A 60,948-nucleotide genomic window follows, 5' to 3' on the forward strand; every position below is an offset into this window, starting at 1 on the left:
ATTTTACTGAAAAATATCAATAAAGAAGAATATATTGATATTAATAATTTATTATTTATGTTATTAAATTAATTTATTTTATAAAATATTATAATTTTATTGTTTTTTATTTTATATTTTAGTAATTTTTTGAATAAACTTATACTTCTAATATTTTAAAATAAAATTATTTAAAATTAAATAGAATTAAAAGGATAAATATATAAAATTTAAAAGTAAATTGATAATAATTTTTTAAAATATAATTAATGAAATAAATGATGATATATTTAATATTAAAATTATAATTTATTTAATTTAAATAAATTTAATAATGTAAAATAAATATTGATGTATATATGATTTTTTTTATATTCATATTTTTATATTTAATTATCATTATTAAGAAAATTATAGTAATGGTTTTTTTTTACTTTTATTAATTAATTAAAAAATTTTAAATAAAATAATTAGAATTAATTAATTTATTCTTTTAATAATAAACTTTATGATATTTATTGTGAATATATATTAAGTAACATAAATTTAGCCCAGTGGTAGCTGTGCTCATATCCAAGCCTTTTGCTTGGGTTGGAATCCCTTTGGCACAGGTGTTGGTAGAAAAATTTCCTCCATTTCGGGGAAAAACTCACCTTTTGGCGTGGAATACTTTCATTTATGTATATATGATATTGTTCTATATAAAATATTTAAGAAAAGTTTTTTGTTTCTTGTTTTCCTTACTTTTCCAACTATTTAATTCTTTTTAAATACACCTTTGAGTCACTTCAAGGCAACAATAATCCATGTAATTATTTTTATTTTTTGTTTTTATAATATGTGTATGGCATAGATAATGAAATTTACATCGAAAAAAGCAACCAAGCCTTGCATGTGAAGTTTCATTTTCACATTTTTTATTTCTTTTCTATTTTTATGTTTTCCCTTGGGGCATTATCTATCTATCTATCTATATATATATATATATATATATATACACACATCTCATATTTACAACTTTTTATTTTTGCTTAACTTTCTTTTTCTTTTTTTATTTGTATTTAGTAACAATGGGTTCATTTAACATTCATTCCAAAACCTCCTTTTTTGTCATCAAATTATTCAAATGATGATATTATATAAGGAATTTCAATTTATAATACTTTTATTCTTAAAAAATATTATATCTGTAGGGACCCATCCCCCTGATGAAACGTGGCACGCAATCCTATCCGGAGTATCCCCATCCGGATTTCCCCAAGAGTACACGTGGCGCGCTTCTCCTATCCGGACTTCCTAAAAGAAGAAGCACACGGCACTCACAAACATTACATCCGGACGACCGCTATAACATATCTGGACAACCGACATAACCTATCCGGATATGTTTGTCCGGATCATTGACAAAAGTAAGCAAGTCTTACACGTCATCACAATAGCATGCCATGGCCCACGTTCTGCCACCTGCAGAGTGAAAAGACAGGAATGAAGTGACGGCAAGTCACTTCCCACAATCTCTGACAGTCACGGCGCCTCCCACGATCTCTGTCAGCCGCCCGTAGGGTGATGATGATCCTGCCACCACCTAGTGACATCATGACAAGCCAAAATATCTCCCCACCATTAAAGAGGGAAACAGAGCTTCTGGTAATATATATATGAGCCTTCACACAAAGAGGAAGGTAAGCTTGTTATACCTAGTAAAAGACCAACTGATTTATCTCTCTTACCATGGCTGACAAAACCATCGGAGGGTGCGTCCGGATGCCTTTTGCAGGAACGATTGAATCAAGAATCTGTATTGGTTGAGATCGTGCTTCCATCCATTTGGCAACTACGTGGATCACCAGGGACGCGAGGCCTCAACAATATCCTTTTCTTTAATATTTACCCTTTAATCATTGTCACAAAATGATAAAATTGAAGTAAGTGCAATTATGCTTTATTTGATACTAATAAGAATTTCAAAATTCCTTCACCTCAAGATATTGAAGTCTAGGTAAAAAAATAGATGGATAAAAGTGTGACATAAAACTTTTCTTCTTTTTTTCTTTTCCCATTTGAAAGGTGTTTGTAGTTGAGGTTAAAAAAATATCAAGTGGCATAACAAAAATATAGGATTCACGAAAAGAGTCAAATTAAAGGTTTTTGATGACTATCTTTGGCATTTTGATTTTTGTTTTTCTCCTTTCAACATACAACAACCACTCTTCTCTTTTAGTACTTGTCTTGAACTTTGATGACAATTGTGCAAAGCCTTTTATAGAGTTTGCTTGAAGGCGTATTACCATCAAAAGTTCAATAAACCTAGGAAAATTTCATGAAAATATTTGATATCATTTCTTCAAATTTAGATCTTGGTAAGAAATTGGTTTAAAGGGAAGTTACTATCAAAGTTTAGAAAATAGAATGTCTTCCATACTATATCTCATGTTTAGGTAACATGAAAAGAATAATACTTTTTTTTTTTTCATTTTTCTTTTGTTTCTCTTCTTTTTTGGCATTCATTGGTGATTAGTTATATACACATAATATAATTTTTAAAAGGATTTCTTTTATTTTTTTTTTTCCAAAATAATATTTGAGGAACCTTGATTATACCCTTTTATTATATTTTCTTCATTAAAAAAAAAATTCTTTTATGCATGTTGTTCATATTATATATGATAATTTAATTAAATTTTAGTTACAACTTTGAGCTAGTTGAAGCCCACAAAATCCATTTAATAATGTTTTTTTTTTCAAAATATTTATATAGCTTGAGGTGCCAAATATAACAATAAAAGATCAATGGATATGAATTAAAAAATGACTAAAAGTATACAATAGTTTTCCCTTTTACGTACTTACTTTCTAATTTGATAGCTCTTTTACACTCTTATGAAAACTTTTATAAATCTTTATGTCAAATTTGTATGAAGGTAATCTATATACATGTGTGTATATACATATCACTTAATGGTAGTTGGCTTTATATGGAAAAAGCAAATATTGCCTCCTAACTTTATTATCATCGTAATGTGATATTTTATCTTCCAATTTTACTTTCATCCCTTGGCATTTAATACTATGCTATTTATAATACTTTCTCTTTTTTCTTAAAACGTTTTTCTTTTATTTGAATTTAGTAACAATGGGTTAACTTGACATTCATTCCAAAGCCTTCTTATTTGTTCTCAAATTATTCAAAAGATGATATTGAATTTATGAAATAGATGTTTGTAAAATTTATGTCAAATGATAATATTTTTTTAAAAAAAATATCATCTCCTTTTCTTTAATATTTATCCTTTTGTCATTACTACAAAGTAAGTGCAATTATGCTTCATTTGATGATTAATGAAGAAAAAAGTTACTTTTTTTTATATTAAATATTTATCCTTTAATTATTTTTGCAAAGTTAAATTAGATTTTCATGAATGCCTTTTCTACTACAATTATGAAATTCGAAATTTATTGGCTTGGTACATTGAAATCTCTCAAAGAAATTGAGAAAGCAATCTTTTAACTAACTCCTTCTGGTTCGGGGTTAAACAATTCCTTTCTTTTCTAGTTCAAGAAGAAGCAATCCCAAAATGTGGATTTAATGAAGAGTGCCTCAGTACAAGTTGATATAGTAGCTGGTTTGGGAGGTGCATGATTACTGCGCCCTCATGGGCTGGCTTTATATAAAGCCCAATAGGAGAACTTTTTTAAAGTAAAAGTGATGCTGACATTCGGAGCGCATTTTCAACATTGGTGGGATGACTTCAAGCACTCTTTGTTTTGTCTTTGCTTTTTTCATTTTATAAGTCAAGAATTTGATGATTATCTTTCACTTTTTTTTTTATTGCTTTTCTCATCTCTACATTTGACAACCAATCTTATTGCTTCTAGTGGTTTTCTTAAGCTTTGATGACAATCTCCCAAAGCCTTATTATAAATTTGCTGGAAGGAAAACTACCATCCTAAGCATCCAAAGTTCAAAGAATCGGGAAACTCTACATGAATTTCACATAATTCCTTGAAATTTAGATCGTGCTAAGAAATTGGTTTGAAGGCATGCTACTACCAAAGTTTAATAAACCAAGGAAAATGGAAGACATTTCACACTATTTCTCGAAATTTGGATCCTGATAGAAAATTTCTATCAAGATAGGCCAAAATCAAAATTGAATAAATCAAGGAAATTAACATGATGACATTTCACACTATTTAGTTACATGATTGCCGGGTATTATCCAAAATTCAAAAGACCAAAGAAAATTTCCTTTCTATAGTTGGCTTTATGTAGAAAAAGCAAACATTGTCTCAATTTTTATATTGATGTAATGTTTATTTGTTGTTGTCATGCATTCAATATATATACTACTACAACTACTACCACGTTTCCTCTCTATCATTGGCTTAAGTTAAAAGAAGCAAATCTTGTCTCATTCTTATACAATCAATAATATACACTACTACAACTACTAATAGCATACTACTATTACTACAACTATACTATTTCTACTACTAGTAGTATACATTCTAATTCTTTATAGTAATGTAATATTTACTACCACTAACTACACATTCTAATTCTTTACACTACTAGTATTACTACTACTACTAAGTGTCCTACTATAATTAGTATTAGTAGTATAATACTATTACTACTACTCCTACTATTAGTATACTACTATTACTACTATTAGCAGTATATTACTACGCCTACTACTAGTACGCATTCTAATTCTTAATAATAATGTAATATTTATTCTAATTCTTTATAGTAATGTAATATTTATTTATTTTTATCATGCATTCAATAATATATACTCAATAATATATACTACTTCATTACTACTACTAGTACTTCATTTGACATTTATTTCAAAGCCTCCTCATGCATCCTCAAATTATTCCAAAAAATATATATATATATATATATATATATATATATATATATATATATATATATATATAATAATAATAATAATAATAATAATAATAATAATAATTTTATAAAATTAATGCTTATAAAAATTATATGAAAATATTCATTATTTAAAAAAAAAATCTCACCCCATTTTCTTTAATATTTGATGACAAATATAATATAGTTAAAAAGAGTACACTATTGTACAAATCATGTAACTTTTAAAGTATCTCTATTTAGGCCTTGCTTGAAACCATAGAATAAAGCATAGGAATGAGTTAATGTGCTTGGGTTGTTTTTGGAATAAGAATAGGAATAACAAATCATTGTCGTGGAAACCAAATTCCATTATCACTAGGATTTTGATTCCTTTATCTTATCTTACATGCGATTAGGATTCATCCTATCCTCATTCCTATTTTCATGTACCAAACGAAACCTTAGGCTATGTTTGGCATGTGGGAATTGAGATGAGAATAAACACTTTGTTTCCATTCTTATTTAATCTTGAATAAAAATAAATTTGATAATTCCAATTCTTGTATTTGGATGTACTTATAAATGGAATGTTGGAATGATCATTTGTTTTCATTTTAATGTTTGATAACATCATGTATGAAATTAATTTTCTCATTAGAAGAACAAAAACCTTAGTTATAATATAATGAAAAGTTTAATAAAGTTGAAAGGAGGAAATCAATAAAGAAATGATATTTTAACTTTCTTAAGTTTTGTACACTTCTTTTTATATTAAATTCAATTTTTAAATTTGTAATTATTTAACCAAATCCAAAACAATATACTTAGCTTCAATTTATGTTTCCAACTTGTATATGTTAATATAAGACTTAGTGGTAGTAAAGTATTTGAACCAGTAACCTATAGAGCAAATTTGTCTACTTAAACTAGTACATTGACAATCTCATCCTTTGAAAATTTTGGAACAATACAAAATATTGCAATCACTATAAGAAAAAACATTAACCAGGACGCTTTTTAAGTGTCAAAAAATACATTCAATGGCGCTTCCCCAAAGCATCATCTAGTAGCCTGTCATAATAAGTATTTGCCTACAATGATGCTTCTAGAAAGCGCCATTGAAGAGAACCTTGACCCTTAAAAAGTGTCATCATTAGTTATATTAAACTACATTGACACTTTTATAAGCGCCATTGTTGAGTAGAAGAAACATTAACACTTTCTATAAGTCTCATTGTTTAGCAGTTTCAAATATCGAACTATAAAGACATTTCTAGAAAGCGCCATTGAAGAGAGCCTTGACACTTAAAAAAGTGTCATTGTTAGCTGTTCACAGGTTACTCTCATTCCTTGACACTTAGTAAAAGCATGAAGGAAGATAATTTTTTTATTTTAAATTTAGTTTTAATTTAATAATTGTTGCACCTAATTTTTCACTTGCTATTGAAATAATGCATACACATAAGAATTTTTTTTTTTTTTTTACCAATGAAATTAGTTGTTGCACCTAGTTTTTTACCTGGTAATACATTTCCAAATTGCAGTATTTAATCACAAAAAGGGAGCTTCTATTTCATAAATAAGAAACACAAAAAAGCTAAAATATATTAAAATAACAAAAAAAAAAAGTCACAACTTTAATGTTTAGTCCCTTAACATAGTCTATTTTTTCTTTACATGCAACCCAATTGTGTTTTGGTCTTCAACATACTCCTTCATGCTAGCTTATCCAACTACAATGTTAATTTCCCAAAAAGACGACCTACATGCACAAAAAACTAAAATCAATTACAATTTCAGAAAAAGATATATAAGTGAATACTTCTAGAAATAGATAGAAATGACAATGAAAATATAATAGGAAAACAAATGTGTATACCAATTGACATATGTGACCCTAAGAATAATTACAACAAAATTACTATCAATAGTAAAACACAAAGCAAGAGATTAATCAAATACGAGACAAGAAAACATCAACATCAATAATCCATTAAATCTTTAGTATAGCCCAAAAGAAAATAGAAAAACAAACCAAATTTGGGACAAGAGAATATCAAGATCAATAGTCCATTAAAATATTCAATTAGGCATCGTCTAATAGTAATAGACCTCATCGAATGCGCAACATTGACAAAGGAAGGTTTGGGAACATGGTGTAACATGAAATAAATAGGGTTCACACCATGATACTTTATCAACTAAGTTTTTGCTAAGTTAAAAGAATTAACATTTCCAACAATCTGATATGCATTGCAACATTGCATCCAAAATAGTGGTCAGTTGTATCATACTTATCATTCATCTTATTTATCACTATCATGAGGGGATTATGTTCATAGAGATACTTCATTGACAGCTTCTAGAGCTATGCTCAATCAATTACCTAGTCTACAAATTGGTTAAAGAGATAAAAATGGAACCGTTAATTTTAATAAAATGAAAATTAAACTACAAACCACATTTTCGACACTTGAAAAAACTTAATTAGAAGTTAATTAAGCAATGTAATTTGAACTTCCACAAGTTGTATATATATATATAGTAATCCATCATCTTTTACTTTTAGATTCATTAAAAAATAAATAAGTTAAGCAATGAAACAAAAAATTTATTTTATGAAGAATCTTTATGTTTTATGAGGATGACGATGTAACTTACAATAGAGTGGTAAAACACCATGACCAAAATTAGAAATCTTCATGTTTTCTTTTGAACCAACAAGAACATTCTGCAGTTAAGAATGAAAACAAATGATCAACCAAAGTAAAAATGACATTATAATTAAAATATGTTGACTTGCAAAACAAATAAATAAATAAATAAATAAATAAAATAAATCTATTAGTAAATAATTCATTTAATATCTATGATGTGTGGTTATTAAAAAAATATTTCTTATTTTAATATTTTGTGATTACAACTACACTAAAATTGATGTAGCAATAGCAAATGGAGGGGTCAAATGGACTTGTGTTTTGTCAAAATTCCCTTTTCTTGGTAAGACTTTCAATGAATTGAAGTTGATAATTTGGGTTACTAAAGATTTTTATTTTTTTTTTGAATTTCAATTTATCTTAAAAGTACAACAAACATAATTAATAGCACAATCAATATATAATTAATAGTAAGCCATGATGGGCATTATCATCCTTACTTACAAGAGAGTAGTATAAGTTATAAAGAGAATGAGATTTGATTTTCTTCCTCATTTTCTATTCCAATATATATATATATATATATATATATATATATATATATATATATATTGGAAATTGGAATTATATTTAGGGGTTCTGTATTGGTTGTAATAATTTTTTTCCATTACCTTCTCCACATATCCATTAAGCAAAGCAGAAGTCCATAAAAGGGTCACTATTTGTGGTTATTATAATAATTTATTTTCATAAATTTATTACAATTATAAATATTCTAAATAGCTCCACATTTATTTTCAAGGAAACATTTTTACAAATATTTTTTCATACAAATCATAACATAAAAAAATGGTAATAAAGCTAGAACCAAATAAAAATCTAAAACATGGTCTAAAAGAGGATGTTTCCAACTCAAAATAAAAATGGAAAACAAATTCTAATAAGGATTACCAATCCTTCTTTTTGTCTACACCAACCATTCTTAGATATAAGAGGAGTACAAAAATTGGAAGAGAGAATGGTAGGGAAAGTAGAGATATGTTTGAGAAAATGGGATCCATGGTGGGCCATTGATGATCATGAGGTGGTAGATGTGTTTGAGGGAGTCCAAGTACGGTGGATGTACGGAAAACAGAACCCCTATAAGAAGTCAATTTCGTAGCTCACAATTATTTATGCTAAAAATTGGAAACTTTATTTAGGGGTTTAGCAAAATGGAGTGTGTTTAAAGATGTGAGAAAAATGGATATATTTAATTTATATTTTTTTTATAACAAATTAATGTTTGTTTCTATGCACTTTTTATTTTTATTTTTAAAACTAGAAAATAGTAATAATCTTTATATAATATAAAAAAAAAATCTCTTAAAGAATTACCTTGAAAAAAATAATAAATTTAAAAAGTAAGATATAAAAAAATTTACTATCTCAAACTCTAAAATTTTTAAAACTTTTTTTTTTCTTAAAAAAAATGAATTACCTTGAAAAAAATAATAAATTTTAAAAATTAAGATATAAAAAAATTTACTATCTCAAATTCTAAAATTTCTAAAAATCATTTTTAAAAAAAGAAAAGATAAATATCTATGTTTTATACACAATATTCTATTTTTATATGAAATTTCTAATTTTAAAAACAAAAAGGACTTCCAAACATAAACTTAATTTAGAGGTTTCTTTTGCTAATATAAGTCTAATTAATTATTTTTTTAGTCTTAATAAAACTTTTCACTATTAAATATAAAATATTTTGAATAAACTAAAAAAAAGGGTTTTTTTTAATAAAACTTTTTAAAATCTAGATAGGAAAGAAAATGAAAGCAAAGAATGAGGAAGGACACAACCATATATAGTAGCCGACAAGAGTGACAAATTATTGGGGCGTCTTTTTTTATCTCATATTTGCTAGGTTTAAGTATATGGAAAGATGGCTTATGTCTCTCAGGCAGCATGGATCATTATAGAGACTACACAAGAAAATATTCTTTATGGGTCTGCCATGGATCCATACAGATGCAGGGAGGTGATTGAAAACTATTCCCGAGTGAAGGACCTCTTGATGCTTCCATTCGGTGACCTCACTGGAATAAGAGAAAGAGATGTTAATCTGAGTGGTGGACAGAAGCAGCGGGTTCAACTGGCACGTGCATTATATCAGGATGCAAATGGATATATCTTGGATGATCCATTCAGTGCAGTTGATGCACATTATGCTACTAGTCTATTTAATGTAAGTGTAGTTTTCTTTCCTAGTGATTATGCTACTAAATTTTATTAATTTTAGAGTGAAAAACTAATGCCAGTTATGGCCAGGAATATGTAATGGGAGCTCTATCAAGCAAGGCAATCATTTTTACACCAAAGAAGACTTCAGAGAAACTTCAGGGGATAAGTTAATTAAGAAAGAAGAAAGAGAAACAGGAAACACTGGCCTCAAACCTTATATACAGTACTTGACACAGCAACAAGGACTTTGTGGACCCGCATTTTTCAAGTGCGTCCCCACTTGAATCAGCGAGACTCGCTTTTTTATTTGTGAAAAATTAATTTTTGGAAAAAAGTTGGAGTCGCCACTTATTTTATTTTTATTTAAAAGGGAAAATAAAACAAGAAAGAAACACCCTAAAATGTGACTCCATAATTTTTGGAAAAAGCATGTCTTTGAAAAACCCGAGTCTTGGTCCGAGGATCAGGTTACTTATTGGGAAGGTACCTCTAGGAGGTAGCACCCCTCTAAGCCCTAAAAAGGTCTCTACTGACTAAGTTGAGGGAAACGTGGCAATTAATCGGTTAGTTATGGATACCCAAGTAGGCTAGGTGATTTTGAAAAATAGCATGCTTAGTAGGAAAACCAACCACTATCATGAAGAAGATTTAGGGTACGTACCTGGACTGCTTCTTAAGTGCTATCACAAGACATCAAAGTTAGTATAGAAGTACCGCACACAACATGTATTTAATCATAGCGAATCTAGCATACATCTAAGCACCTAAGGATTATCAAACATATGCATATTTCACAATGACATGATTGTTTACAAAAATTTAGAAGGTAGGTGATAAGGGACGTACCTGGATAACATAGATGACTTACAATGCGCTTCCATAAGACATAAAGGGTTAGATAATAGATAATAAAATATAGAAATCCTAGCATGCTCGTTATCTAATTGGCATAGCAAAAATTATCAAAGTATATGAAAACACTAATTATCACACTCATCTTATATACAATTCCTAAAGAAAAATAGACATAATTTCAACAAGTGACAAAAGTGGCAACAAAAATAATTTTTGAAAATATTTTCTTATGTAGGGGTTTCACCAATTCCCCAATTGATATACACGAATTGAGCCTAGAATTATCCCATTTATTTGGGACCACAAGCTTTGATTCGTGTTTTGTTTAAAATTGTAATTTTATTTGAAGGATGTGAACCGATCAAAACATGGTTGCACATTATTTTTTAAAAAATGAGATTTTGATTCTAAGAACTCTAGATGAATTTTTGAAATGGATTGTTAAGGGGGATCTTTTAACTCTAAGAAACTCTAAATGAATTTTTGAAATGAATTTTTGAAATGGATTTTAAGGAAAATGAGATTTTGGGAATAGTGTTATATTTCAAAAATAAAAGAAATTAATTTGAAAACAATAAAATGTATGAATCAAAATACCAAGCAAAACAAAAAAAAAGAACAAAATCACAAAGTGGAATTTTTTATAACAGAGAAAATTGAAGTGGTGGGGATGGGGGCCAATCTTCACTATTTTCCGATGGCCTCCGAAAAGTAAATTTTATTAGAGACTACCAAAGCAATAAACTATTCAAACTTAGATCAAATAAGCTAACGAGATACCCACCAAGAATTAATGACGAATATTCAAGAAACACATCCATTAAGAATAACAATCAAGAATTAGCATGAGATCAATTAAACACACAAACACATCTAGATTGATTAAAACGAGCCAAATTAAATCAAAGCAAACAATAATTTTCAAACGTAGAATTAACTTTATTAATGAAGTAATTTTATATAAAATACTTAAATCGAATAGATGTGTGAAACTAAATCGGAGTAAACTAAGGGCATGAATTTTCAAATATAGAATTGATTTTATTAATGACCTAAAATTATACAAACTCCTAAAATAATTAAAATGAATCAATTTAAACAAAAGGAAACTAAAACAAAATATGAATTCAGGGAATCTAATTTTGAAATAAACTTACATCATTAAAGTGAAATCTAGGCATAAAATGAATTAAACACTAATTAAAGCCAATCTAAACTTAAATTCTTAACACGCGTGATCAATTATTTTAACAAACTAAATTTTACCTTAACCACAAATTAAATTATAAAACTACTTGAGACTAACTTTCTAACCTATAAAATTAAACTCATAATCCAATGGATAAGTTAATGACACAAACAAATAAATACAAATGAAATAAAATATGAATAAAACGAAATATGAACTCAAGGATTTAAATAATATTTTTTTAAAATAAACTTATGTTAGTAAAATAAATTTAAGCTTAACAAACATTTTTATCACTAATCAAGGCAAGTTTAAAATATAATACTTAACACATAAAAATCAATCATTTCAACATACTATAATTTTAACTAAACCCAAAGCCAATTCAAACCACCTTCAATAGATTTTTTTCATTTTTTATTTTAAACTAAATTTTTAACCCATAGGTTTAATCTCATTAATAAATAAATAAATAAGTTACCAAGCATTAGATTAGTAGCAAATAAATAAATAACAACTAATAATTAAATGAATCAAAACTAAATTAAATAAAAATCAAATTATATATATATTTTTTCTTAAAGTAAAACTACATATAAAAAAAATGTATTTTCCGAATTTAATATAATAAATCAAAACTAACCCTAAGCACAATTCCCATGTTGCCATATTAAAATGAAACAAATATATGCCGGCACTAGTAATAAAAGTAAATCCACTTACCTATTATAATAGTAATTCCACTAAAGAAAAATGTCCAAACTTGCATTGTTACATAAACCTAAATAACAATTCTAGTCTTTTAAAACTCATGCTACCATATTCAAAACTAATACGTGCCAGAACTTGTAAAAGTCAAACCACTTACCATTATAATAATATTTCCACTTAAAAAAAATATCCAAACTTGCACTTTACATGAAACATATGCTGCCATACATATATATAAATGACTCACTTATTATTATTTCTTTTTCTTTTTGTCTTAAATTCAAACCACTATATCTTATAACACGTAACATTTCATATATGTAATTAAACTCTTAACGTTCACAATGAAATTCATCAACTTATTCACGAGGGAACAAATAACCTAATAAACTAAAAAAAAGAAACTTCAAAACTTCTGAATTAAATAAAATCAATTAAAAATAAATTCAATGAATTGAGAACATGGATATAACCACATGAGATTAATCAAACTAAATAAAAAATAAAGACTTGAAAACACGGATATAACCACATAAGACTAATCAAACTAAATAAATAAATAAAATAATGACTTGAAAACACGGATATAACCACATAGGATTAATCAAACTAACCAAAAAAAAAAAAAAAAAAAAAAAAGAATTAAAATTTCAAAGCACATAGGCTAAATGGGAATAATTTAAGACTAAATCTAACCACTTGACGGCATGAATATGCTAACATTGGAATAAATTAAATTAAATAAGATTCTAAACAACTATGAATTGAAATGGTTATTCATGAATGAAAACTTAAATAAAATGAATTAACTTACCTTTCTCACACACGCGTGGGCCACCTTCCACCAAAAATGCCAGTAGGGTTTTCAATAATAGTGCCAAGAATGCATGGCAAGATGGCTCCTGCACAATCCCCAATGCACTGCACGTTAATGGAGAGGAATTTCCTTTGACAGCATGCACACTTGTGCGCTTGAAGATGAAGCCGTGAAGATCCGTAGAGTGGTGGAAGCCTTTCCCTTAAAATTCTGGTGCGCTTGTGGTGTCTCTGATGAGAGAAACTGGACCAAAGATTGTCCCCGAAACCCCGTTTTCTTTTCTCCCCTCTTATTTTCCGATTTCCTTCACCTTCCTCTGGAATAAAAAATTTCTTTTTCTTTCTCGGTGCGGCTGCCCCCCACCTTCAGAAAAATCCTTCCGCCTCCTCTTTCTGTTTCAGCCAAAAATAATATTTCTCCTCCTGTGGATCTCCCTACCTCCAGAAAATAATCTCTCCCCTCGTTTATATGACGGCACCTTCCTTCTATATGGCAGCCCCTCTATGGGAAATTTTTATTTTTTCTTTTAATGCGCGTGGATGGCCTCTTCAGTGTGGAAAGTATGACTGCTGATATGGAATGCACCACCACCCGTGTAAGAGGTTTCTGATTTTGTCCTCCCAAAGGATCTCTCATTCAGCCACGATACTTCCTTATACGCTGCATCTTTCCGGATTTGAAAATTATTTAATATGAGGTGGAAGATTCTTACTTTCTCAATTCTATAGTGCTGAAAGATGACTAGTTTATTGGCTGCCCCCTTCTCTTCGATGTGATAGCTGCTCATTTTTAAAGAAAGAAAAGGAAAGAAGCTACAGGCCGTGTTGTGGAGCCCTCCATTCTCCGGAACTGATCATGCGTGTTGTACGCTTTTCTGAAACCTCCTTTAGTATGCCGGTGGAGACCTCTTGTGTTGGCGGCTGTGGAGATCCCACTCTCCAAAGTGGACGGCTCCCCCTCCAAAATCTGTACGCTAGAATCATTTCCTCATTGCTTGGAGAATCGTCTTTACCTTGCTCATAATCTTCCCGAAGAAATCCCATGCAATTTTTCTCCTCATGCAAAACAGAATAAGATAAAATTTAAAAAGGTAAAAGAGAAGAAACTGATAAAAATTATGAGCTTGATAATAAAATATGAGATGATTAAAAAAATGAAGGAGAGATCGAATCATATAATTCCACAATTTAATAAGGGGATCGTATGCGTATTTAAAGTCCGAACGATTCAAGCAATTTTCTATTAAATAAGTATGCAAATAAATAAGTAAAATAAAATAAAATAAAAGTATAAGAAAAATAGAAAGATAAAAATAAATAAATAAACAAACAAAATAAATATAATTATCAAATGCATGCAATAATAATAAGAAGATTGTATAAAAAGTTGAGCCTCAATGAAGTGTTTAAGCAGGCCTAAGGTGAACCTAAGTGTCCTAAAGTGATCGGGATATTGTCTAAGTGACCTAAACATGCCTAAGAACTATCCTAAAAAGGAATGAAAAGCTTAAGTCTAAATCAAAACTGCCAAGGGTCACGATAAAGGAGTTAGGCAATCCCTTAACCAGAGTCTCCGAGGTGACTCAGAAAATGGTAAGTTGTACGAGTAGTAATGGGCCACCAAGGAACTACTGTGGAGCACTGGAAGTGAATTTAAAGACATGTGTTAAAGGGACAAAATTGAGGGTCTACAGACTTCTTGTACTTCTCATTGTCTACTATGTTCCATCTCATTTTTACAATTGGACAATTGATACAATCCTATTGGGTGGCTGCAGATATCCAGAATCCTAGTGTGAGAAAATTGAAACTGCTTACTGTACATACCGTGATTAGATTTAGCATGATAATTTTTTTGTTCTTTAGGTCCCTTTTTGTAGTTGTTTTAGTGGGGCATCAGAATCTATTTTTTCTGCCCTGTTGAGGTCTATTTTCCAACCACCAATGTAGGTTTTTTTTTTTTTTTTTTTTTTGCGAAAGACCCACTACAGATTTGCCCACCGTTCAATGATTCACTGCCGTGTGGTTCCCGACAATAGTGGCCAGCTCCTTGGACTCCCCAGTGAGGTCCCTATTGTTGAAAAAAAAAAAGGCTTTCCCACAAGTGTAAATCAATGGAAGCAATATAAATAGAATAACAGAAAATAAATGATCACACAAGATTTACGTGGTTCCCTCAAATAACTTGAGGTACGTCCACGACAACCGATAGGTCAGTTTCTTCCACTATCACCAAAAGAGTTTACAAAGTAGCCAAAAGGCATAAGCCTTACAAACACACCAAGGTGTAAATCACAAGAGGAAGATACCTCACAAAAGTAAACCAAATCTCCAAGAACAAACCGCAAGAAACCCCAAATATCAAGTGAAGAAACTTTACCCACTTGAAGAACAAACTTTCCGATTGTGTAGCACCAAAAAATGGAGAAGAAGAAGGCTGATTTTTGTTTTGAACCAAAAAAGGTATCCCAAAAGTCTTCTTGCCGACCAAGATAATGAACCAAAGGAAAAGACAAAAGACTTGTAGTCTTTTTTTTTTCCTTGAAGACTTCAAACCAATCTTGAATATGCCAAGAGTCATGTGCTAACCAAGGTGTTGGCCAAAAATAGCAAAACCATATTTAGTAAATTTAAGAGTCCCACAAAGGAGGGAAACCCAACAATTCTCCCCCTCCCGACTTATGTGGAGGATTCGACCATTCCTGCCAATAGTCGACACTTCTCATGCTTGTCCTTAGTCAATGCCTTAGTCAACATATCCGAAGTGTTATCATCAGTGTGAACTTTTTCAAGTTGCAACAACTTATCATTCAAGACATCACGAATCCAATGATATCTAACATCAATGTGTTTCGACCTCGAATGAAATGAAGAATTCTTACTCAAGTGGATTGCACTCTAACTATCATAATGAAGGACATACCTTTCTTGTTTCAAACCCAACTCTTGTAAGAATTTCTTCAACCACAATAATTCTTTGCAGGCTTCTGTAATGGCGATGAACTCAGCTTCTGTGGTGGAGAGAGCAACACATTTCTGTAATCTTGATTGCCATGTCACTGCTCCCCCTGCAAAAGTAATAAAATAACCAGAAGTAGATTTTCGACAATCAACATCACCAGCCATATCAGAATCTGTGAACCCATCAAGAATAGGCTCGCCTTTACCAAAACACAAACTCATCTTTGAAGTGCCCTGAAGATACCTCAAAATCCATTTCATTGCTGCCCAGTGTTCTTTCCCCGGATTAGACAAAAATCGACTAACAACCCCAACTGCATGAGCAATATCCGGTCAAGTACAAACCATGGCATACATCAAAGAACCAATTGCTGAAGCATAGGGAATTTTCTACATCTCATTTTTCTCTTCATCACTTGTAGGACACTGACTTGAGCTAAGTTTGAACTGGCCTACAAGTGGACAATTAACAGGCTTTGCTTTGTCCATATTGAACCTCTCAAGAACCTTTTTAACATAATTCTCTTGAGATAACCAAATCAGCCCATGTGATCTGTCGCGAACAATTCTTATCCCAAGAATTTGCTTTGCTGGACCCAAATCCTTCATGGCAAAGGACTTGCTTAACTCTGACTTCAACTTGCTAATCTTGCTCGTGTCTTGGCCCACAATAAGCATATCATCAACGTAAAGCAAGAGAATAATAAAATTACCATTTGGATATTTCTTCACAAACACACAATGGTCTGAAGTGGTTCTTGAATACCCATGCTCAGTCATGAAAGAATCGAATTTTCTGTACCACTGCCTCGGTGCTTGCTTCAATCCATACAAACTCTTCTTCAATTTGCAAACTAACTGATCATTACCCTTATCTATGAAGCCCTCAGGTTGCTCCATATAAATTTCCTCTTCTAAGTCACCATGCAAAAATGCGGTCTTCACATCAAGCTGCTTAACTTCTAAATTCATACTCGCAGCTATACCAAGCACAGTTCGAATGGAGGACATCTTCACAACTGGTGAGAAGATCTCATCAAAATCAACTCCCTTCCTCTGATCAAAACCTTTCACAACAAGTCATGCCTTGAATCTCGGTTGAGAACTGTTCCCATCATTCTTTCGTCTGAAGACCCATTTATTTTTCAAAATTTTCTTCCCTTTAGGCGGCTTCACCAAATCATAGGTGTGATTCTCATGCAAAGACTTCATTCCCTCTTTCATTGCCTTGAGCCATTCAGTTTTGTTCTCATGCTTCAAGACTTCTTGATAAGTCTCTGGCTCCCCCTGATCTGATATCATCACATACTCATTTGAAGAATATTTTCTGGATGGCTATTTTTCTCTGGTAGATCTCCTCAACGGTGTCTGTGGTAGTGGCTCTTGGGATGACTGTTCCCCCTCAATCTCTGGCTCAACATCATCTTCCGCTGCATCATCATGAGGTGTCTGCACTTCCTCATCAATATCATGAACAACAGGTGGATTAAGAGGATCTAAATCAACAAGATCATTAGTACTAGACTCAGCTGACTCAAGCTTGTCAATGTCTTCAATAGTCTGATCTTCCAAGAAAACAACATCTCTGCTTCTGACAACTTTCTTATCAACTGGATCATACAACCTGTAGCCAAATTCTTCATGCCCATAGCCAATAAATATGCACTGCTTTGCTTTTGGATCAAGCTTGGACCTCTCATCTTTTGGAATATGAACAAAAGCTCTGCAGCCGAATACCCTCAAGTGATCATAGGAGACTTCCTTCCCTGTCCAAACTTTCTCTGGCACATCACCATTCAACAGAACTGAATGAGACAAATTGATAAGATCAACTACTGTCCTCATTGCCTCACCCCAAAAAGATATTGGCAATTTAGAATATGAGAGCAAACATCTGACTCTCTTAAGAATGGTGCGATTCATTCTCTCTGCAACCCTGTTCTATTGAGGTGTCTTTTTTACTGTCTTTTCGTGCCTGATGCCATGATTAGTGCAATACTGATCAAATGGTCTAATATATTCACCACCATTATCCGAGCGGACACATTTCAACTGTCTACTAGTTTCTCTTTCAACCTTGGCCTGAAAATGCTTAAACACATCTAGAACTTGATCTTTAGTTTTCAGTGTATAAGCCCAAACTTTTCTAGAGTGATCATCAATAAAAGTGACAAAGTATAGAGCACCACCAAGTGTCCTAACTTTCAAAGGAACATATACATCAGAATGTGTCAAATCTAGAACATGAGATTTTCTAGATGCAATGTTTCTACGGAATGATATTCTATTTTGTTTACCATGGAAACAATGAACACATGTTTTCAAAGGCGTACCTTTTATTCCCGCTAGAAGCTCTTTCTTGGATAAAACTTGCAATCCTTTCTCACTCATATGTCCAAGCCTTCTATGCCATAAATCGGTGGATGAGTCATTCTCTAAGGTATTCACAACACCCTTGCAGATTTTTGCTTGCACAGTGTAAAGAGAACAAGTCTTTTTTCCTTTTGCTACCACTAGAGAACCTTTGGAGAGCTTCCATTTTCCATCACTGAAATTGTTGTTGTAGCCCTCATCATCTAACTTTCCAACAGAGATTAAATTGAGCTGAATATCCGGTACATGCCTCACATCTCTAAGCAACAATTTGCATCCAGTATTTGTTTCCAAGCAAATGTCACCCATGCCGACAATTTTTGATACATCTTCATTTCCCATACGGACATTCCCAAAATCACCTTGCGAGTAAGAAGTAAAGAAATCAGCTCGCGAAGTAACATGAAATGAAGCTCCAGAATCAATTACCCAATCCGTCTCTTGGCCAATCAAATTAACGCTAACATCATCACGAATAATCATGAGTTCACCATCGGTAACTACAGCTGTATCATTTTGATTTTTCTCTGAATTTTTCTCTTTGTTCTGCTCCTTGAACTTGAGTTTTCTGCACTCCCGCTTCATGTGCCCTTTCTTGTGACAATAATAGCACTCAACATCTTTCTTTGAAATCGAGCTTGAACGACCTCTAGATTTATCATGGTTGTGCGAAGCCTTACTCTTACTCCTGCCTCTCCCCTGGTTTTCTATCACAAGTGCCTCGGAGTGAGAAGAACCTGATGATTTTCTTCTTGTCTCTTCATTCAACAGGCTGCTAGTAACTTGACTCATTGTTACCACTCCATCAGGTGTGGAGTTACTAACTATGACCACCAAAGTTTCCCAGCTTTCAGGAAGTGAACTAAGAAGTAACAAAGCTTGCAACTCATCATCAAAAGTAATTTTCATGGCAGTCAACTGATTCACAATGCTCTTAATCTCATTCAAATGCTCTACAATAGGAGTACCCTCCTTATATTTAGAATTCACAAGCTTTCAAAATAAAAAAGCTTTATTCACGGTCGTCTTTCTATCATAAAGACTCTCCAATTTGGTCCAAAGACCATGTGCTGAATTTTTTGTAGAGACATGATGAAAGACACTATCATCAATCCATTGTCAAATAAAACCGATAGCTTTTTGGTCTAGCTTTTTCCACTCATCATCTTTCATCCCTTCCGGTTTGCCACTATCACCCTCTATGGGTCCATTCAAATCTTTACAAAACAAAAGGTCTTCCATTTTAGTTTTCCAAGTCACCCAATTTGTGCCATTGAAACTAACCATACGCCCAACGTTGCCGTCCATAATTCACACACACAAATATAACGAATCGGAACCGAATTAACCAACAGCTCTGATACCAGATGTTGAAAAAAAATAGGCTTTCCCACAAGTGTAAATCAATGGAAGCAATATAAATAGAATAACAGAAAATAAATGATCACACAAGATTTACGTGGTTCCCTCAAATAACTTGAGGTACATCCACGACGACCGGTAGGTCAGTTTATTCCACTATCACCAAAAGAGTTTACAAAGTGGCCAAAAGGCATAAGCCTTACAAACACACCAAGGTGTAAATCACAAGAGGAAGATACCTCACAAAAGTAAACCAAATCTCCAAGAACAAACCGCAAGAAACCCCAAATATCAAGTGAAGAAACGTTACCCACTTGAAGAACAAACTTTCCGATTGTGTAGCACCAAAAATGGGGAAGAAGAAGGCTGATTTTTGTTTTGAACCAAAAAAGGTATCCCAAAAGTCTTCTTGCTGACCAAGATAATGAACCAAAGGAAAAGACAAAAGACTTGTAGTTTTTTTTTTTTTCCTCGAAGACTTCAAACCAATCTTGAATATGCCAAGAGTCATGTGCTAACCAAGGTGTTGGCCAAAAATAGCAAAACCATATTTAGTAAATTTAAGAGTCCCACAAAGGAGGGAAACCCAACACCAATTTCCCTCTTAATATAATGAATGACAATGAATCATCCGTAATATGTCCAAAATGTTGTAGCTTTGGCTGGTTCAGAGTTTCCCTTGTTTCATTATCCTATATGGATGGATTTCGGGCATCTGGGATTCGTTAGGTTTCAAGGGTAATTGAAACAACAGTCACCACGTAATACATTTTAAAATCAATCGTAAAAGATTAATGAGGAAACTAAATTTCAAAAATCACAAACACATGAATCCAGAATAAAAAAATTAAAAATTAAAAAAAAAAAAAAAACCCAAACACAATCAAAACCCAAATCAAAATCAATACATTTCCAAAACAACAAACCAAAAGAGTAAAGCATAAAAAAGAGGAAAAACACATACGAAACAATCTTCATACCAGCCCTAACCTTATGTAAACCCTATAAAAAATAAAAAATGAAAGGGGACAGTTACCATTGTGCTTCTCTGTTTCAAGCTTAGAAAAGGTTTGATGTCATTGCTAAAGAGTTGGTTGGTGGTGGATTTGAAGCTTCTCTATTTTGGGACTCTCAACGGCTATGGTAATAAGAGACAAAGAAGAGACTTAGGGTTTGGGTATATGAGGTCATCGGTGATAGTGAGGACAAAGTTGCTCTAACAAGGCTTAGGGTAATCAAAGATGGTTGAGAGTAAAGGTTGGGGTGATCAAGATGGCTAATAGCTTTTCAAGGTCTGAGTGTCCATCGATCTGAGATAGATGAGGGTGTGCGTATTCGTAGATGAGGATGGGAGCATTCGTAGATCTTTGGGTGGTATGACGGGTTTGAGAACTTGTGTTTGGCACAAATTTCTTAAAATTATATACAATTTTTTAGAACATGACACTTTTAAAAAGCGATAAGGAAAGAATTATTTAATGATGCTTAAATAAAGTGCCATGATATCTAAGAATTCTATAATAAATGATGTTCATAAAAAACGTCATTGAATAGAAGCTTCGTTACTCCCCCACAAAGCGCTATTACTAATCGAGCCGTCAAAAGGCACCAAGATGTGTTACCACTTATGCTAAATATTGACGCTTTTAAAAAGCGTCAAGGAAGAAATCGTCATTATACATATTTTTTGTAGTAGTGAATACAACCCTCTAAAACTCTAAAATTCAGATCCTAAAGTCACTTGACCTAATCCTTACCAAAGATCACTCACTATAAATAACACCTTCTTATATTTCTTTTTCTTTTTTTTTTTGCATGAATATGTCACCTCATAACACCTTCTCCTCTTGAATTTGATTCCTTGTTCTTAATTTGACATTCTTTTTCCCTTTTAGATTTGAAAAAAAAAAAATCAAATGGAATAGCAAATTAAAAAATGGTGTGAATTCAACTTGATAAGAGTTAATCAAAATTGGAAATTTGCTTGTAATATCTAACTTGCCTTAATGAATAAGGATGTATGGGTTAATCAATCAAGCTTTAGGCCCTTGAATAATCATCTCAACTTTCACTTTCAATTGCTTGAGATATTTCATTTGGATATCAATCAAACCCAAGGTTGAGACATTAAATTGTACGTGTGTTAGTTTTTATAATAAACTAGTTTCACAAAATGGTTGATGCTTCAAAAGTGATAACTTAGTTAACAAATGCAATGCCATAATTTTATAGGGTTTTCAAGACATTCTTGACGAATAATTTCCCAATCCATCTGTTGTATTAAATCATGCATGTCTAGCATGTTTTTTGAAATGGTTAAGAGGCATCTATCATGTAGAGTTGTTATTCCATACTCTGCATAAGGACCCAATATTCTTGACACATAATTTTTGTCGTTCCCTTTGAAAAAACATGCAACATCCAAAAATATCCCCTTGTCTACATCATCGAGTCCATCAAAACTTATTCTAAGTACATTGTGAATTTCCATGTGGGGTATTGTTTTTAGCTTACACAATGCACTTTCCCATTCACTTGTTGTCTTTCCAAAAAGAGACCCACTTAAAACTTTAAGTGCTAATGGAAGGCCACTAGCATAATCTATGATATTGTATGAGAGGTTTTTATAAACTTCTTTGGGAAGATTATGTTGAGAGGCCCACAAACTAAAGACTTCAATAGCTTCTTTCTTATTTAATTTTGAAACCTCGTATGATATATCTACTCCATATTGAGCAAGCACTTGTTTGTCTCTAGATGTAATGATGATTGTACTTTTTGCCTCAAACCAATCCTTCTTTCTCTTCAACCAGATATTCAACTCGTCTACATTGTCAAAAATAACAAGAACTCTATTGGAGCTGAGACACCTCTTTATCATACTAATTCCTTCATCAATATTGTTTACTTTAAAAATTTTCCCCTTTAGGATACCATGAAGAAGTTCTTGTTGTAATTGAAGTATATCACCTTTGGATCTCTCTCTGATATTTTTAAGAAAGCTACTACCATCATATTGATATGAGATCTCATTATAAATAGCCTTAGCATTGATATTTTTGGAGTGAGTATGCATTGAGTGCATGGGAATTAAGACTTTTTGAAGAATAAACACAAAAAAAAAAAAAAACAAGCAAAAATATAAATTGAAACTCAGGAAATCGAGGGAGATGCATGGGAATCTTTGTAGTAAGTGAGCATGGAATTTAAAGGGATTATGCAATCACTGTGCCTTATAGCAAAATAGGATATTGATTAAAAGGATTTAAAAATTGCACATAAAATCCCTAAAGAAATATTCAATGAAAATTGAAGATTGCACATGTAACCTCCTTTTGATATGTTATTAGTTTTTACTCACTTTTATCCAAAAGTGTTTGATGTGAGATTGAAATTAAAAAATTAGTTAAGGGGATTTTTGTCCAAAAGAAGTTATATTTCATATTTTTGAAAAATGAAAGTCATTCTTCCGAATTTGCATTTTCAATATTCCATTTAAACAGATAACCCATTTCTACACAAGAGGTGAAGAGAAGCATACTTACTGGTCATCCACATAGATTAGCTGCTTTTCTCAAGGCAATCTCGGGCTTTTTTAACTTTTGCGGCAATTTTAAAAAATTATAATTAAAAAATGGTAGTTTTGAAAATATTGATAGATTTACGGCAGTTTTGACCACGTGGAAGGTGTCTTTTGAAGAGACACCTTCCACAATTTTCAAAATCATGAAAGAATTGAATTTAAGCTAAAAGTGTCTCTTGAAGAGATACTTTCTACAATTCCAGAAAATTTGATTTATATTAAAGGTGTCTCTTGAAAAAACACTCTCCACGTGGCAAAAAATCCAATATGCATTAAAGGTGTCTCTTGAAGAGACACTTTCCACAATTTGAAAATTTTGAATGTCCTATGAATTTGATTTTAAAGCTAAAGATGTCTCTTGAAGAGACACCTTCTAATTTTCCTAAAAATTTTAAATTATACCAAAGGTGTCTCTTGAAGAGACACCTTGTGTCCCTTCTATAATTCTTAAAAATTTTAATTTATACCAAAGGTGTCTTTTGAAGAGACATCTTCTAGAATTCCAAAAAAATAGATTTATACTAAATGTGTCTTTTGGAAAGACACTTTACACAATTTCACAAAATCCAATATGTATTTTATTTGTGGAAATGATTTTAAAGCTAAAGATGTCTCTCTTTAATGTATGAAAATTGTGGAAGGTGTCTCTTCAAGAGACACTTTCAGTATAAACCCAGTTTTTTTTAAATAATAGAAGGTGTCTCTTCAAGAGACACCTTCGATATAATTCCATTTTTTGGGAATTGTGAAATGTGTCTCTTGATACCTTCCACAATTTTAAAAATATTGGGTTTATACTGAAAGTACTTGTTCAAAAGACACTTTCCACAATTTCCATTCAAACAGTGGAAAATTTTGAATTTATGCTGAAGGTATCTCTTCAAGAGACACCTTCCATAATTACAAAAAAATGAAATTATATTCGGATGCCTTTCATAATTTTTAAAAAGTTGGGTTTATACTGAAAGTCTCTTGAAGAGACACTTTCAACAATTTTTCAGTGAAAATTTCGAATTTTGAAAAGGGACATTCTACAATTCCCAAAAAATAAAATTATACTAAAGGTGTCTCTTCAAGAGACACTTTCCACAATTTTCATTATTTGTTAAAAAATTTCGCTTTATACTGAAAGTGTCTCTTTAAGAGACACTTTCCACAATTTCCATACACAGTAGAAAATTTTGAATTTATGCTGAAGGTGTCTCTTTTCCATAAAAGAAAAAAAAAATTATATCTCTTAATTAGTATTACCTACTGTACAACCAAATGTTTAAAGTTTATCACCTGTATACATTATAATTAGTATTTTGACATTCAATCCAAAACCAATGAAAACAAGTAAACCAATAGAGAATAACAGCACCTTTCCAAAATAGTAACAATACTATTTTGTGTAAAATAAGTCCAAAATAGATAGAATACTGTAGAACTTATGTTAATAAAAAGTTAGTTAATCCAAAATATAACAAGTAAAAACATACATCTTGAGTATTTGTCCAAAATAATGATATGCAAAATACTAATAGTATCCAAAATATAAGTCATATGTAGTAACATCCTCAATGTGTACCGCACGAAGGAGCCTTCCTCTTCCATAGTGGACGTCTATGATGTGCATGCTCCACTATTGGCTCTATGGGGCTAACATGTAACCCTCCATGAGCTCCACGACCATGTCTCCTACCACGTCCTCGACCATGTCCTCAACCACGATTAGTCTCTTGTCCTTGTTGATCATCATTTGCTATATGAACTAACTCCTCATGAACCAATGTAGCCTCTATCGATGGTGGTGATGATGCAACAAGTGGTACTACAGGTGGAGTGGATGGCACCTCCATAGGTGTAATAGGAGTCTCCTGAACAAGTGGCAGATTAATGTCAATCGATGGTGCATCTCTAAGAACAGATGTATGCCTAGTCCCTCTCATATGAGCCCCTTGCCCTCTAGTCCGTACACCTCCTGATTGAGTAATGGGTGATATCAGCTGTTGATGAGGTGGTGGACTACTCCTCGTATGAGGCCCTCCTCCCCTAGTCCGTACACCTCTTGATCGAGTGATGGATGATATCTGCTGCTGATGAGGTGGTGGACTACTCCTAGTATGAGGCCCTCCCCTTCTAGTCCGTACACCTTCTGATCGAGTAATGGATGATGTCGGCTGCTGATGAGGTGGACTAATGTCAGTCGATGGTCGCACTCAGGCAACAACTGGTGTATGCCTAATCTCCCTCGTACGAGGCCCTCATCGTGTAGGTCGTACATCTCTTGATGGAGGCTGGAGCTGTGTAGTAGCATCAACACTAAATGGAGCATCTAAGCGATCCATCTCATGTATGGCCTCTAATACAGTAGTACATAGCCTACGAATGCGAAAATCATCTGGAGGTACAATATCATATATCTGGTGTATGCTGGTAGTCTGTAAGTTAAATAAGAGTTAAATTAAATTCTTATAAAAATAAAATAAACTTTAATAAAAAGATAGAACATGAAAATTACCAATAGCTCGTGGAAGGACCCAGTCCGAGTAAGAAACCGAATAGTAATGGAGCGATACCACACCATGTATGGATCATGATACCCTAATGAACCTATAGCTATATCGCCTCTAGCAATATGCTCACGCCTAGAGCTCCAACGTCGAATGTAGTCTCCATGTTGAGTAGTCCAATCAACATCATGTCTACCTCTCAAATCACATTTGTGTAAGATTGACTCATTATCACATGGTTGAGGAATCCCTTGACGAAAACCAAACTGCCGCAATACTCGATCAGGTCTATGCCATTCAATTATGTGGAAACATATCAAAGGTGAGATAGTGCACCATATATCTTTCCCAGCAGTACAATAATCAGGAAGACCAACATTCATGTCATCAACATAAGGCTGCCATATAATCTGTACCCAAGAAACGTTAGATATAATCAGTGGTTTAGAATTTGTTTAGAGAAACAAGTATAAGAAATGAATCACACTTTTATCACCTGATCTGCTGTAAGTCGATCAAGATGGTGCCTATACTGAGCTAAGACGTGCATGCTAATCGAAGTAGTCCGAAACTATTTTAAATAAAAAATTAATTATAACTATTTTATAATTGAATGAAAAATTTTCATTTAATTGATTAGTAAAAATATATCATAATTTTATTCATAGTGTTTTTACTATTATTAATATATTAAAATTTTATATATTTATCATCATATAATATATCATAATTTTTTAATATTAAATAGATTTTAAAATTAAACATGTTATAATCACATTTCACATTATTATAATCAAATAATATTTTATATCATTTAATAGTCAATGTACACTTATCAAATTTATAGTTTTTATGCATACAAAATTGAACTTTTTTTTTGCCACTGTTGGGGGATTCAAACCCCCAACAAAAGGTTCAACATGTATCCCAGCTCTACTAGGACAAACTTGTCCCATGATAAATGATATGCACTAAAAAAATATATATCAAAAGTTAGGATATAAATACAATATTAAAAAAACACTTTAAATAACAAATTAATTATAACTATTTAATAATTGAATGAAAAATTTTCAATTAATAAAAATATATCATAATTTTATTCATCGTATTAACTGATTCCGTTTACCTTGGAGTTTAGTCTAATTTTCACTATATCCGTATGGATATCAATCTAACCAGATAAAAACAAATTCAATCTTATCCAAACCTAAACCGTATCATGAATACCCACACCACTTTATTCCTTCAACTGGACAACCAAGGATTCGTATAGAAATAAAAATAAAAAATGAATAAATTATTAAACAAGACAACCAAGGATTCGTAGAGAAATAAAAATAAAAAATGAATAAATTATTAAACAAGACAACCAAGGATTCATATGGAAATAAAAATATTTCTTCAACTGATGTATGTGGATTGCCTATTAAAGATCAAGGATTCATATAGAAATAAAAATATTTCTTCAACTGATGTATGTGGATTGCCTATTAAAGATCAACATACCTTCTTGCAATAGTTGAGAGCAATGAAATAAATAAAAATATTTCTTATTTGTTTTTAATTTTAACAAATAAAAAGATAGTATTTTTTATTTTTTATTTTAACAAATAAAAAGTGAAGAATCTCCTTGAATTTAAATTTGAATTTCAATTTGAATTTCAATTTCAATTTAAATTATTGCAGGTACTAATCTAATCAGGTTATTATATTTTTATTTTGTTGCAACCCCCGTTTGATTCCCAAGTTTTTGCAATCCCCGTTTGATTCCCAAGAAAATCCATCCCCCATTTGCTTTTCGAGAAAATTCATCCTCCTTTGATTTCAGAGAAAGTCCATGCAAAACCCCCTAAAAAAAAACAAAAAAAATGCTTTTTTTTTTAGCTCCGTGCTTTCTAGATCTGTTCTAGGGGTCTCTTTGCTTTTGTGCCATTGGATTTAAATTTCACAAACCCTAAATCTACGATTTTTGAGCCACGCTGAAAAACACAACCTTTCCCCTCAAATCATGATCACCTTTCCTTGTAAATCATGATCAGATTACCAAATAGCTTATGTTTTTTTATATAAAAAAAAAAAAAAAAAAAAAAAAATTGGATAGATTTTGTATCCTGTGCGCGGGCTGGACTGATAGGAAATATTGGGAATTTTTTTTTTTTCAACTTTCCCACACTTTCTTGGCAACCAAACAGAATCACAACAAGCCGAACCACAAAAAAAATTAAAACTTTCTCCATTATTTTTAGTCTACTCAGTTTCATTGTAAAAAAAAAACGAAAACTTTATTTTTTTTTTACAACTTTCCCACACTTTCTCGGTGACCAAACACAACCACACCACCAAATATAACCACAAAACTTACAGAAAACACCGGGGGCAATGGTTTCTCATATCTGCACTTTACTTCCTTCTTATTGGTGTTGAGGCAAGGATCTCCACCCCATGATCAGCGTGCGGGATAATGGGTTTTCGGGCAGAGGAGTTTTGATACAGAGAAGAAAAACGGGAAGGGAAATGGAAAGGAGGGAATGGGTTTTCATATCCCATCATACGTGTTATCCTACGTGTTCAAAAGTGCCGTAGAATTGGAATTATTTTCCAAACTATGGTATTTTAAATATTATTTTTTCTAATAGCAGTATATTTATCAAGAATCCAGGCAATCCCCCACTTTTGTACCATCTCCTTCTTTTCTTGATTTGCATCTCTTTCATGGTAGGCAAGTGCGTCTCCGAAACTTCCCCTTTGGTTTCGTACATCAGATGGATCCACATGGTAGAAAATTGGTAGAACCACTGATTCCTTTTGGCTCTTGCGTTCAATGATCTTTATAAGTTCATTTAAACACCATCTGGAGTAAGCATAATTTTTTGAGAAAATAATAATAAAAATCATCGATTCTTCTATAGCTCTTAAGAGATCAGATGCAATATCTCCCCCTTTCTCAAGTTCTTCATCATCTTTGAAAGAATGAATCCCATATGCAGTCAAAGTGGTATACAGATGATCAGTGAAATTTTTACGAGTGTCACCACCTCTAAAACTCAAGAACACATCATAATTACGAGAAATAGAAGTAGCAGAAGAGGCTCTACGGGTGCTGGAAGAAGCCATTTTTGGATGGCTTGAACCAAAATTACAAGGGAGTTTGGAATCCAAGAAAATCAGAGAGAGGGTCCTTGGATGCTCAATGACTATTGGCTCCAAACCTCTTCACCATGAACAAAAATCCAAGCTGGGAGGGAGGTTCAGCTAAAAAGGCTCATCTGCAATCATAAAAGAAAAAAAAAACATATATGAAGCCTCTTTGACAAATTTCTTTGTATATAAATTCTAAGAGAAACTCACACATATTTTACCTTTTGGTTGGGGAAGATCCTTTCTCCATTCCCTTTGTGTTGGAGACTGCATTAAGAGATGCAGAGAAGATGGTGGGGAAGGTGTTGAAGAAGAGGCGGTGGGTAGCAGAGGTCTCGTTGACTAGTGGATGGAATCGAGGTAAGGAATTCAAATATTTTGAAATGAAATTTCATGGAAGGTGTTGTTTTTAGTTTTTGTTTCCACAATATTGGTGCGGCAGCTAGAGGACATAATTATGATGATGAGAAATCCCTATTTAAGACTAAAAAGTAATGCTTTTCTTTTTAATTAATCATATACTTAATTTTTGTCCTTCCATTTCATATTCTAATTGTAATTTGTTTTATTTTTTGTCTCTTGTATTTTGATAATATTATTTTTTTTATAGATATCGATTGGAAAATTTTATCATCTTTTTATGAAATTTATTAGATTTTTTTTATTAAAAATATAGATTTTTATTAAAAATATTGATTTTTATAAATATATTAGTAAATCGGTTTTATATATATATATCATAATATAACGTGAAAAATATTAATGAAACAAAAAACAATTAAAAATTATATAAATGTCTATAACAATTCTAAGAAATGAATAGAAAAAATAATAAAAAATATTTTGATGTTGTTTTATTAAAAAATTAATATATATATATATATATATATATATATATATGATATAATTTATAATATTTAATAATAATATTTAGAATTTAAAAGTAAATTTTATATAAATGTATCTAATTCGAATGTATCTCATGACTAAAAGGAATGATGATAATTAAAATTAATTTATTTGTAATAATTTTATTTATATGCATAAAAAAACATATATTATATTTATAAATATGAACATATAAAAATGAGAATCTTAATATAATATACATAAATAAATATTGTATATATAAGTCAAACATAACAATATAATATTAACAAAGTTAGGTTGGTGGCGTGCTGCTCTCACTCTATGCCTGAGGTCATGGGTTTAAATAATTTATTTTTGAACCATCGGCCAGCCGTAGCACTTAAAGTTTAAATCTTTTCTTAAAGGTAAAAGGTGGAACGCCACATGACATCGAACCTCGTAGATCATTTGGCAGGTAGCGAAGTTTGAATGCGCATGGTGGGCTGGGCCGACGTGGGCCGAGATATTTCCGATACTTTCCATCCTTTATCATACCCAATAAATTATGAATAAAATATGCACGCAAAAACCTCCCATATAAAATTTTAGAGAAAAGATTTCCTTGCATTTCCAACCATTTAATTATTTTTAAATACACCTTTGAGAAAAGGGGTTTGCCCTGACAACCCAGGCAGGAATTCCTTCTTGTAGGTGTGCTTGCCGCTTGCCGCTTGCCGCTTATCTCAACCCGAACAACCCCAGAGCACAGTTAGACCAACCAGCACTAACACATTTAACATTCATTCCAGAGCCTCCTTATTTGCTCTCAAATCATTCCAAAGATGATGTTATATAAGGAATTTCTTAAAAAAGTGCTTGTGAAAGTTATATCAAATTTATAATTCATTTATATATTAAAAAAATCATCTCCTTTTCTTTAATTTTTATCCTTTTATCATTCTTGCAAATGATTGAAGTTAGTGCAATTATCCTTTGTCTGATACCAATAAGAATTTAAAAATCTCTTAACTTGAAGATATTGAAAGGATTTTTTTCTCTTTTTTTGAAAGGATTTCATTAAATTTGGCAAGATAAGGAATTTTTTTCCTTGTCTTTGTTTTTCTCCCTTTGAATGATTCACTTACATGTTATGGGTTGGTTTCTATGAAACTTTTTCTTAAAGAAAAATATTATTTTTAATTGGTAAATATATCTTTCTCTTGTTATTATAGAAACTCTCTTTTTAAAAAATTGTTTAGTTTCTACTATTGTTTTTAAAAGAATCTCTTTCAAATGGAGGAAAACCAATTAATGGTTATTTTAAATAAGTATTATAAACTTCTAGAAAGGAGATGTAGCATTCAAAAATCAACAAAATTAAAATCCTTATTTTTTCTTTTTTTTTTCTCCTTTCAACATTCAACAACCAATCTTCTTACTTTCAGTGTTTCTCTTATAAGTTAAAGGTCTTTGATGACTATATTTTGCATTTTATTTTTTGTTTTTCTCCTTTCAACATTCAACAATCAATTAATCTTCTCTCTTAGTGACTGTCTTGAACTTTGATGACAAGGGCATTCTAAGAAATTTGCTTGAAGGCGCACTACCATCCAAAGTTTAATAAACCAAGGCAAATTGCATGAAAATATTTCATATCATTACTTGAAATTTAGATCTTGGTAAGAAATTGTTTTGAAGGTAAGCTACTACCAAAGTTTAATAAGCCAAGGAACTTTCTCACTATTTCTCATGTTTGGGTAACATGAAAAAAATAATAGTTGTTTTTTTCATTTTTCTTTTGTTTTTCTCCTTTTTGGCATTCATTGGTGACTAGTTAAATACATATAGTATAATTTTTAGAAGCATTTCTTTTAATTTTTTTTATAAAATAATATTTGAGGAACCTTGAACCCTTTTATTTTATATATATATATATTAAGAAAAAGAAATCTTTTATGCATGTTCTCCGTATTATGATAATTTAACTAAATTTTAGCTATAACTTTGAGCCGCTCAAAGTACACAAAATCAATTTAATAATTTTTTTTTTGTTTTTCAAAATATTTATATAACTAGAGGTTCCAAATATATATAACGATAAGAGATCGATGGATATGAATAAAAAAATGACTAAAACTATACAATAGTTTTCCTTTTGATATATTTACATTCCAATTTGGTAGCTTTTTTGCACTTTCATGAAAACTTTTATGAATCTTTGTGCGAAATTTGCATGTATATATATATAATCACTTAATAATAGTTGGCTTCATATGGAAAAAAGCAAATATTGCGTCCCTACTTAATGTGATATTTCATCTTTCAATTTTATTTTCATCCCTTGGAATTTAATACTATGCTATTTATAATACTTTCTCTTTTTTCTTAAACTGTTTTTTTTTTTATTTGAATTTAGTAACAATGGTTTCACTTGACATTTATTCCAAAGTCTCCTTATTTGTTCTCAAATTATTCAAAAAATGATATCATATACTGAATTTATGAAATATATGCTCATAAAAGTTATGTCAAATGATAATATTTTTTAAGAAAAAAATATTATCTCCTTTTCTTTAATATTTATCCTTTTGTCATTACTACAAAGTAAGTGCAATTATGCTTCATTTGATGATTAATGGAGAAAAAAGTTACTTTTTTATATTAAATATTTATCCTTTAATTATTTTTGCAAAGTTAAATTAGAGTTTTCATGAATGCCTTTTCTACTACAATTATGAAATTCAAAATTTATCTGCTCAATACATTGAAATCCCTCAAAGAAATTGAGAAAGCAATCATTTAACCGACTCCTTGAAGAACTTACCATAAATAATGGTAGTGCAAAACATAAGTGTCACGATTGAAGTTCAAAATAATATCTATAACTTAAAGATTTCTTTGAACATTGAAGTTTAGTGCTAGCTATATTATAATAGCAACTAAAAAAGGCACTTTTGGCTCTTTTTTCCCATTTATTCTTTTGGAAGTATGAAAGGAAAATTATTCCAAAAAAAAAAAATTACATAAAATAATAAAAAAATTATAAAATTAATGCTTATAAAAATTATATGAAAATAATCATTATTTAAAAAAAAATCTCACCCCATTTTCTTTAATATTTGATTACAAATATAATATAGTTAAAAAGAGTATACTATTATACAAATCATGTAACTTCTAAAGTATCTCTGTATAGGCCTTGTTTGAAATCATAGAATAAAGCATGGGAATGAGTTAATGTGTTTGGATTGTTTTTGGAATAAGAATAGGAATAAAAAATCATTGTTATGGAAACCAAATTCCATTATCACTGGGATTTTGATTCCTTTATCTTATCTTACATGGGATTAGGATTCACCATATCCTCATTCTATTTCCATTCCTATTTTCATGTACCAAACGAAACCTTAGACAATGTTTGGTATGTGGGAATTGAGATGAGAATAAACATTTTGTTTTCATTCTTATTTGATCTTGAATAAAAATAAATTTGGTAATTCTAATTCTTGTATTTGGATGCACTTATAAATGGAATGTTGAAATGATCGATCATTTCTTTTCATTTTAATGTTTGATAACAATAGGCATGAAATTAATTTTCTCATTAGAAGAACAAAAACCTTAGAATACAATGAAAAGTTTAACAAAGTTGAAAGGAGGAAATCAATAAAGAAATGATATTTTTAACTTTCTTAAGTTTTGTGCACTTCTTTTTATATTAAATTGAATTTTTAAATTTGTAATTAATTAACCAAATCCAAAACAACATAATTAGCTTCAATTTATGTTTCCAACTTGTATGTGTTAATATAAGACTTAGCGGTAGTAAAGTAGTTTTGAACCAGTAACCTGTAGAGCAAATTTGTCTACTTAAACTAGTACTTTGACAATCTCATCCTTTGAAAATTTTGGAACAATACAAAATATTGCAATACAACCCTCTAAAACTCTAAAATTAAGATCCTTAAGTCGCTTGACCTAATTGCTTGTTCTTAATTTGACATTCTCTTTCCCTTTTAGATTTGAAAAAAAAAACAAAAAAAAACAAAAAAAAGGTGTAAATTCAACTTGATAAGAGTTTAATCAAAATTGGAAATTTGCTTGTAATATCTAACTCGCCCTAATGAATAAGGATGTATGGGTTGATCAATCGAGCTTTAGGCCCTTGAATAATCATCTCAACTTTCACTTTCAATTGCTTGAGATATTTCATTTGGATATCAATCAAACCCACGGTTGAGACATTAAATTGTACGTGTGTTAGTTTTTATGATAAACTAGTTTCACAAAATGGGTTGATGCTTCAAAAGTAATAACTTAGTTAACAAATGCAATGCCATAATTTTATATTTTTGCTCATTTGATGTATGTGGGAACAAAAACTAACATGGATCTTAAAGTATTCCAAAACAAAATACTTGAAATCGAAATATTCTTTCCCACCTAATTTGATTGCTCATTCTAGGTTGGAGATTCTATCTCTTTACACCAAGAATTATGCATAGTGCAAGAGTGTGAGTTTAAATTGGCATCACTTTAATCAAAATCTAAGACTGGGTTGAAGTATTTGACTTGCCTTGATTAATAAGGACATCCGGCCATGGCTTAACTGATGGAGGTTGGTGTGTACTAACTTATCCAACAAAATGTTTAATCTGCAAAAAAATTAACAACAATCAAGCTTGTCCTAGAAATTCCCTAAAACGAGTCCCAATAAAAATGGGTTTTGAAAAAAAAAAAAAAAAAAAACAAAAAATTCAGTAGAAGGAATTTCAGCCCCTTGGAATCAGCAAGGCATATAAGATAGAAACTAAGAAAAGGAGGGTGGCTTAATTACCAAAAAGTTGAGGTAAATGTTTGGTCAACATCAACAAAGAAGCTCCAGCCATCTGTGCATATGGTCCATTTCATGGTCTTGGGCATCAACACCATTACCATCAATATTCAGGGTGGTGCCATCACAGCTTCTCTCCACATCAGTATTAGTATCTTCTACTGCTGAACTGGTGTCACAGCTTACGTTGTACAATTGTGAGATTGTTCTGTTCATAATCGTGGGCATATAGAAAGTGGAAGCCACACCTCGCCACTTTCACTGGTTTAACACCAAAGTAGACATTAAATGAAGCGTTCAAGGTTCTCCATTCATTTGAGTGATATCTCTTGGGAATACGTGACTTAGGATAATATATCAAGCACCCTTGACTTGATGCATCTTCATCATAGCAGAATTCACAAAATTGATGAGACTGATAGGAAAAATAGGCACTGTCATCATCGAAATTCAATGTACAGTTGAAACACCTATTTGTTTTGGTCTCAATCTCAAGTGGAACATAAAGAGAGCACAGAACAAAGCCCAAGAAGTCATCATTTTCATACCAACTCCAAGGAAGTTTCATTGTTATTTTGAACCCGCTTTTCTGATGGCTTATCCACTCCGGAATCCCATTACTTTCAGCAATAAAAGTTGTGAGAGTTTTTCTAAATTCACGCCCCTGCACAAAAATTACCCTCTGAATTTTGTGTCTCAATGAAAACAAAGGTTAAATGATATATGAAAACCATACCTGAATTTGGGATTTAAAACATTTGAATAAAGAAGACCAGAGTAGATTTGATTGACTGGATAAATTTTCCAGGGATGTGCAGTGATGGGCATCTAGACAAAATAAACCTGATGGAAGTTCTGGAATATGTTGAAGCATCTTGCAGTGTCTCAAGTCAAGATATTTTAGGTTGTAAAGTTGACTGATCCCATCAGGTATGCGACTAAAGTGGTTTCCTCCCAGATATAACTTTACCAGTGATGATAGGTAATAAATTTCACTGGGAAATTCCCTTAGATTGCAGCCTTGAATCTCTAATGTCCTCAAGGAGCATAAACCGGACAAAGACGGCAATGGAAAATTCATTGAATCTAAATGCCCAACAAAAAGATGCTCTAAAGATTGCAGTCTCCCCAAGTTGTCTGGCAATTTGTTGAAGTTTGGACAGTGCATGACAACGAGAGCTTTAAAAGATGTCAAATTACAAATACTCTCAGGAAGATTCACAAGGTTTTTGCAGTTTCTCAGAAACAAATATTGAAGCCCTCTTAGACGTTGAATTGATGATGGTATCTCTTTTATGGCGGTTCTATTTAAATAAAGCTTTCTCAAGCTCTCCATATCTTGCAGGATTTCTGGAAAGCTCTCTAGTTGTGAACAGCCAGAGCAGGAGAGAGTTGCAAGGGATTTGAAACCAAAAATGCTACTGGGCAGACTCCTAAGATTTCTGCAATCCCGCAGACATAAACTATCAAGTTCCGAGGGATTCTCGATAATGGGTACTTCATTCATATCACTGCCCTTAAAACAGCACTTCCGCCGAAGTGTCCCATCCCGTTGGCATGCCCTGCATATTCTAATATCTGCATCCTCATGGCTTTGTTGAAGGTCTTGGGAGTATATAAGGTGGACTCCACACTCCTTTACTTTCAAGACTTTCTCAGAATTAATGTAAGAGTCGAAAAAGGCAAACCTAATGCAAGTCCATTGATCAGAGCAAAACCTTTCCGGAATGGCTGCCTTGGGATAGCAAATCACCCACGTCTGACCTGATACACTCTCATTATCTTCGTCCTTGTCTTCTTTATAGCAAAAACAATTGGATTGAAAGAAGGAACGATCTACCAATTCAACTCCATCACCAGTCACATCCAAACAACAGCTCAGACGACAAGGATGTGTATGTTTATGTTCATTCTTACGAAAAGATTCAGCCACAGATTTATCATCTGTTTCATTCTCCCATGTATGAGCAGATTCATCCTCAGATTTATTAGCTGATTCATTCTTGGACCCGTGTGCAGATTCCTTTTCAGGTATGTCCTCAGATTCGTAAGCAAATGGAACATAAACACAACATAGAGCAAATCCCAAAAACTCATTATTTTGGTGCCAATTCTGAGGGAGCTCTGTTTCTGTAAAATATCTTTTTGTCCGATCCATAATCCATTCTGGAATTCCATCAGTTCTGGGAAGAACAATGCAAGTTCCCTTGCCATGGTAGGAAGAATCACTAAAACTAGTGCGTTTCGAATCCTGCACCAAAGCACCATGTAAATATAGAGTCTATGCATATAACTAGTGTGTGACATGAAAATCATACCTGTGCCCAACTGAAGCAATTGACCAGAGAATGCAATGGCAAAAACAGGGCTCTTGATGAAGTGCGATTTGAACTGTGTGCATCTAAAAGCCGTAGACGTGATGGAAGCTCTGGAATTTGTTCAAGATTGTTGCAGTGACTAAGGTTAAGGACTTCCAGCCTGGAAAGCTGATTGATGGTAGTAGGTATGCTACTAAAATGACCCCGTTCCAGATTTAGTTTCTGTAATGATGATAAATGGCAAATATCACTAGGAATTCCTCCTTCCATTATGTTGCAGTGACCGAGGTCCAATTCTTTCAATGATGATAAATGGCAAATATGATTAGGGATTTGGTGGAGCTTTAAACACTCTTGAAGTAGGAGAGTTTGAAGACCATTTAGATGTGTAATTGATGATGGTAAGTCCATTATAGCTGTTCCACTCAAATCAAGCACCCTTAGCTCTCTCATATCGCCTTTGATTTCTGGAAATCTCTCTAGCTTTGAACAGCCATTGCAAGACAAAGTTTGAAGGTGTTTCCACTTGTAAATGCCTCTTGGAAGAAGCTCCAGGTTTACACACCCTGCCAGATTCAAGGGAAAAAGAAAAACCAAGTTAGTTTTAGTAATTATAATACTGCTGCACCAAACTTTTAAGTACCGTTGTACAACCTTCTAGAGTTAGAATCTCCAAGTTTGGCACACTTGAGAAGTTTGGGATTCTTATGAGATGGACAGAGTGACTGAGATCAATAACCCTCAACTTGTCATGAAGCTGTAACAAAATAATTTTTTTCAATAGATAAATTTACACGTTAAAAATTAATATAAAATTAAACTGTAACTAAATAATAATAACAATACCTTATTGCCCCTCCAAACTTGCTTTATATTGCTGTCCCTTAATGAGAGTTCAACAAGGTTCTTTGCATGAAAATTCATTGGCAAAGATTCTAAAGGGTATCCATCCCAATGCAGATATGTTAACTCATAGGAATAGAATTCAAAGTCCCTTGGAAGGTGGTCTCTAAGAAATAGCTTTCTACGAGGGTTATGGATTTTGAGCAGTCTAAGTCTATTCATCTCTTTGAAAGATTCTGTAGTAAGCTCTGATGGATTAAATTTACATCTATCTAAGAATAGTCCTTCAATTGCTTGTGTCCCCTGAAAAATATAAGATGAGTAGGCGAAACAAAAGATGCATTAGGCTTAATTGAGTTACACACACGGCTAATTTCTGAAAAAAATAATAATAGTAATGAAGCTTGCATACACACGTATAAACAAGTTCATGCATTTGACTCTTACCTTATTTCCTGTTAGCACATGATAGGCATTAGAATCGCATAATCTACTCCTTCTTCCAGGGTCTTCCGGACATTCTTGACGAATAATCTCCCAACCCATTTGTTGTATTAAATCATGCATATCTAGCATGTTTTTTGAAACAGTTATGAGACATCTATCATCTAGAGTTGTTATTACGTGCTTTGCATGAGGGCCCAATATTCTTGAAACAAAATCTCTATCATCTCCTTTGAAAAAGCATGCAACATCCAAAAATATCCCCTTGTCTATATCATCGAGTCCATCAAAACTTATTCTAAGTACATTGTGAATTTCCATGTGGGGCATTATTTTTAGCTTACACAGTGCACTTTCCCAATTACTTGTTTTCTTTCCAAAAAGAGAAGCACCTAAAACTTTAAGTGCTAACGGAAGGCCATTAGCATAATCTATGATATTGTATGAGAGGTTTTTATAAACTTCTTGGGGACGATTTTGTTTAAAGGCCCACAAACTAAAGAGCTCAATAGCTTCTTCCTTGTTTAATTTTGAAACCTCATATCGTATATCCGCTCCATATTGAGCAAGCACATGTTTGTCTCTAGATGTAATGATGATTGTACTTTTTGCCCGAAACCAATCCTTCTCTTCAGCCAAATATTCTAGTTGTTTCAACTCATCCACATCATCAAAAATAACAAGAACTCTATTGGAGCTTAGACACCTCTTTATCATACTAATTCCTTCATCAACATTGTTTATTTTAAAATTTTTTCCCCTTAGGATACCATGAAGAAGTTCTTGCTGTAACTGAAGTATATCACCTTTGGATCTCTCTTTGATATTTATAAGAAAGCTACTACCATCATATTGATGTGAGATCTCATTATAAATAGCCTTGGCGATAGTAGTCTTGCCAACCCCACCAATTCCATATATCCCTACGACACTAACCATATTTAACTCAGTGTTCATCAACGATTTCAATTTTTCCAAATGAACACCAATTCCAACTATGTTCTTTCCCACACTTAAAGGTTGATGGTTTAATCTTCTAATGATTGTATCAACAATTTCCTTGACAACCTCGGTCTCATACCTGCCAATCATATAAATTAAGTACAATGATGAGTTAGAATGAGTTGCAAAATATAATAAATTTAAAATAAATTTAGTCTTGTATGGCCGTGTCCAATATTACTGAATTAGTAGCAATGGAATGAAAAAGAAAGGGGTCAAGCCAATTTACTTACATATTTAAGCTTTAAAATTTGTAAGTATCAAACTACTAAAAATGTGCCAAGTTGCAAATTTTCAATACTCTTACTGTTAGAGCATTGTGTAGGACTCCTCTATGAACAAGCTAATGCCTTCTTTCAACTTTTATTTCACAAACAACTTGCTTATGATTCCTCAATTTCACTTGTCTTTAGGTTTTATTAACTTACCAATACTTACCAATGTTGCAAATGTTGGAATTTTTATGTGTGGACTTACATAATTAATTTGATAATATCATAAATCAGTGTTAATTTATTTTTTGCATTGTGGTCCATAATGGGACTGGACACATATTGTTGCTTGATTTTTTATGGGCTCACCCTAATTCACTTGACTGGCCCATTAAGTCAAGTCGTCCAACTAAAGTGTGTAATGTGCAATATATATATATAATATATGTATTTATTTGTATATATATATATAGAGAAGTGTGCCTTTTTGGAGTAGCTACTCTCTTTCTTCTTCTTTTTGAAGAGCACTCCCGGCAACACACGCACACACTCCACTTTGGACTGAATTTTGAGAGACAAGGGAAGAGCTCATTGATCGTTCATCCTCGGAGCATCACGCACCCGGAAAGCAGATCATTGGACATCAAAGGGAGCAGAAATGGCTTCCCAAAGCACGAACCAAGGTAACGGACTGAATTTTGCTATTAAATGCATGCTTAATTGTCAACATGTGATCCTATGCAATTTAAATTCTCATCAGCAAAGACTCTGTTTTTAGCCTGCCAATTAATTTTGCATTTCCATAGAGGAATCAGGAAACGAGTGAATGTGGAGAATTTCATGATTTGCTTTAGAGAAAATTATAAAAGGGTTAAATTTTGATACTTGTATTTTTGGACCAACTCAAGGGAAAAATGAAAGTTAGATTTTGTTAACAATTTCATACTTACTGGTCATTCACATGGCATCCAGATAGATTAGCTGCTTCTCTCAATGCAATCCTCCATTTTTGAATCATCTCCTTTTCTTGATTTGCATCTCTTTCATGGTAGGCAAGTGCGTCTCCGAAACTTCCCCTTTGGTTTCGTACATCAGATGGATCCACATGGTAGAAAATTGGTAGAACCCTTGATTCCTTTTGGCTCTTGCATTCAATGATCTTTACGAGTTCATTTAAACACCATCTGGAGTAAGCATAATTTTTTGAGAAAATAATAATAAAAAACCTCGATTCTTCTATAGCTCTGAAGAGATCAGATGCAATATATCCTCCTTTCTCAAGTTCTTTATCATCTCTGAAAGTTTGAATTCCATATGCAGTCAATGTGGTATATAGATGATCAGTGAAATTTCTGCGAGTATCGCCACCTCTAAAACTCAAGAACACATCATAATTATGAGAAATAGAAGTAGTCGGAGAAGAGGCTCTATGGGTACTGGAAGAAGCCATTTTTGGATGCCTTGAACCAAAATTACAAGGGAGTTTGGAGGGTCCTTGGATGCTCAATGACTATTGGCTCCAGACCTCTTCACCATGAACAAAAATCCAAGCTGGGAGGGAGGTTCAGCTGAAAAGCTTCATCTGCAGTCGTAAAAGAAAAGAAAAACGTATATAAAGCCCTCTTTGAGAAATTTCTTTGCATATAAATTCTAAGAGAAACTCACACATATTTTACCTTTTGGTTGGGGAAGATCCTTTCTCCATTCCCTTTGTGTTGGAGACTCCAGTTAAGGGATGTAGAGAAGATGGTGGGGAAGATGGTGTGGAGGATGGGCAGGGGTTGAAGAAGAGGCGGTGGGCAGCAGAGGTCTCGTTGACTAGTGGATGGAATCCCTAATTAAGACTAAAAGTAATGCTTTTCTTTTTTATTAAACATATACTTAATTTTTTGTTCTTCAATTTAAGTATTTTGATAATATTATTTTTTATGGATATTGATGGGAAAATTCTATCGTCTTTCTAAGAAATTTATTAGATTCTAGTAGGAAATCCACGTCAAAGTAGGCTGCTAACTAAAAGTCAATAGAGCTCTGTGTGACCTTTCACATTAGAAAATAGTTGGATTCATGTAGAAAAGACAAACCTTCCCTCAACACCCAATGTAATATTTTATTATTTTTTCTAATTTTATTTATTTTTCTCCCTAGTTTCAATATTTGTACAACTCCATTCTTCTTTAATTCCTTTTCTTTGTAATATTTATTTTGATATTTTTACAACTTAAATTAAATGTCTTTATTTAATAATTTTTTCTTTTAATTTTTATGGAAAATATCATTTTTTATAGATATATCAATAAGTTGGTTTTATAGGATATATTACGATATATCAGGAAATATTAATAAATATTTTAATACAAAATAGAAATTAATCAAAACTCAGATAAATGTTTAGAATAATTCCAAGAAATGTATATAAAAAGTAAGAATAAACATGGATATTTTGATTCAAATATCATGAAAATTATTTAAAATTCATAAAAATATTTTTTTTAAAACTTCAAAAAAAGATAAAATAAATAACTTCATTATTTTTTTATTTTATATATTTAGTAATTTTTTGAATAAATTTATACTTTTAATATTTAAATATAAAAATATTCAAAATTAAATAAAATTAAAATGATAAATATACAAAATTTAAAAGTTAAGTGATTATAATTTTTTAAATAGAATTAATGAAATAAATGATTATGTATTTAATATTAAAATTATAATTTATTCAATTTAAATGCATTCAATAATGTAAAATAAATGTTGATGTATTTAGATTTTTTATATTTAATTATCATTGTTAAGAAAATTATAATAATGGTTTTTATACTTTTATTAATTAATTAAAAATTTTAAAATAAAATAATTAGAATTAATTGATTTGTTCTTTTAATAATAAACTTTATGTAACATAAATTTAGCCCAGTGGTAGCTGGGCTCATATCCAAGCCTTTTGCTTGGGTTCGAGTAGAAAATTTTCCTCCATTTCAGGAAAAGCTCACCTTTTGGTGTGGAGGACTTTCATCCATGTATGTATATGATATTGTTCTATATAAAATTTTCCAAAAAAGTCTTTTTGTTTCTTGTTTTCCTTACTTTTCCAATTATTTAATTTTTTTTAAATACACCTTTGAGTCACTTCAAGGCAACAATAATCCATGTAATTATTTTTATTTTTTGTTTTTATAATATGTGTATGGCGTAGAGATGGCAAACATGATAATGAGAAATCTCGAGTTAAAATTAAATCATGCTTTTTTTAGTAATTGATTATCTACTTTGCCTTTCATTTTGATGTTTTACTTCGAAAATATATGACATTTTAGTTTGGTGTTCCCCTTGGACTTTAATTATGGAGCTAATTCTTATAATTATTGCTAGGAAATTTCTTATGACCATCAAAAAAATTAAATCTTGCTATAGAAATTGATATGAAAGTAGACTATTAACAAAATGTCAATAGACTTTAATGTTCTTTCACATTGAAAGATAGTGAAATTTACATGGAAAAAATAACTCATGTTACAAAAATTTGTATGAAGATAATGTTATTTACAAAAGGTAAATATACCTCAATGTTCTTGAAAGATAGTGAAATTTACATCGAAAAAAACAACTAAGCCTTGCATGCGAAGTTTCATTTTCACCTTTTTTTTTTTTTTTTCTATTTTTATGCTTTCCCCTTGGACATTATCTATCTATCTATATACATATATACACCTCATTTCTACAAATTGGGAATTACCATCCCAATTTATATACTCGTCGTAGGACTGATGATGATGATTTTCTCATTGTTATTCAATATGGAATTGATTATTGTATTGTATGTTTGTTAGTAAAAATGTTATTATATTTGAAATAAAATAATTTTCTTTTATTAGCATTATCATAAACAACTTTGAGTGGATACTCTTATAACTATTTAAATAATGTTAAATGTGAGACAATTTTATTTTATTAATTTTTTGAGCCTTTTTAATTGTATATATATATATATATATATATATATATATATATATATATTCTTTTTTGATGATTTACATATTATTTTTATAATTTTTTTAATTTTCTAATTAGCTTATTTTATGTATCGTCCGATACCAAGCCGATACACTGGGAGTAATACGCCTCGGGACCCTTCGAGTCAATGACCGATACCATAAGTTTGAACCATGATGTAGAGAAGATGGTGGGGAGATCCGTATGGAGGATAGGTAGGGGTTGAAGAAGGGGCTGTGTAGCAAAGGTCTCTTTGAGTAGTGTATGGAATCAAGGTAAGGAATTCTAATATTTTGAAATGAAGTTTCATTAAAGGTGTTGTTTTTAGTTTTTGTTTCCATAATATTTGTGCGGCAGCTGAAGGACATAATTATGATGATGAGAAATCCCTAATTAAGACTAAGTAAAGCTTTTCTTTTTAATTAATCATTTACTTAATTTTTGTCCTTCAATTTCATATTCTAATTGTAATTTGTTTTTTTTTGTCTTGTATTTTGATATTATTATTATTTTTATAAATATTGATGGGAAAATTCTATCACCTTTCTGATAAATTTATTAAATTCTGGTAGGAAATCGTCAAAGCAGGCTTCCAACTAAAAGTCAATAAAGCTCTATGACCTTTTACGTTAAAAAATAGTTGGATTCATGTAGAAAAGGCAAACCTTCCCTCAACACCCAATAATAATATAATATTTTATTATTTTTCTAATTTTATTTATTTTTCTCTCTAATTCCAATATTTGTACAACTTCATTCTTCTTTAATTCCTTTTCTTTGTAATATTTATTTTGATATTTTTACAACTTAAATTTATGGAATGTAAGTTTTTTTTCTTTTAATTTTTATGGAAAATATCATATATTTTTTTATAGATGTATCAATAAGTTGGTTTTACGAATATATTAAGATATATAAAAAAATATCGATGGATATTCTAACATAAAATATCTATAAAACGGAGATTAATCAAAACTCAGAGAAATATTTAGAAGAATTCTAAGAAATGAATATAAAAATTAATAATAAATATTTTGACGTTGTTTTATTAAAGAAATCAATATATGTATGATATATTCTATAATATTTCTAATAATATTTAGAATTTAAAAGTAAATTTTATATAAATATATCTAATGGATGTATTTAATGAATTAAAAAGTATTATGATACAATTATTAGTACTTTTTAAAAATATCGATAATTTTATTTATATATATACAAAAAAACATATATTAATTTTTGCATATATAACATAATTTATAATATATATTATATTTATAACATGAATATATATAAAAGAGAATCATAATATAATATACATAAATAAATATTGTATATATAAGTCATACATGACAAGGCCTGCACATGGAGCTCTTGGCCATGGATATGGAGAGTCGGAACCTCTTGGTGTGTGCATGCAAGGTTTTGAACCTAGTGTGCTTAAAGATTGGAAATTGGAAAACCATTCAAATGGATGTGCAATATATAGAAATAGATGGCAGGAAAAATTAATGGCTTTTGACATTTCCATGAGGGTCCTTTGATACAATGGAATTAACCTGGCTATGCATAGTGAAGAAGACAGGCTCAACTGATTCACCTTTCTTCAGATATGACCCCTTCAATGATGCTCACCATCACGACATGGAGGGTAATGGTGTGATTCGTGCATTTGTGGACTTTCTCCCTACAGAATTTGCAAACATGAGGCTTTCAGCTTGTTAAGTTAATTGATTCCTCCCATGAAAGAGAACCCAGTTGTGAACTCTTTACAACTGGAGAAACCAGCCTCATTCTCTCTTGACAGTGAAACTTCTCAACCGCACCACATAACCCAGCCTTAGATCATTTCCTTCCACTTTCCATATGCATGAATTCCTTATGGTGTGGCCACCTTCTTAGGCTTAAGAAGAGGAGCAGAAACTTCATTTTTCAACCAGCTTGATATGAGTGGCCCTTTCATTCACCACGTGGTGCATTACTAGTCTTTCAACCATATCCATGCAGGGCCACCTTTGGCATGCAATCCCAAAGGCCACCTGTTTTCATCCTCTTAATTCTTCATCCTTGCTTTCGAACATCAATTTTCAAAAGTCGGATTTTCAACTAATTTTAATTTCACAACTTTCCATTCTTTCTTAAAGTTTTAAATCACCAAAAATCCAGTTTTAATAAACATTCGTTGCCATTTTCCCCCCGACAAGTGTCTTTCACAAATTTTCTTTATTTTTAATAAACATGAAAGAATTTTTATAATTCCACTACAAGAAAAGAGAGAATCAATGACGCTTTTTAAGTGTCAATAAAGGTATAAGATGACACTTTTCTAAAGCGTCATCTCCTAGCCTGTCATTATATGTTTTAGTCAACAATGACACTTTTAGGAAGCGACATCTTTGATCAGTATTTTCAATGATGCTTGAAGAAGTGTCATCTTTCAATAAGTTTAATAATGACACTTAATAAAAGTGTCATCTTTGATCATTTTCCATTGAAATAATTTTTACAAAATTACCAATCTTGACACTTATGAAAGTGTCATCTTTGAACATATTCTATAGAAAATAATATTTCATTCTTGCTATTAAAATAATGAATTCCTTATATAATAAAATAAAAGAAAAAATTAATTATAAATCATAAAATTAAATTGGATTTTACTAATTAAAATATCTCCAAATATAAATATGAAATCACCTAGCTAGTTTGAACAATTAATGCAACTAGTTATATACAATAATTACATATAAATTTTTTAATTATATCAAAATATTTCAACAAGAATTTCTAATTCCTTCAACAAAAGAACAAACTACGGTGCAAAGACTATTAAGATAAACTTTAATGTACAAAAACTTAGGTCAACTCCTCTAATGTGTTTATTGATGTAATCTTCATGGTTTTTTTATCAACCCCATCTCCTTTATTGTAATGTTCTCTCTTCTTTTAATTGGCAAACTAATTTCCTTTGCAACCTGTAAACACATATAAGAAAATAGAAAACCTTTAAATCATACATGCAACAACCAATAAATATAATTGAAACTACAACCTTCGTCAAAATTAATTTAGGCTATTCAAGTTTGCCCACCACCCTAAACTTCCTATTTAATGGTTTGTTCTCGAACAATAAGGAAAATCAACTTCTTGCATACATTGTCTTCTACCTTAAATAATACCAATATTGACATCAATGAAAATGTAATTTAACCATGGAATAATAAATGAAGATAAGATAAAACATATACTTGAATTATTTAGAGTGGGAAAGGTTTATGCCTTAGAGATTGAGTTCGTAGTTAATTGACAAGAAACATATTTATTGCCTAGCATAAAGTTCTCAAGAAATAAAATTTCTACTATTCCATAAACCAAACACCAAATAGATGTTGTAAATTCCTATCGCAGCCTAGAACCAACCAATCATTCTCAAGGTTTTAAGCTTTAATTTCAAATTTATAAAAATGATGTAAAAATGGAAATTTCAAAACTATTTTTAATAAGGTCAGGTTCTTACGAGTATAAAAAGTCAACTTCCAACTTACCAATAAAGAGGTATAATATTTCCTAAATTTAAGAAGGCCAAAAGGGCACTTAAAGAGCAAGTAAGAAGTATTTTTGATGATTTATCATTTTCCTATGTTCCCTTTTCTTTTGAAGCATTTCCTACATGTTTCTTTTTCCATTTTTTTTTGTGGTTTTAAAATAAATATAAAACTATAACCATATATATATATATATATATGTATGCTAATTGATAAGGAAGAGTATATTATATTATCTAAACAAAACTTTACATATTAAACAAATTATCAAGTACAAGAAGTTCTAAATTAATTAATGATACTAGACATCTAGTATAATTATTTTATTTTTATAAACTATAACCTTACATTTTTGTTTTATTATATGTTAAAAAATAATTTAATTTAATTATAATTTATTTTATGTGTAGTTGGGCAGGGTTCTCTAGATCTTAATCATATTTATTAGTTATTTGTGTGAATATATAATCTAGCTACACTACAATTTATTATTAGAGTACTTTAATTATTTTAGAACATTTAATGAATACATAGAAACAAGATCTCAAAACATAGTGAATATAAAAAAAACAATAAAAATAATTTTATTACTACAATTTATTTCACAAAGCATGATAGATTGCAAATACTAATAATACATGTTAAAATAAGAAAACTAAAATGAATGAATAAAAATTAAACTTAAGCCATTTCCATTATTGATTATTCCTATAGCTTCCGAAAAAAAAAAGAAAGAAAGAAAGAAAGAAAGAAAGAATAAAATAAATGAATTTATGTGGTTACTTTCAAAGAATCTAGTATCAGCAAAATTAAGAAAATCATGTTTAAATATCATAATATAAAAATCTCCAAAGCCTTCATCATAATCCTTCCAAAAAAAAAAAAACAAATAATAAATAAATAAAATCAATCGAGCACCTATTTTTTGCCTACCAAAACCTTCCACTTTTTTTGCTAAAACCTAGAATGATACTCTTCCATTAACTATTTTACAACTCTAAAATAAAATAAGAGAGAGACCGCACTACACCCTACTCTTATGTTTATTTCTTTCTTTCCTGGGCAAAACACTCACAATGACTTTTCCTACAATAAAAGCAACCAAGGCCCTCCAAAGAACCCACCTCTATAGCCTTTTGCTTTATCAATAAAAGTACTCTACTAGGGGGCATATAAACAAAAAACTAATGTAATATAATATATATTTGTTTTTTTGTTTTCAATTGTTGTTTTTACTGTTATATACACTTAAAAAAAAGAGTTAGAAAATTCTAAAACTTATCTTAGAATATTGAAGTATCTAAATATAGAATGATCCACTTATAATATGGAGGAGCCAATTGTATTATGTATATTTGTTTTCTATGAACAAATAAACCAAAACAATAGTTAACCACTTCTTTGAAGTTTAAAATTAAATAACTAATTAACTATTAGTGTGTCTTTGGTTAACCACAAATGCATCTGTTTCAATAGGCTTAAAAACAAATAAATTTAATTTATGAATAAATAAGGATGTAGAATTCTCCTTTCTCAACCTATCAATGTACAGGTGTAAAAAGTGTAACAATTATAAGGTAGTTCCATTAATAAATGGGTTGAATAAAAAGTTTTGTATGAGGAGAATTCAACCATTTGCAAAGAGTTAAATTAATTTGAAAATTTTGTAATAGTCCAACTATAATTAAAGTGTAATGGTCAAATTTTAAAAATAATATTTTCCACTGTACTTAGTCCTTTACAATTATCATGTCAATAACAAAAACTTTCCAAAATTCAATTTGTAGAGCCTTTTATTGTCAATAAATGTTTGAAGTCCGATGTCATAAAAAGGAATTAGATAGCATATACCAACAATAATATATTACTCCTAAGGCCATGACACCCCACGAATTATCACTGATTTTTTTCTAGTATGCTAAGATGGGAAGGTTAATTTTATTTGTCTTCACAATATCACAATAATGGTTCAGTTTTTTTTAATATAGGGGGTCCAATTTTATTTGAATATGTTTATTGATTAGGTATAAATATTATAAGAATAATATAATAAAGATATAAAGAATATGATATATATATATATATATATATATATATATATAAAGTATAAAAAATGAAAATATGATCACATACAAAACTTTAATTCAATACTAGTACTCCAAAATTTTACTATAATTAAATACTTATTGAATGTACTGTGATATCTAATTTAATAGTGTAAAGATAAGTCTAATATTATAGGAAAAGCAAGGTTAAAAATTGAAAGAATTTATGAGCATCCTAAAATACTTAACCTACTCAGGGTCAAAGCATTGCTTCAAAGAATTGCCTTACTATTTATCTTATTATGTACTCACAGTAATTCAATAAATTTGCATAAATGGAAAGTCATTACTTTTTAAATTATTAAATCAAACCATAAATTAAAATTTTAATATCTAAAAATATATATTTTGGGACAAAAAAATTTACCATAAATTTAAGGTTTTCAATAATGCGAATGTTTCAACTTTATGCAATGTCATGGTACTAAGGCACCTAGATCAAGTTTGAATATTCTATTGTTCAAACAAAGTCGATTTTTTTATAATTAGGATCCATTGTCTTCTATATAATAAAATGATAAATATTAAAAAAAATATTACATCTAAAATAAAATTATTTTTCATTATCTCATTTTAATAACTAATAAAAATATAACATTTTAATGACTATATCCAAATGCCTAAACAAAATAATGAAAAATAGTTACTTAATTCATTATTAATTTATTAGAGAGATTATACTGTTTTTCCTTTATAAATTATAAAAATTTGAGGAGAATCAATTTAATGATTCACTATTGAAATTAATTATGATATTTAATAATAAAAATTTTAAGAACTTATTTACATAGATATTATTAAAATTTTTAATATATAAGAATACTACATATTCTTTATTAAAACAGAATGTTTTTTGGTTTTGTTATAAAAAAATAATGATTAGTTTGTTCTATCATCCATTATAGCTAGATTTTATTATTAAAATCCAAATATAAATTAACCATTAACCATCCAAATCAATAAACAATAGAAGACCCAAAAAATTTTAAAGTTGAGAAAACTAAATATCATGCTATGAATTTGCAGAGAAGAGTCACTCACAAAACAACCACTTTTCCATCAAAGCACTCCACTTTCGAATCAGGAACTGGGAGCATGCTCCTCATTATCCCATTTCACCAAAGCCTTTAATGGGTTTTAAAATCTAAAACAAAGCCAAATTTGCACACACCCAAACAAACATTAAACTCAAATAAAATCCTAAGATATTCAAACCCTCAAATTTTACTTTTGAAAAACAAAATTTCTAGGGATCTAGCTGGGTCATCCACTCTCCATAACCAAAAACAGGCCTATAAAAATACAAAACCACTACAATACTTTTATCTTGAAGAGACCAATGGAACCCCAATATTCTGATACAAAACAAAGACACTCCCACCTCCAATATTCACAATCGAGATTTCCCCTTCTTTCTCATTTCCATCCATTGAGCTTTCTTGCACCACTCTGAACACAAACCAAAAACTCAATCTTTCCAATAGATATACAAAGATTCTAGTAGCAGAGTAACATATCAGAAACTGTAATAGACAAAACTAAGTTCAAGATTTGAAATACATGAACCAAATCCTTTTTCTTTTTATTAATTGTTCTTTACCTTATGCGAAAGTTACCCAATACAATGACCCCAAATGCAGGTGAAATTTTTTTGGGTGTCTTTGGGGCACTCCTAACAATTGCCGGTAAGACTGCCAGTTGGTAGTAGCCAAGAAGGTCGTTCGTTGATAGCTGGTGGTCTCCAATGAGTTTCTCGATGGCTGAAGGTAGCAGATTATGGATGGTTTTGGGTTTAGCTTTCTTACACAAGTTAGGTTTTTCAGAGGAGGCGAGGTATTTAGGGTGTTTGAGAAATAGGGAAACATGGGTTTATATATATAATATAGGAATTAATGACGCCTGTTATAACTATATAATATCCAACCTAACAATGACGCTTAGAAAAAATGCCATTTTTTTAAAACATCCTTATGTAAAACACTACTAAGGTTGTTCATAATATCCGGTCCAACAATGACACTTAAAAAAAACGCCATATTTTTAAAACATCATTGTGTAAAGTGCCAATATTGATGGAAAATTTTCAAGCGCCAACTTAAATATTCAAAAAACGCCGTTATTGAACAAGCGTCATTATTGCTTGAATTCCTTGACACTTTTAAAAACCGTCATGGAATTGAGCGTTATTATTTATAATTTTTGTAGTAGTGTTCCAAAGTAATGAAATTTATGGAATTAATTCATGCTAAATTAAATAGGGCATTGGTGGGGCCCAACATATGAGACATTCATCATTCGATTATTGATTTTGATTGCTATATTTGATCGAATATTGATTGATTTTTGCCTTGATATGTGATATGCATGCAATTATTCTGTACTTGTACACTAACCCTGTTTCCATGATATCATATTATTGATTCGTTGCTCAGGTACGCATCCTATCTTCTCTAATTTGTTCGGTCACTTTCCATTGCTACTTTGGCCATAATGCATCTTTGATCATTGTTTGATATCCATGATTAATCGATCAATTGTCACACTTGTATTAGCTTATTTATTAGAGACCTGTTTTTAAGGGCTTAGAAGGGTGCTACAACTTATTAGCATACCTTCTTGATAGGTAACTTGACCCTTGGACCCGACTTGATTTTTCATAGATCTGTTTTTCCTTTTTAGTAGTCACACTTAGGGTTTTTCTTTCTTATTTTTTTTCCTTTAAAAATAAAACAAAAATAAGTGGCGACTTCAAAAACAAATTTTCAAGTAGGGAATGCATGTGAGAAATGTGGGGTCTACAAAATAGCGACTCCATTGGGGATCACTAGAGGGTTAAGCTTGAACTTAGGTTGAGACAAATGTGACGTTTGATTGGTTAATCAATGGGTACCCTTCTCTCTTTGTGCTTTTGTATGCTTGAGTGTTGATAGCACATTGAGAGCTTTGATATGATTATCTTTTATGCATGTTTCGCTATTGTGTTCATTTGAAGCATTGACATGGTGATTATATTGATTGATCCTCTTGTTTGTCCTCACATATTGTCTTTTCTTGCTGTATGATTACTCTACTCACCATTATATTCTTATTGTTGCTTATCTCGTTCATCATGGTATCTTGATTTTTTTTCTGCTATGTACTATCTATCACTTTTGAGCATGCTATTCATTTTTATTGGACACTCATCTCATCTATCATGTTTCCTGCTTCGCTTGCGCGTAGATTTGGATTATATATACCTATTTTGCATGATTGCTCTTCTTCTGTGTGATGCATGTGTTGCTTGTTTGTGTGAGACACACACTTATCCCCTTATCTCCAATTCCCTAGTCTTGATCGAACTTGTTTCCCTTGATCTCATATTTCATATGAGACTTGTTGCCTTGTTTGCTCTTTGACCGAGCTAGTAATTTGGAGTAAGGTCTAGTGATGGGCTATATCTCTGTTTGAGAGCATTTTGGAGATGGCCGACATATTGATGCTAATTGGAGTCCGACCTTTGAAGAATTGTATAACCTGGAGCTAGATTTCAAGATATTTGTGTAGCTAGTGTGTTTTTTTCTTAGTTGGATAGGATTTTCGGATGCACACACACCATTCACTGTGCACTTTAGATCATCACTAAGCTTTTAGAGATGCAAGAGACTTCATAATTAGGAAACCCCTTGGGATGGGAGGTAATGCATGTGTGGAGGTGATGACCACCTTTCATGGAAGCACTCCATCTCTTCGAAGATGTGCAGAGGGTTTCATACCGCTGGAGTGTACGATCGCTTCTACTAGGGACCCTTTAAAGCCTACCTTTCTTTTTTTAGAGTCACCTTGACCTTATAGGATGAGTTTAGATCATTTTATTAGGATTTCTTCCTCACACATGGGTGCATTTGAGAGCCTTCAAGGCTTGTTTTAGTCACCACCTAGACCTAGTGCTCTTTCTTTTGGTTTATAGTTTAGAGTGCTTAGAAATCAGGATGAGTTTAAGTATCAGTTGGATTTTCCTTTGCCTCGTTGCATTAGATTCTCTCTCTCGTTTGATGAGTTTAGCTTGCTTTCTCCTTAAGGCTTCTGTCTCACTTTCTTGGCTTGGCACATTTTTTCACTTTGCTATCACTTGCTTAATGCTTTGGCATATTTTCATTGATCATGATCATTTTTTTACACCGTACACCTATCATGGGCCTAGTACCTCATTCTTTGTTCGATCCTTAATTCAATTTTCAACTCAATGCTCACACTTTCAATATGGAAAGGTGAAAGACACGTTTTCACATTCACATTTTTTTTAGGGATTCGCCTTGATCACCTTATTGTTTTTCTCTGTGGATCTTGGATTGAAAGTTGAGTCAAGAATACGTAGTTACAGATGGAGTATCAATCTCATGATAGTGTGTTTCTCACTTTTTTTTTTATTTTTTTTATTTTTTTATCTTGGATTATTGATATGAATTTTTCGGTCACATTTGTAGCCATCTCATAGTGGACACCTTTTTGACTCCAAAGTTTTCATCATACATTCAAATTTTAGATTGCCATCACCAAACCATGTGTACTAGGCATGTGTCATACTTTTGACTATAAGACATCTTTCACTTATATATCATGATCACTTAGACCTAACCCATCATGGAGGATTTTGATCCTATTGACTTAAGACCAGGAGATTGGCCTAAGGAGTTCAAGACTATGACCCATCCCACTTCCTGATTAGAGTAGTACCATATCCACATTTGTACCTTGACCTTTTGGACTTCATGACCTATCCATGATGAGTTTTGTATAGTATTCTTCCTTTGATACCATCTTTCACTTATATATCATGATCACTTAGGCCTAACCCATCATGGAGGATTTTGAGCCTATCGACTTAGGACCAGGAGATTGGCCTAAGGAGTTCAAGACTATGACCCATCCCACTTCCCGATTAGAGCAGTACCATATCCACATTTGTACCTTGACCTTTTGGACTTCATGACCTATCCATGATGAGTTTTGTATAGTATTCTTCCTTTGATACCATTGCATGACCCTTCCTTTCCCACGTATCCTAACCTAGTACATTCCTTCACTGATTCAAGCAAGTATGGTTTAAGATTATTGGACCTATGGTGGGCTTTACATTATGATGGGGGAGTTATGGCGAGAGATCGATTTGATCACTTTATAAGTTTGTTGACCATTTTGCGGTTGAGATGAGCAGAGAAACCGTTACAAAGCATCCAGGTCTTCGCCATTGCAAATGACTTTAGAGAGTTGGGATGGCTAGAGATGATGATTTTATGAGATGATGACGAGTGTTTTGTGAAGAAAGATGGGTCAGTCGCTTGATGAGATTGTTGACTATCCTATGTTTGAGATGGACAAAAAGGTTGCACAAAGCATTTGGAGTAGATTTTCACATGATTATAGAGGGGTTGACATGGCTGTGTTGGATGGATACTGATCTTTAGTGTTGACCATGTGAGATCTTGAGAGCAAGATGTTTGAGGTTTTAGTCAAAGGATGGGTGATCATCGTTTCATGACCCTATTTACTTGATCACCCTTACATATGGAGTTACTCGTTGCTAGCCCTTCGAGCCTCACACAGATATTATAACATTTTTTGTCTCATAATCTCATTTACCTTTTGCGTCACATTAGGGGCCTTATAGTGCTTCCATGCTTTGATTAGATATCTCATGAGTTCTAGACCTGATAGACATATTCAATCCTCATCTCCCACTCTTCATTGTGATAATTTCCACTTTGACATCATCTCATCACTTTTTCCGATATCACACATCACCCTTATGATGTACATCATCTTTCTTTTCCTTTATCATTGCTTATTTTGACATTCTCTTTGCTTAACCCAGAGTGCTGGTTTTCCACACATCATTGCATGGAAGACGGTCACATCCTTCCCTTAGTTCACCTCATGGGCAGTGGTTTAGAGATCTTAGTTTGAGAGGTTGTCTTGTTAGTAAGGATTCATGTTACATCAGTATATGGGGAGAGTTTGATCATTTGTGGTATGCATTTTCATTGAAGATTGCCCATTATTGATCAGAGTATGCGAAAAAATAGAGTGCATTGTTCATTGTACCATTCTCCATTGAGCACATGTATAGACGTGTCGGTTTACTTCATTGGTTTTATATGTCAGTGAGAGTTCATATGTGAGCTCTCAAAGATTTTCCTTTTACTCGATCCTATCTTTGTATGTATTTCTGGGTGAGAGTATAAGTCTTCTATTCGATTTTTGTGAGAGAGTCAAGCAATCTTTCTTTAGGATCTCTGGATCTTTGTCTTATTCATCATTAAATCCATTCTTTTATGTGACTTGTCTCCATGCTTTGATGTGGATCGACTAGTAGTCATATTTCTTTGTCTTTTCTTTCTAATTGATTTCATTTTGTTACTCCCTTCAACTCTGCCATATTAACTCATTATTTCTTTTCTCATCCCGTTCGATGTTGGATTTGGATTTAGCATTCACATGTTTTTATTCATCTTGTGGATATTGATGTTCATTCATTTATCATCGTTATTCATGTGAGAGCCTCTAAGTCCATCACTCATGAGGTTTTCTATGCATTGCATCTTATGCTTAAGGGGTATGGGGATTGTATCATTAGGATTATTTGAGCCTAGTTTCATCTCGTTTCTTTCACCCTATTACCTTAGCCTACATTATGTCTCATGTCTTAAGACCACCCTGAGATTATGACTTCACACATGGATGATTCTTGAGTTTGGTTGGAGATTTTTGCTTGGAGCATGATGGATGAGGAGCTATGATATGATTTACACTAAAGCATACCCTTCTTATCAGTGGTGGATATTTGGGATGATGTGATTTACACTAGGGCATACCCCACTCATCGATGATAAATTTTTTGAGATGATGCCTTACATTAGGGCATAGCTAGTTCACATTTTGACTTGAATTATGACACATTAGGAGTTACGACATGACCCTACACTGGGGCATAACCATTTCAGAGAGGGCTTATTAGAGATATACTCACTCTACTTGATATTTACATTGGAACACACTCTTCTCATCAATGGTTGATTTTTGAGATGACAGTTTATCTTGAGACAGTTGCTTCAGAGATTGTGCATGGTAGACATAGCCACCTTATTTATTTTTTATGGAGCATGGGGTGATTAGGGTCTGTTGAGATTATATTAGTGTATTCATTTTCGGCATTGAGGGATGAGATTAACCTTGTTCTAATGGCACATACTGAGACATAGCTCTTTCATTGGCGATGGAGTTTCATTTGTCTCAGAGCATAGCCACTTTAGATAGTTTATACCGAGGCAGACTACTTCATTCATTCTCATGGAGTACGTGGATCGGGAGTCCATGGATCATGTTGAGATGTTTTCATTTTTAGTAGTGGGAGTTAAGATTAATTGATTTGTTGACAAATACTAGAGCATGGTCTCTCTCAGTAATTGTTGATTTGGATACACTACTTTATGCTAGGGCATAGCCATGATGGAGAGTATTTTTCATTAGAGCATAGCCACCCTATTGGATCCTTTACACTAGGCCATATCCATCTTTTGGAGCAAGATTAGATTGATTCTTTATGTTGGAGCATCTGACGAGTGATATGGAGATATTTGGATTGTTCCATGTTGTCCTCATTGCATATTGGGGCATAGCCATATCAGAGGACATCATTTTATATTGGGGCATAGCCACTTTGTTGATCTTCGACATTGAGATTTGACTTTTTGTTTATGATTATTACTTTCAATGGATTATGGAGTTATTGACACCTTAGGTTTTTTTTTTTTTTTTTTCCTTTCTCGACATACTTGGATGAACTTGGATACCTACCTACCTTTCATTTCATACTCAAATATTTCACCTTTTATACTTTCATTTTTTATTGTCTTACTAGAGTTTGATCATTACCTTCTTTGGCCCACACATTTCACCATGACACATGACCTCACACCTTACTCTCTAGATTAGAGGAGGATGTAGAATAGTCCTCGACTTTTCTAGTTAAGATCTCATACATATTTTGGACTTTAAGTTCAACATCTTCCACGATGGTAAGGCCTGACAGATTACTGATTTATTAGTGATGATGTTTTCATTTCCAACAGTTGACTTGTTGAGTTTTGATCTACTTGCACTATACATGTTGAGTATCAACCATCATTATTTTTGTCCACCTGTCAGTTTCATTTTGTTGGTGTGGTATCATCATGCATGGTCCTGTTTGACATTCGCATTTGAGGTTAGACATCTTCATTACATGGTTGATGAGCATATTCCAAAGTATAGTAGTTTTATAGCATTCATATCTTAGTTTGTTCACTATCACATGCTTGGGCATACCCTCTTCTTTGAGATCATCAAACTTTTCACAAGCTTCATTGTCTTTTGATCTAGTTGTTAACCTTGTAAGTTGCATACTAGGGCATACCTCCTTCTTTGAGATCATTTAACCTTTCACAGGCTTCATTACCTTTTGACCTAGTTGTTGAGCCTACGAGCTGCATACTGGGGCATACCCCTTTCTTTGATATTATCAAACCTTTAGTAGATTGCATTGCCTTTTGACCTAGTTGTCAATCCTTATGAGTTGTCACACTGAGGCATATCCCCTTCTATCGAGTTTGCTTGCATCATTATCTTAATTATGCTTTGCTTTTAAGCCACCTAATTAGATCATTATAATATTAGTATTGTTTTGCTTTGGTGTAGACCGCACTCATATCGATCAACCATCTTCTTGTTAGTCTATGGTAGTTTAAGTTGGGACTGCACCTATATCGATCAGTCATTATCTTGCCAATTTGAGTTTTCAGGACCACATCTATATTGATCAGTCATTTCTATGTCAGTTTGAGTTGAGACTACACCTATATCGATTGGTCATTGTCTTATTAGTTTTAGTTTGAGTTTTTGGGTTTCACTTATATCGATCGATCATCTTCTTATCAATTTGAGTTTTTGAGACCGCACCTATATTAATCAGTCATTATCTTATTAGTTTGAGTTTTCAAGATCACATCTATATTGATTAACCATCTTCTTATCAATTTGAGTTTAGTTTAAGTTTTTGGGACCACACCTATATCGATCGTTCATTATCTTGTTAGTTTGAGTTTTCAGGACTGCACCTATATCGATTAGTCATTGCTATGTCAGTTTGAGTTCAGTTTGAGTTTTTGGGACCGCACCTATATCGATCGGTCATTTTCTTATCCATTTGAGTTTTCAAGACCGCACTTATATCGATCAGTCATTTCTATGTTAGTTTGAGTTAGGACTATACCTATATCAATCGGTCATTTTCTTGTCAATTTGAGTTTGAGTTTGAGTTTTGGGGTCATACTTATATCGATCGACCATTTTTCGATCAGTTTGAGTTCAGTTTGAGTTTTGGGGACATCACCTATATCAATTGGTCATTTCTATGTCAGTTGAGTTTGAGTTGGGATCGCACCTATATCGATCAGTCAGTTTAGTTTTGAGTTTTGTTCGGCTTTGAGTCGCGCCTATCCTTTCAAGTTTCTTCAGCTTCAAATCGCGCCTTAGTTTTGATTTTGTTCATCCTTGAGTCACACCTTGTTCTTCCTTTGAGCTCTTTTTTGGTCTGTCGGTCACTCCTTATCTTGGTCATCCTTGTGTTGTTCATTGTATCACAATCTGGTGTGATTCATTGCATATACACTCCTCACATTATCCGTATCTTTATGTTGAGTTTGTTCCCCCTTATCTGACCTTGATTTTAAGCTTATTGTGTTGTGTCAGGACCAAAATTTGAGATCTTTTCTATTCTTTGGTACAGTTCACTTTGTTCCATTTATCTCTCATGTATTCGTGATCCATTCATTACACTTATAATCTCTATCGAAGAGGAGCATATTTGTAAATCCCTAATTTTGGATCTTGGGAGAGACTTTTTTTTTAAACACTTTTTTTTACCACTTTCTAAAGACTTCCGAAAGCCAACCGGAGAGTGTGAGCGGTCAAGAGAGTGAGTGGGAGTAGTGGTGGTTTTCTAGAAGCAGCAGTTTGGTTAGGATAGGGGGATATTCTATACTATGGTCACACGTAGTAGAGGTGCAGGAGGTTGCTTTTTGGTAGCTGTTTTTAGAGAGGCTTAGAGGAGCAACGAGAGTCAGGTGGGTTTTTTGGGAAAGAGAGTGAAGGCTGTTTTAAAGAGGGGGAGGAGTAGAGAAGAAAACGAGCCGAGTGTAGAGGAGTATTCGGGGGGACTGTCTCAGGTAGCAGAGACCGTTGGTTTGAGATTGAGAGAGGTGGTGAGCTGAGCTTAGACAGAGAGAGCTGAGAAAAAGCTGTGAAATAGAGGAAAAACTGAGAAGAAAGGTAGGGAGTTGTAGAGGGTGGTGAGCTAGGTGAAAGACATTTGAGGAGAGGAATACTGAGTAAGAGGGAGTTGAAGCAAAGGAGAAGAAGCTGAGAGAGATCTTGCTGATTGTTGGGAATGAAAGTAGAGCTTGAAGCCAAGCAACTCTTTGCTTGAGGAAAGCTTTCCAGGTATGCCTACTCTGAGCTTCTTGTCTCTCATTTTCACGCTATTTTTCTCTCATTTTCTGCTGTTTTTCTGGACTTTATCTTATTGATTGGTGTAGACGTGAAGAGTTATTTGATTGTTTGTGGCTGAATTTGATCCTTTGTATACATGCTCTGTTTTAGGTTTTCTTTGCTTTCCCCTGTACAAGACTAATGCATGGATTTATTTCTGAACTTGATATCTGAGAATCATGGCTCTTGTTCCCCGATAATTCCACCTGTTATTAGCCCATGGATGCCACCTGAAATGAGGCTCTATACGCTCATGTTTGGTTTGATTTCTTATTTGCTCTTCCCTCGGTTTTTACTCTGGCTCCTATCCTTGCTTTTTATTCCTCTGTTTCTGGTAACTTGGGGTGCTGGGCATCTAAGCTTGGGTTGTCCATCTTGATTGGGATTTTTTCTGGGAGAGCCCCATGAGAGCAAATTCTATACAAATGGGTATTTCTGGATACCTGTGAGCCATGTGGTCCATATTGAAATGCCTAAGGATGCAATGGAGGGATACAGATGAGGATAAGTAAATCTCTATTTGATGCTCTGGACACGGGTAAGGCAATCATGTAGAATGGGGTACTGCTGTCTATGAATCTTTCACCGTGGGCAAGGGTGGAATTCCTCCAGGGTTATAGTGCTTGCAAGTTTGTGATAGCAAGGTGGATAAGGGTGTTTGCAGTTATGCAAGGAAGTTGGATGAGGGTCTATCATGCATTCATTCTTGTTAGAGAACTCTTGAAAGATGGGAAGTGGAAAAATGGAAAGTTTCATGGGGAGTGGATTTATGTGTCTTGGAAGATTATGATAGATAGGTATTTCAGAAATGGATGTATCATGGAGGCATTAACAGTTTTTGGTTTAATGGTGAAAACACAGTCAATGGTGAAAAGGATGATAGTGATTATTGAAAATCTGGGGTTCTTACCCCAAAGAACCCCAGAGAAGACAAAGGCCCTATTTCTGCAGAGCTTGACCATAATTTTCTTGACACCAACCTTAATCCAGCAGTTTAGAAGCGG

General features: G+C 32.0%; 2 protein-coding genes across 2 annotated transcripts; both read right to left on the bottom strand.

Annotated features, from left to right (window-relative positions):
* Window positions 1-22,211: 22,211 nt before the first annotated feature.
* On the bottom strand, window positions 22,212-23,084 carry LOC117915150 (disease resistance protein RUN1-like). The gene has a single exon (XM_034830727.1). The coding sequence runs from the start codon at window positions 23,082-23,084 to the stop codon at window positions 22,212-22,214; it is 873 nt and encodes a 290-aa protein (XP_034686618.1).
* An 11,410-nt stretch (window positions 23,085-34,494) lies between these two features.
* Window positions 34,495-41,534, bottom strand: LOC117914173 (disease resistance protein RUN1-like). The gene is given in 10 exon segments (XM_034829401.1): window positions 34,495-34,731; window positions 34,914-35,094; window positions 35,096-35,574; window positions 35,647-37,161; window positions 37,229-37,794; window positions 37,883-37,985; window positions 38,075-38,374; window positions 38,519-39,596; window positions 40,680-41,311; window positions 41,406-41,534. Coding segments are annotated over 8 exon segments (4,692 nt in total). The 5' UTR covers window positions 41,180-41,311; window positions 41,406-41,534; the 3' UTR covers window positions 34,495-34,731; window positions 34,914-34,943.
* Window positions 41,535-60,948: the final 19,414 nt, after the last annotated feature.

Source organism: Vitis riparia, chromosome 5 (genome assembly GCF_004353265.1).
Source record: "Vitis riparia cultivar Riparia Gloire de Montpellier isolate 1030 chromosome 5, EGFV_Vit.rip_1.0, whole genome shotgun sequence".
NCBI lineage: Eukaryota > Viridiplantae > Streptophyta > Magnoliopsida > Vitales > Vitaceae > Vitis > Vitis riparia.

Coding starts and splice junctions, on each gene's coding strand:
- LOC117915150 (XM_034830727.1), bottom strand. CDS start 23,084: ATGCATACTCACTCCAAAAATATCAATGCTAAGGCTATTTATAATGAG.